Source organism: Triticum urartu, chromosome 6A, assembly GCF_056163025.1.
Source record: "Triticum urartu cultivar PI428250 chromosome 6A, HENAU_Tu73, whole genome shotgun sequence".
Lineage (NCBI taxonomy): Eukaryota > Viridiplantae > Streptophyta > Magnoliopsida > Poales > Poaceae > Triticum > Triticum urartu.
Genome location: NC_141878.1, coordinates 543,152,844 through 543,224,932, shown reverse-complemented (window position 1 = coordinate 543,224,932; position 72,089 = coordinate 543,152,844). Strand labels below are relative to the sequence as shown.

The window sequence follows — 72,089 nt, the reverse complement described above, 5'->3', positions numbered from 1 at the left end:
ATGATCGCAGAAGTAAAATATTTGAGTTACGAGTTTGGCCTTCAGTTAAAACAATGTGAAATAGTTTCACTACTCACGCCACCTGGAACACCACAGTGTAATGGTGTGTCCGAACGTCATAACCGTACTTTATAAGATATAGTGTGATCTATGATGTCTCTTACCGATCTACCACTGTCGTTTTGGGGTTATGCATTAGAGACAGCTACATTCACGTTAAAAAGGGCACCATCTAAATCCGTTGAGACGACACCGTATGAACTGTGGTTTGGTGAGAAACCTAAGTTGCCATTTCTTAAAGTTTGGGACTACAATGCTTATGTGAAAAAGTTTCAACATGATAAGCTCAAACCCAAATCGGAGAAGTAAATCTTCATAGGATACCCAAAAGAAAATGTTGGGTACACCTTCTATCACAGATCCGAAGGTAAGTTATTCATTGCTGAGAATGGATCCTTTCTAGAGAAGGAGTTTCTCTCGAAAGAAGTGAGTGGGAGGAAAGTAGAACTTGATGAGGTAACTGTACCTGCTCCCTTATTGGAAAGTAGTTCATCACAGAAATCTGTTCCTGTGACTACTACACCGATTAGTGAGGAAGCTAATGATGATGATCATGTAACTTCAGATCAAGTTACTACCGAACCTCGTAGGTAAACTAGAGTGAGATCCGCACCAGAGTGGTACGGTAATCCTGTTCTGGAGGTCATGTTACTTGACCATGACGAGCCTACGAACTATGAGGAAGCGATGATGAGCCCAGATTCCGTGAAATGGCTTGAGGCCATGAAATCTGAGATGAGATCCATGTATGAGAACAAAGTATGGACTTTGATTGACTTGCCCAATGATCGGTGAGCCATTGAGATTAAATGGATCTTCAAGAGGAAGACGTACGCTGATAGTAGTGTTACTATCTACAAAGCTAGAATTGTCGCAAAAAGTTTTTCGACAAGTTCAAGGTGTTGACTACGATGAGAGTTTCTCACTCGTATTTATGCTTAAGTCTGTCTGAATCATGTTAGCAATTGCCGCATTTTATGAAATCTGGCAAATGGATAATCAAAACTGCATTCCTTAATGGATTTATTAAAGAAGAGTTGTATATGATGCAACCGGAAGGTTTTGTCAATCCTAAAGGTACTAACAAAATATGCAAGCTCCAGGGATCCATCTATGGACTGGTGCAAGCATCTCAGAGATGGAATATACGCTTTGATAAGTTGATCAAAGCATATAGTTTTATACAGACTTGCGGTGAAGCCTGTATTTACAAGAAAGTGAGTGGGAGCACTACAGCATTTCTGATAAGTATATGTGAAAGACATATTGTTGATCAGAGATAATGTAGAATTATTCTGCAAAGCATAAAGGAATATTTGAAAGGAGTTTTTCAAAGAAAGACCTCGGTGAAGCTGCTTACATATTGAGCATCAAGATCTATAGAGATAGATCAAGATGCTTGATAAGTTTTTCAATGAGTACATACCTTGACAAGATTTTGAAGTAGTTCAAAATGGAACAGTCAAAGAAGAAGTTCTTGCCTATGTTACAAGGTGTGAAGTTGAGTAAGACTCAAAACCCGACCATGACAGAAGATAGAGAGAGAATGAAAGTCATTCCCTATGCCTTAGCCATAGGTTCCATAAAGTATGCCATGCTGTGTACCAGACCTATTGTATACCCTGCCCTGAGTTTGGCAAGGGAGTACAATAGTGATCTAGGAGTAGATCACCGGACGTTGGTCAAAATTATCCTTAGTGGAATAAGGATATGTTTCTCGATTATGGAGGTGACAAAAGGTTCGTCGTAAAGGATTACGTCGACGCAAGTTTTGACACTGATCCAGATGACTCTAAGTCTCAATCTGGATACATATTGAAAGTGGGAGCAATTATCTAGAATAGCTCCATGCAAAGCATTGTTGACATAGAAATTTGCAAAATACTTACGGATCTGAATGTGGCAGACCATTGACTAAACTTCTCTCACAAGCAAAACATGATCACACCTCAGTACTCTTTGGGTGTTAATCACATAGTGATGTGAACTAGATTATTGACTCTAGTAAACCCTTTGGGTGTTGGTCACATGTCGATGTGAACTATGGGTGTAAATCACATGGTGATGTGAACTATTGATGTTAAATCACATGGCGATGTGAACTAAATTATTGACTCTAGTGCAAGTGGGAGACTGAAGGAAATATGCCCTAGAGGCAATAATAAAGCTATTATTTATTTCCTTATATCATGATAAATGTTTATTATTCATGCTAGAATTGTATTAACTGAAAACATAATACATGTGTGAATACATAGACAAACAGAGTGTCACTAGTATGCCTCTACTTGACTAGCTCGTTGATCAAACATGGCTATGTTTCCTAACCATAGACATGAGTTGTCATTTGATTAACGGGATCACATCATTAGGAGAATGATGTGATTGACTTGACCCATTCCGTTAGCATAGCACTTGATCGTTTAGTTTGTTGCTATTGCTTTCTTCATGACTTATACATGTTCCTATGACTATGAGATTATGCAACTCCCGTTTACAAGAGGAACACTTTGTGTGCCACCAAACGTCACAACGTAACTGGGTGATTATAAAGGTGCTCTACAGGTGTATCCGAAGGTACTTGTTGGGTTGGCGTATTTCGATATTAGGATTTGTCACTCCGATTGTCGGAGAGGTATCTCTGGGCCCTCTCGGTAATGCACATCACTTAAGCCTTGCAAGCATTGCAAATAATGAGTTAGTTGCAGGATGATGTATTACGGAACGAGTAAAGAGACTTGCCGGTAACGAGATTGAACTAGGTATTGAGATACCGACGATCGAATCTCGGGCAAGTAACATACCGATGACAAAGGGAACAATGTATGTTGTTATGCGGTCTGACCGATAATGATCTTCGTAGAATATGTGGGAGCCAATATGAGCATCCAGGTTCCGCTATTGGTTATTGACCGGAGACTATTGGAAATATGCCCTAGAGGAAATAAAAAATTGATTATTATTATATTTCCTTGTTCATGATAATCGTTTATTATCCATGCTAGAATTGTATTGATAGGAAACTCAGATACATGTGTGGATACATAGACAACACCATGTCCCTAGTAAGCCTCTAGTTGACTAGCTCGTTGATCAATAGATGGTTACGGTTTCCTGACCATGGACATTGGATGTCGTTGATAACGGGATCACATCATTAGGAGAATGATGTGATGGACAAGACCCAATCCTAAGCATAGCACTGGATTGTGTAGTTCGTATGCTAAAGCTTTTCTAATGTCAAGTATCATTTCCTTAGACCATGAGATTGTGCAACTCCCGGATACCGTAGGAGTGCTTTGGGTGTGCCAAACGTCACAACGTAACTGGGTGGCTATAAAGGTACACTACGGGTATCTCCAAAAGTGTCTGTTGGGTTGGCACGAATCGAGACTGGGATTTGTCACTCCGTGTAAACGGAGAGGTATCTCTGGGCCTACTCGGTAGAACATCATCATAATGTGCACAATGTGATCAAGGAGTTGATCACGGGATGATGTGTTACGAAACGAGTAAAGAGACTTGCCGGTAACGAGATTGAACAAGGTATCGGGATACCGACGATCGAATCTCGGGCAAGTATCGTACCGCTAGACAAAGGGAATTGTATACGGGATTGATTAAGTCCTTGACATCGTGGTTCATCCGATGAGATCATCGTGGAACATGTGGGAGCCAACATGGGTATCCAGATCCCGCTGTTGGTTATTGACCGGAGAACGTCTCGGTCATGTCTGCATGTCTCCCGAACCCGTAGGGTCTACACACTTAAGGTTCGATGACGCTAGGGTTATAAAGGAAGTTTGTATGTGGTTACCGAATGTTGTTCGGAGTCCCGGATGAGATCCCGGACGTCACGGGGAGTTCCGGAATGGTCCGGAGGTAAAGATTTATATATGGGAAGTCCTGTTTTGGTCAACGGAAAAGTTTCGGGGTTTATCGGTAACGTACCGGGACCACCGGGAGGGTCCCGGGGGTCCGCCAAGTGGGGCCACCAACCCCGGAGGCTTGCGTGGGCTAAGTGTGGGAGGGGATCAGCCCCAGGTGGGCTGGTGCGCCCCCCCACAAGGGCCCAAGGCGCCTAAGAGGTGGAAAGGGGGCAAACCCTAAGGGGTTATGGGCCTTAGGGCCCATCTTGGTGCGCCTCCCTCTCCCCCTCCCCTCTTGGCCGCCTCCCCTTTCCCATCTAGGGCTGCCGCCCCCCTAGGGGTGGGAACCCTAGAGGGGGCGCACCCTCCTCCCTCTCCCCTATATATAGTGAGGCCTAGGGCTGCCCATAACACGCGATCTGATCTGTGCCTGTTGGTGCAGCCCTCCCTCTCTTTCTCCTCATATCTCACGGTGCTTGGCGAAGCCCTGCAGGATTGCCACACTCCTCCATCACCACCATGCCGTTGTGCTGCTGCTGGATGGAGTCTTCCTCAACCTCTCCCTCTCTCCTTGCTGGATCAAGGCATGGGAGACATCACCGGGCTGTACGCGTGTTGAACGCGGAGGTGCCGTCCGTTCGGCACCAGGATCATCGGTGATTTGAATTTCTGCTATGTTCCCCAACAGTGGCATCATGAGCTAGGTCTATGCGTAGTTTCTATGCACGAGTAGAACACAAAGTAGTTGTGGGTGTTGATTTTGTTCAGTATGCTTGCCGTTACTAGTCTTATCTTGATTCGGCGGCATCGTGGGATGAAGCGGCCCGGACCAACCTTACACGTATGCTTACGTGAGACCGGTTCCACCGACTGACATGCACTAGTTGCATTAGGTGGCTGGCGGGTGTCTGTCTCTCCCACTTTAGTCGGATCGGATTCGATGAAAAGGGTCCTTATGAAGGGTAAATAGCAATTGGCATATCACGTTGTGGTTTTTGCGTAGGTAAGAAACGTTCTTGCTAGAAACCCATAGCAGCCACGTAAAACATGCAAACAACAATTAGAGGATGTCTAACTTGTTTTTGCAGGGTATGCTATGTGATGTGATATGGCCAAAAGGATGTGATGAATGATATATGTGATGTATGAGATTGATCATGTTCTTGTAATAGGAATCACAACTTGCATGTCGATGAGTATGACAATCGGCAGGAGCCATAGGAGTTGTCTTAATTTATTTATGACCTGCGTGTCAACATAAACGTCATGTAATTACTTTACTTTATTGCTAACCGTTAGCTGTAGTAGTAGAAGTAATAAGATGACGTGACAACTTCATGGAGACACGATGATGGAGATCATGATGATGGAGATCATGGTGTCATGCCGGTGACAAGATGATCATGGAGCCCCAAGATGGAGATCAAAGGAGCTATATGATATTGGCCATATCATGTCACTATTATTTGATTGCATGTGATGTTTATCATGTTTTTGCATCTTGTTTACTTAGAACGACGGTAGTAAATAAGATGATCCCTCATTAAAAATTTCAAGAAAGTGTTCCCCCTAACTGTGCACCGTTGCGACAGTTTGTTGTTTCAAAGCACCACGTGATGATCGGGTGTTAGATTCTTACGTTCACATACAACGGGTGTAAGACAGATTTACACATGCAAACACTTAGGTTGACTTGACGAGCCTAGCATGTGTACAGACATGGCCTCGGAACACAGAAGACCGAAAGGTCGAGCATGAGTCGTATGGTAGATACGATCAACATGAAGATGTTCACCGATGATGACTAGTCCGTCTCACATGATGATCGGACACGGCCTAGTTGACTCGGATCATGTAATCACTTAGATGACTAGAGGGATCTCTATCTGAGTGGGAGTTCATAAGATGAACTTAATTATCCTGAACATAGTCAAAAGGTCTTCGCAAATTATGTCGTAGCTCGTGCTTCAGTTCTACTGTTTAGATATGTTCCTAGAGAAAATTTAGTTGAAAGTTGATAGTAGCAATTATGCGGACTAGGTCCGTAAACTGAGGATTGTCCTCATTGCTTCCTAGAAGGCTTATGTCTTTAATGCACCGCTCAGTGTGCTGAACCACGAACGTCGTCTGTGGATGTTGCGAACATCTGACATACACATTTTGATAACTACATGATAGTTCAGTTAAACGGTTTAGAGTTGAGGCACCGAAGACGGTTTTGAAACGTCACGAAACATATGAGATGTTTCGAGGGCTGAAATTGGGATTTCAGGCTCGTGCCCACGTCAAGAGGTATAAGACCTCCGACGATTTTCTTAGCCTACAAACTAAGGAGAAAAGCTCAATTGGTGAGCTTGTGCTCAGATTGTCTGAGTACAACAATCGCTTGAATCGAGTGGGAGTTGATCTTTCAAATGAGATAGTGATGTTTCTCCGAAGTCATTACCACCAAGCTGCTAGAGCTTCGTGATGAACTATAATATATCAGGGACATATATGATGATCCTTGAGATATTCGGGATGTTTGACACCGCGAAAGTAGAAATCAAGAAGGAGCATCAATTGTTGATGGTTGGTGAAACCACTAGTTTCGAGAAGGGCAAGGGAACAAAGGGATACTTCATGAAACGGCAATTCAGCTGCTGCTCTAGTGAAGAAACCCAAGGTTGAACCCAAACCCGAGACTGAGTGCTTCTGTAATAAGGGGAACAGCCACTGGAGCAGAATTACCCTAGATACTTGGTAGATGAGAAGGCTGGCAAGGTCGATAGAAGTATATTGGATATACATTATGTTAATGTGTACTTTACTGGTACTCCTAGTAGCACCAGGGTATTAGATACCGGTTCGGTTGCTAAGTGTTAGTAACTCGAAATAAAAGCTACGGAATAAACGGGGACTAGCTAAAGGTGAGCTGACGATATGTGTTGGAAGTATTTCCAATGTTGATATGATCAAGCATCGCACGCTCCCTCTACCATCGAGATTGGTGTTTGCGTTGAGCATAGACATGATTGGATTATGTCTATCGCGATACGGTTATTCATTTAAAGAGAATAATGGTTACTCTGTTTATTTGAATAATACCTTCAATGGTCTTACACCTGAAATGAATGGTTTATTGAATCTCGATCATAGTGATACACATGTTCATGCCAAAAGATATAAGATAGTAATGATAGTACCACCTACTTGTGGCACTGCCACGTAAGTCATATCGGTATAAAACGCATGAAGAAGCTCCATGTTGATGGATCTTTGGGCTCACTCGTTTTTGAAAAGTTTGAGGCATGCGAACCATGTCTATTGGTGTATATGCATGAAGAAACTCCATGCAAATGGAGCGTTTGGACTCACTTGATTTTGAATCACTTGAGACATGCAAATCATACCACATGGGCAAGATGACTGAAAGCCTCGTTTTCAGTAAAATGGAACTAGAAAGCAACTTGTTGGAAGTAATACATTTTGATGTGTGCAGTCCAATGAGTGCTGAGGCATGTAGTGGATATCGTTATGTTCTTACTTCACAGATGATTTGAGTAGATGTTGAGTATATTTACTTGATGAATCACGAGTCTGAATTATTGAAAGGTTCAAGTAATTTCAGGGTGAAGTTGAAAGATCGTCGTGACAAGAGGATAAAATATCTATGATATGATCATAGAGATGAATATCTGAATTACGAGTTTGGCACAGAATTAAGACATTGTGGAAATTTTTTCACAACTAATACAGCCTGGAACACCATAGTGTGATGGTGTGTCCGAACATCATAACTGCACCCTATTGGATATGATGCATACCATGATTTCTATTATCGAATTACCACGATAATTTATGGGTTAGGCATTAGAGACAACCACATTCACTTTAAAAGGGGGCACCACGTAATTCCGATGAGATGACACCGTATGAACTATGGTTTAGAGAAAACCTAAGCTGTCATTTCTTAAAATTTTGGGGCTGCGACGCTTATGTGAAAAAGTTTCAGGCTGATAAGCTCGAACCCAAAGCGGATAAATGCATCTTCATAGGACACCCAAAACAGTTGGGTATACCTCCTGTCTCAGATTCGAAAGCAATAAGGGATTGTTTCTAGAATCGGGTCCTTTCTCGAGGAAAAGTTTCTCTCGAAAGAATTGAGTGGGAGGATGGTGGAGAGTTGATGAGGTTATTGAACCGTCACTTCAACTAGTGTATAGCAGGGCACAAAGAGTTGTTCCTGTGGCACCTACACCAATTGAAGTGGAAGCTTATGATAGTGATCATGAAACTTCAGATCAAGTCACTACCAAACCTTGTGGGATGACAAGGATGAGTACTACTTCAGAGTGGTACGTAATCCTGTCTTGGAAGTCATGTTGCTAGACAACAATGAACCTACGAGCTATGGAGAAGCGATGGCGGGCCCAGATTCCGATGAATGGCTCGAGGCCATAAAATCCGAGATAGGATCCATGAATGAAAACAAAGTGTAGACTTTTAAAGAACTACTTGATGGTCGTAAGGCTGTTAGGTACATATGGATTTTAAAAGGAAGACGGACAATGATGGTAAATGTCACCATTAAGAAAGCTCGACTTGTCGTTAAGATGTTTTTCGACAAGTTCAAGGAGTTGACTATGATGAGACTTTCTCACTCGTAGCGATGCTAAGAGTCTGTTGGAATTATATTAGCGATTACTGCATTATTTATGAAATCTTGCAGATAGGATGTCAAAACATTGTTTCCTCGACGATTTTCTTGAGGAAAGGTTGTATGTGATACAACCGGAAGGTTTTGTTAATCCTGAAAGATGCTAATAAGTATGCAAAGCTCCAGCAATCCTTCTAAGGACTGGAGTAAGCATCTCGGAGTTGGAATGTATGCTTTGATGAGATGATCAAAGATTTTGGGTGTATACAAAGTTTATGAGAAACTTGTATTTTCAAAGAAGTGAGTGGGAGCACTATAGAATTTCTGATGAGTATATGTTGTTGACATATTAAGGATCAGAAATGATGTAGAATTTCTGGAAAGCATATAGGGTTATTTGGAAAGTGTTTTTCAATGGAAAGCCTGGATTAAGCTACTTGAGCATTGAGCATCAAGATCTATAAGGATAGATCAAAACGCTTAATGGTACTTTCAAATGAGCACCTACCTTGACATGATCTTGAAGGTGTTCAAGATGGATCAGTCAAAGAAGGAGTTCTTTCCTGAGTTGTAAGGTATGAAGTTAAGACTTAACGCTCGACCACGGCAGAATAGAGAGAAAGGACGAAGGTCGTCCCCTATGCTTAAGACATAGGCTCTACAATATGCTATGCTGTGTACCGCACCTGAAACGTGCCTTGCCATGAGTCAGTCAAGGGGTACAAGAGTGATCCAAGAATGGATCACAGGACAGCGGTCAAAGTTATCCTTAGTAACTAGTGGACTAAGGAATTTTCTCGATTATGGAGGTGGTAAAAGAGTTCATCGTAAAGGGTTACGCCGATGCAAACTTTGACACTAATCCAGATTATTCTGAGTAGTAAACTGGATTCGTATAGTAGAACACTTATTTGGAATAGCTCCAAATAGAACGTGGTAGCTGCATCTAGGAGATGACATAGAGATTTGTAAAGCACACACGGATCTGAAAGGTTCAGACCCATTGACTAAAACCTCTCTCACAAGCAACATGATCAAACCCAGAACTCATTGAGTGTTAATCACATAGTGATGTGAACTAGATTATTGACTCTAGTAAACTCTTTGGATGTTGGTCACATGGCGATGTGACCTGTGAGTGTTAATCACATGACGATGTGAACTAGATTATTGACTCTAGTGCAAGTGGGAGACTGTTGGAAATATGCCCTAGAGGCAATAATAAATTGATTATTATTATATTTCCTTGTTCATGATAATCGTTTATTATCCATGCTAGAATTGTATTGATAGGAAACTCAGATACATGTGTGGATACATAGACAACACCATGTCCCTAGTAAGCCTCTAGTTGACTAGCTCATTGATCAATAGATGGTTACGGTTTCCTGACCATGGACATTGGATGTCATTGATAATGGGATCACATCATTAGGAGAATGATGTGATGGACAAGACCCAATCCTAAGCATAGCACTGGATCATGTAGTTCGTATGCTAAAGCTTTTCTAATGTCAAGTATCATTTCCTTAGACCATGAGATTGTGCAACTCCCGGATACCGTAGGAGTGCTTTGGGTGTGCCAAACATCACAACGTAACTGGGTGGCTATAAAGGTACACTACGGGTATCTCCGAAAGTGTCTGTTGGGTTGGCACGAATCGAGACTGGGATTTGTCACTCCGTGTAAACGGAGAGGTATCTCTGGGCCCACTCGGTAGGACATCATCATAATGTGCACAATGTGATCAAGGAGTTGATCACGGGATGATGTGTTACGAAACAAGTAAAGAGACTTGCCGGTAACGAGATTGAACAAGGTATCGGGATACCGACGATCGAATCTCGGGCAAGTATCGTACCGCTAGACAAAGGGAATTGTATACGGGATTGATTAAGTCCTTGACATCGTGGTTCATCCGATGAGATCATCGTGGAACATGTGGGAGCCAACATGGGTATCCAGATCCCGCTGTTGGTTATTGACCGGAGAACGTCTCGGTCATGTCTGCATGTCTCCCGAACCCGTAGGGTCTACACACTTAAGGTTCGATGACGCTAGGGTTATAAAGGAAGTTTGTATGTGGTTACTGAATGTTGTTCGGAGTCCCGGATGAGATCCCGGACGTCACGGGGAGTTCCGGAATGGTCCGGAGGTAAAGATTTATATATGGGAAGTCCTGTTTTGGTCACCGGAAAAGTTTCGGGGTTTATCGGTAACGTACCGGGACCACCGGGAGGGTCCCGGGGGTTCGCCAAGTGGGGCCACCAACCCCGGAGGCTTGCGTGGGCTAAGTGTGGGAGGGGATCAGCCCCAGGTGGGCTGGTGCGCCCCCCCACAAGGGCCCAAGGCGCCTAAGAGGTGGAAAGGGGGCAAACCCTAAGGGGTTATGGGCCTTAGGGCCCATCTTGGTGCGCCTCCCTCTCCCCCTCCCCTCTTGGCCGCCTCCCCTTTCCCATCTAGGGCTGCCGCCCCCGTAGGGGTGGGAACCCTAGAGGGGGCGCACCCTCCTCCCTCTCCCATATATATAGTGAGGCCTAGGGGCTGCCCATAACACGCGATCTGATCTGTGCCTGTTGGTGCAGCCCTCCCTCTCTTTCTCCTCATATCTCGCGGTGCTTGGCGAAGCCCTGCAGGATTGCCACACTACTCCATCACCACCATGCCGTTGTGCTGCTGCTGGATGGAGTCTTCCTCAACCTCTCCCTCTCTCCTTGCTGGATCAAGGCATGGGAGACGTCACCGAGCTGTACGCGTGTTGAACGCGGAGGTGCCGTCCGTTCGGCACTAGGATCATCGGTGATTTGGATCACGACGAGTACGACTCCATCAACCCCGTTCTCTTGAACGCTTCCGCTTAGCGATCTACAAGGGTATGTAGATGCACTCTCCTTCCCCTCGTTGCTAGATTACTCTATAGATTTATCTTGGTGATGCGTAGAAAATTTTGAATTTCTGCTACGTTCCCCAACAGAGACGTGTCTCGGTCATGTCTACATTGTTCTCGAACCCGTAGGGTCCGCACGCTTAACGTTACGATGACAGTTTCATTATGAGTTTTTATATTTTGATGTACCGAAGGTTGTTCAGAGTCTCGGATATGATCACGCACATGACGAGGAGTCTCGAAATGGTCGAGACATAAAGATCGATATATTGGACGGCTATATTCGGACACCGGAAGTGTTTCGGGTGATTTCGGAGAAAACCGGAGTGCCGGAAGGGTTACCGGAACCCCCCGGGGAAGTATTGGGCCTTAGTGGGCCTGAGGGGAGAGAGAGGGCAGCAGCCCAGGAGGTTGCGCGCCCCCTCCCATAGGGAGTCCGAATTGGACTAGGGGAGGGGGGTGCAGCCCCTCTTTCCCTCTCCCTCTCCCTCTCTTTCCTTCCCCCTTCTCTCTTCCTAGTTGGACTAGGAAAGGGGAGTCCTACTCCTACTAGGAGGAGGACTCCCCCTCCTTGGCGTGCCTCAAGGGCCGACCGGCCTCTCCCCCTTGCTCCTTTATATACAGGGGCAGGGGGGCACCTCTAGACACACAAGTTGATCTTCGTGATCGTTCTCTTAGCCGTGTGCGGTGCCCCCCTCCACCATAATCCTCGATAATATTGTAGCGGTGCTTAGGCGAAGCCCTGCGACGGTAGAACATCAAGATCGTCACCACACCGTCGTGCTGACGGAACTCTTCCCCGACATTCTGCTGGATCGGAGTCTGGGGATCGTCATCGAGCTGAACGTGTGCTAGAACTCGGAGGTGCCGTAGTTTCGGTGCTTGATCGGTCGGGCCGTGAAGACGTACGACTACATCAACCACGTTGTGCTAACGCTTCCGCTTCCGGTCTACGAGGGTACGTAGACAACACTCTCCCCTCTCGTTGATATGCATCACCATGATCTTGTGTGTGCGTAGGAAATTTTTTGAAATTACTACGTTTCCCAATAGATCGTATCTTCTATACGACTCATGCTCGACCTTTCGGTCTTCCGTGTTCCATGGCCATGTCTGTACATGCTAGGCTCGTCAAGTCAACCTAAGTGTATTGCGTGTGTAAATCTAGCTTACACCCGTTGTATTCGAACGTTAGAATCTATCACACCCGATCATCATGTGGTGCTTCGAAACAACGAACCTTCGCAACGGTGCATAGTTAGGGGGAACACTTTTTTGAAATTATTACGAGGGATCATCTTATTTAAGCTACCGTCGTTCTAAGCAAATAAGATGCAAAACATGATAAACATCACATGCAATCAAATAGTGACATGATATGGCCAATATCATTTGCTCCTTTTGATCTCCATCTTCGGGGCTTCATGATCATCGTTGTCACCGGCATGACACCATGATCTCCATCATCATGATCTCCAACATCGTGTCTTCTTGAAGTTGTCTCGTCATCTATTACTTCTACTACTATGGCTAATGCTTTAGCAATAAAGTAAAGTAATTACATGACGTTTATGTTGACACGCAGGTCATAAATAAATTAAGACAACTCCTATGGCTCTTGCCGGTTGTCATACTCATCGACATGCAAGTCGTGATTCCTATTACAAGAACATGATCAATCTCATACATCACATATATCATTCATCACATCCTTTTGGCCATATCACATCACATGACACATGCTGCAAAAACAAGTTAGACATCCTCTAATTGTTGTTGCAAGTTTTTACGTGGCTGCTATAGGTTTCTAGCAAGAACGTTTCTTACCTACGCCAAAACCACAACGTGATATGCCAATTTCTATTTACCCTTCATAAGGACCCTTTTCATCGAATCCGATCCGACTAAAGTGGGAGAGACAGACACCCGCTAGCTACCTTATGCAACTAGTGCATGTCAATCGATGGAACCAGTCTCACGTAAGCATATGTGTAAGGTCGGTCCGGGCCGCTTCATCCCACGATGCCGCCGAATCAAGATAAGACTAGTAACGGCAAGTAAATTGACAATATCGACGCCCACAACTGCTTTGTGTTCTACTCGTGCATAGAAACTATGCATAGACCTAGCTCATGATGCCACTATTGGGGAACGTGGCAGAATTTTAAAATTTTCTACACATCACCAAGATCAATCTATGGAGACATCTAGCAACGAGGGAGAGGGGAGTGCATCTACATACCCTTGTAGATCGCGCGCGGAAGCGTTCAAGAGAACGGGGTTGATGTAGTCGTACTCGTCGTGATCTAAATCACCGATGACCTGGTGCCGAACGGACGGCACCTCCGCGTTCAACACCCGTACGGTTGGGAAGACGTCTCCTCCAACTTGATCCAGCAAGGGGGAAGGAGAGGTTGATGGAGATCCAGCAGCACGACGGCGTGATGGTGGAAACTACGGCGATCTCGACAGGGCTTCGCCGAGCACTTCGAGAAGGAGAGGTGTCACGGGAGGGAGAGGGAGGCGCCAGGGGTTAGGGTGCGGCCGCCCTCCCTCCCCCCCACTATTTATAGGACCCCTAGGGGGGCGCCGGCCCTACGAGATGCCATCTCCAAGGGGGGCGGCGGCCAAGGGGGGTGGAGTGCCCCCCAAGCCAAGTGGGGCGCCCCCACCCCTACGGTTTCCAACCCTAGGCGCAGGGGAGGCCCATGGGGGGCGCACCAGCCCATCTGGGGCTGGTTACCCTCCCACTTCAGCCCATGGGGCCCTCCGGGATAGGTGTCCCCACCCGGTGGACCCCCGGGACCCTTTCAGTGGTCCCGGTACAATATCGATTACCCCGAAAACCTTCCCGATGGCCGAAACTTGACTTCCTATATGTAAATCTTCACTTTCGGACCATTCTGGAACTCCTCATGACGTCTGGGATCTCATCCGGGACTCCGAACAACTTTCGGGTTACCGTATACTAATATCTCAACAACCCTAGCGTCACCGAACCTTAAGTGTGTAGACCCTACGGGTTCGGGAGACACACAGACATGACCGAGATGACTCTCCGGTCAATAACCAACAGCGGGATCTGGATACCCATGTTGGCTCCCACATGCTCCTCGATGATCTCATCGGATGAACCACGATGTTGAGGATTCGATCAATCCCGTATACAATTCCCTTTGTCAATCGGTACGTTACTTGCCCGAGACCCGATCGTCGGTATCCCAATACCTTGTTCAATCTCGTTACCGGCAAGTCACTTTACTCATACCGTAATGCATGATCCCGTGAACAACCACTTGGTCACATTGAGCTCATTATGATGATGCATTACCAAGTGGGCCCAGAGATACCTCTCCGTCATACGGAGTGACAAATCCTAGTCTCGATTCGGCCAACCCAACAGACACTTTCGGAGATACCCATGAAGGAAATATGCCCTAGAGGCAATAATAAAGTTATTATTTATTTCCTTATAATCATGATAAAAGGTTTATTATTCATGCTAGAATTGTATTAACCGGAAACATAATACATGTGTGAATACATAGACAAACAAAGTGTCACTAGTATGCCTCTACTTGACTAGCTCGTTAATCAAAGATGGTTATGTTTCCTAACCATGAACAATGAGTTGTTATTTGATTAACGGGATCACATCATTAAGAGAATGATCTGATTGACATGACCCATTCCATTAGCTTAGCACCCGATCGTTTAGTATGTTGCTATTGCTTTCTTCATGACTTATACATGTTCCTGTAACTATGAGATTATGCAACTCCCGTTTACCGGAGGAACACTTTGGGTACTACCAAACGTCACAACGTAACTGGGTGATTATAAAGGAGTACTACAGGTGTCTCCAAAGGTACATGTTGGGTTGGCGTATTTCGAGATTAGGTTTTGTCACTCCGATTGTCGGAGAGGTATCTCTGGGCCCTCTCGATAATGCACATCACATAAGCCTTGCAAGCATTTCAACTAATGAGTTAGTTGCGAGATGATGTATTACGGAACGAGTAAAGAGACTGGCTGGCAACGAGATTGAACTAGGTATGGGATACCGACGATCGAATCTCGGGCAAGTAACATACCGATGACAAAGGGAACAACGTATATTGTTATGCGGTCTGGCCGATAAAGATCTTCGTAGAATATGTAGGAGCCAATATGGGCATCCAGGTCCCGCTATTGGTTATTGACTGGAGACATGTCTCGGTCATGTCTACATTGTTCTCGAACCCGTAGGGTCCGCACGCTTAAGGTTACGATGACAGTTATATTATGAGTTTATGCATTTTGATGTACCGAAGGTTGTTCAGAGTCCCAGATGTGATCACGGACATGACGAGGAGTCTCGAAATGGTCGAGACGTAAAGATTGATATATTGGAAGCCTATGTTTGGATATCGGAAGTGTTCCGGGTGAAATCGGGATTTTACCGGAGTACCGGGAAGGTTACCGGAACCCCCCGGGAGCTAAATGGGCCATGATGGGCCTTAGTGGAAAAGATAAGAGGCAGCCCTACATGGGCTGCGCGCCTCCCTCTTCCCCTAGTCCTATTAGGACTAGGAGAGGTGGCCGGCCCCCTCTCTCTCTTTTCCCCCTCCGCGAATCCTATTCCAACTAGGATTGGGGGGGAATCCTACTCCCAGAGGGAGTAGGACTCTCCTGGCGCGCCACACCTTGGCCGGCCAGCCTCCCCCCTCTAGTCCTTTATATACTGAGGCAGAGGCACCCTAGAACACACAAGTTGATCCACGTGATCTATTCCTTAGCCGTGTGCGGTGCCCCCAGCCACCATATTCCTCGATAATACTGTAGCGGAATTTAGGCGAAGCCCTGCTGCTGTAGTACATCAAGATCGTCACCACGCCGTCGTGCTGACGGAACTCTTCCCCGACACTTTGCTGGATCGGAGTCCGGGGATCGTCATCGAGCTGAACATGTGCTCGAACTCGGAGGTGCCGTAGTTTCGGTGCTTGATCGGTTGGATCGTGAAGACGTACGACTACTTCCTCTACGTTGTGTCAACGCTTCCGCAGTCGGTCTGCGAGGGTACGTAGACAACACTCTCCCCTCTCGTTGCTATGCATCACATGATCTTGTGTGTGCGTAGGAAAATTTTGAAATTACTACGAAACCAGACAACCCGTAGTGTACCTTTATAGTCACCCAGTTACGTTGTGACGTTTGGCACACCCAAAGCACTCCTACGGTATCCGAGAGTTGCACAATCTCATGGTCTAAGGAAATGATACTTGACATTCGGAAAAGCTCAAGCAAACGAACTACACGATCTTTAAGCTATGCTTAGGATTGGGTCTTGTCCATCACATCATTCTCCTAATGATGTGATCTCGTTATCAATGACATCCAATGTCCATAGTCAGGAAACCATGACTATATTTTGATCAACGAGCTAGTCAACTAGAGGCTCACTAGGGACGTGTTGTGGTCTATGTATTCACACATGTATTACGATTTCCGGATAACACAATTATAGCATGAACAATAGACAATTATCATGAACAAAGAAATATAATAATAACCATTTTATTATTGCCTCTAGGGCATATTTCCAACATGACAGTTAACATGAGCAAAAGTGCAGCCATCCCAATCTGTTGCTCCCAGAAAGAGATGGACATGGTATGTGGGACTCTGGGCTGCCCAATGGGAGGTTTCCCATGCACATACTTTTTTTGGAAAAGGGGGGTCTCCCCGGCCTCTGCATCAGCATGATGCATACGGCCATCTTATTAACCAAAAAAATAAGTTCCAACAAGGTCTCAAAGTCTCCAAAAGTGAGAAAATAAAAAAGGCTCACACAGAACCAAAAAGGCTAGAAACACCAACTAGCCAGAAGAAGGATGCCACAACCGACTGGCTAAAAATAGATAGGAAAACTAATTGCCTATCCTATTACATGACCGCCATCCAAACCAGTTGAAGATATCCTGAGCTACCGTCTCCCAGCGGATAGATCCAGTAACCAAACGCTCCCTGGCCTCCGTCGGAGTGAGTAGGGACCAGGAACGGATCAGCGCCGTAGCGCTGAAGATAACCTGAAAAAAATGAATGTGTGTTGTCCTGTTAAAAACCAAATCATTCCTGCAATTCCAGAGCGCCCACACCAAGGCGCAGTCTCCTACAAGAATATGTCGCGCTAACCTGGGCTCTACCCCATTAAGCCACGTTCCAAATAACGTGTTGACTGTACTCGGTGGAGAAATATTAAAAGCAATATGGACTGTCCTCCATAAAACTTTAGCTAGTGGGCAATCAAGAAAAAGGTGTTTAATCGTTTCATCCTGATCACAGAAACTACACCTAGTAGGTCCTGTCCAATTACGCTTTGTCAAGTTGTCCTTGGTTAAAATAACTTGTTTGTGTAGAAACCACATAAACACTTTAATTTTCAAAGGAACTTTGACAGCCCACACATGTTTGGAACTAGGAATCGAGCTTGAATTGATCACATCAACATACATTGATTTAACTGTAAATTCTCCCGACCTAGTGAGCTTCCAGCGTACATTGTCGGACATGATCACGGACATGACGAGGAGTCTCGAAATGGTCGAGACGTAAAGATTGATATATTGGAAGCCTATGTTTGGATATCGGAAGTGTTCCGGGTGAAATCGGGATTTTACCGGAGTACCGGGAAGGTTACCGGAACCCCCCGGGAGCTAAATGGGCCATGATGGGCCTTAGTGGAAAAGAGAAGAGGCAGCCCTACATGGGCTGCGCGCCTCCCTCTTCCCCTAGTCCTATTAGGACTAGGAGAGGTGGCCGGCCCCCTCTCTCTCTTTTCCCCCTCCGCGAATCATATTCCAACTAGGATTGGGGGGGGGAATCCTACTCCCAGAGGGAGTAGGACTCTCCTGGCGCGCCACACGTTGGCCGGCCAGCCTCCCCCCCTCTAGTCCTTTATATACTGAGGCAGAGGCACCCTAGAACACACAAGTTGATCCACGTGATCTATTCCTTAGCCGTGTGCGGTGCCCCCAGCCACCATATTCCTCGATAATACTGTAGCGGAATTTAGGCGAAGCCCTGCTGCTGTAGTACATCAAGATTGTCACCACGCCGTCGTGCTGACGGAACTCTTCCCCGACACTTTGCTGGATCGGAGTCCGGGGATCGTCATCGAGCTGAACATGTGCTCGAACTCGGAGGTGCCGTAGTTTCGGTGCTTGATCGGTTGGATCGTGAAGACGTACGACTACTTCCTCTACGTTGTGTCAACGCTTCCGCAGTCGGTCTGTGAGGGTACGTAGACAACACTCTCCCCTCTCGTTGCTATGCATCACATGATCTTGCGTGTGCGTAGGAAAATTTTGAAATTACTACGAAACCCGACAGTGGCATCAGAGCCTAGGTTATTTATGTTGATGTTATATGCACGAGTAGAACACAAGTGAGTTGTGGGCGATATAAGTCATACTGCCTACCAGCATGTCATACTTTGGTTCGGCGGCATTGTTGGACGAGACGACCCGGACCAATATTACGCGTACGCTTACGCGAGACCGGTTTCCCCGACGTGCTTTGCACATAGGTGGCTTGCGGGCGACTGTCTCTCCAACTTTAGTTGAACCAAGTATGGCTACGCCCGGTCCTTGCGAAGGTTAAAACGGAGTCTATTTGACAAACTATCGTTGTGGTTTTGATGCGTAGGTGAGATTGGTTCTTGCTTAAGCCCGTAGCAGCCATGTAAAACTTGCAACAACAAAGTAGAGGACGTCTAACTTGTTTTTGCAGGGCATGTTGTGATGTGATATGGTCAAGACATGAGGCTGAATTTTATTGTATGAGATGATCATGTTTTGTAACCGAGTTATCGGCAACTGGCAGGAGCCATATGGTTGTCGCTTTATTGTATGCAATGCAATCGCGATGTAATGATTTACTTTATTACTAAGCAGTAGTGATAGTCATAGAAGCATAAGCTTGGCGAGACGACAACGATGCTACGATGGAGATCAAGGTGTCACGCCGGTGACGATGGTGATCACGACGGTGCTTCGGAGATGGAGATCACAAGCACAAGATGATGATGGCCATATCATATCACTTATATTGATTGCATGTGATGTTTATCCTTTTATGCATCTTATCTTGCTTTGATTGACGGTAGCATTATAAGATGATCTCTCACTAAATTATCAAGAAGTGTTCTCCCTGAGTATGCACCGTTGTGAAAGTTCTTCGTGCTGAGACACCACGTGATGATCGGGTGTGATAGGTTCTACGTTCAAATACAACGGGTGCAAAACAGTTGCACACGCGGAATACTCAGGTTATACTTGACGAGCCAAGCATATACAGATATGGCCTCGGAACACGGAGACCGAAAGGTCGAGCGTGAATCATATGGTAGATATGATCAACATAACGATGTTCACCATTGAAAACTACTCCATCTCACGTGATGATCGGTTATGGTTTAGTTGATTTGGATCACGTAATCACTTAGAGGATTAGAGGGATGTCTATCTAAGTGGGAGTTCTTTAATTAATTTGATTAACTGAACTTAAATTTATCATCAAACTTAGTACCTGATTAGTATCTTGCTTGTTTATGTTTGATTGTAGATAGATGGCTCGTGCTGTTGTTCCGTTGAATTTTAATGCGTTCCTTGAGAAAGCAAAGTTGAAAGATGATGGTAGCAATTACACGGACTGGGTCCGTAACTTGAGGATTATCCTCATTGCTGCACAGAAGAATTACGTCATGGAAGCACCGCTGGGTGCCAGGCCTGCTGCAGGAGCAACGCCGGATGTTATGAACGTCTGGCAGAGCAAAGCTGATGACTACTCGATAGTTCAGTGTGCCATGCTTTACGGCTTAGAATCGGGACTTCAACGACGTTTTGAACGTCATGGAGCATATGAGATGTTCCAGGAGTTGAAGTTAATATTTCAAGCAAATGCCCGGATTGAGAGATATGAAGTCTCCAATAAGTTCTATAGCTGCAAGATGGAGGAGAACAGTTATGTCAGTGAGCATATACTCAAAATGTCTGGGTATAATAGTCACTTGATTCAATTGGGAGTTAATCTTCCAGATGATTGCGTCATTGACAGAATTCTTCAATCACTGCCACCAAGCTATAAGAGCTTCGTGATGAACTATAATATGCAAGGGATGAACAAGACTATTCCCGAGCTCTTCGCGATGCTGAAAGCTGCGGAGGTAGAAATCAAGAAGGAGCATCAAGTGTTGATGGTCAACAAGACCACTAGTTTCAAGAAAAAGGGCAAAGGGAAGAAGAAGGGGAACTTCAAAAAGAACAGCAAGCAAGTTGCTACTCAAGAGAAGAAACCCAAACCTGGACCTAAGCCTGAAACTGAGTGCTTCTATTGCAAGCAGACTGGTCACTGGAAGCGGAACTGCCCCAAGTATTTGGCGGATAAGAAGGATGGCAAGGTGAACAAAGGTATATGTGATATACATGTTATTGATGTGTACCTTACTAGAGCTCGCAGTAGCACCTGGGTATTTGATACTGGTTCTGTTGCTAATATTTGCAACTCGAAATAGGGACTACGGAATAAGCGGGCACTGGCAAAGGACGAGGTGACGATGCGCGTGGGAAACGGTTCCAAAGTTGATGTGATCGCGGTCGGCACGCTACCTCTACATCTACCTTCGGGATTAATATTAGACCTAAATAATTGTTATTTGGTGCCAGCGTTGAGCATGAACATTATATCTGGATCTTGTTTAAATGCGAGACGGTTATTCATTTAAATCAGAGAATAATGGTTGTTCTATTTATATGAGTAATATCTTTTATGGTCATGCACCCTTGAAGAGTGGTCTATTCTTGTTGAATCTCGATAGTAGTAACACACATATTCATAATGTTGAAGCCAAAAGATGCAGAGTTGATAATGAAAGTGCAACTTATTTGTGGCACTGTCGTTTAGGTCATATCGGTATAAAGCGCATGAAGAAACTCCATACTGATGGACTTTTGGAACCACTTGATTATGAATCACTTGGTACTTGCGAACCGTGCCTCATGGGCAAGATGACTAAAACACCGTTCTCCAGTACTATGGAGAGAGCAACAGATTTGTTGGAAATCATACATACCGATGTATGTGGTCCGATGAATATTGAGGCTCGTGGCGGATATCGTTATTTTCTCACCTTCACAGATGATTTAAGCAGATATGGGTATATCTACTTAATGAAACATAAGTCTGAAACATTTGAAAAGTTCAAAGAATTTCAGAGTGAAGTTGAAAATCATCGTAACAAGAAAATAAAGTTTCTACGATCTGATCGTGGAGGAGAATATTTGAGTTACGAGTTTGGTGTACATTTGAAAAACTGTGGAATAGTTTCGCAACTCACGCCACCCGGAACACCACAGCGTAATGGTGTGTCCGAACGTCGTAATCGTACTTTACTGGATATGGTGCGATCTATGATGTCTCTTACTGATTTACCGCTATCGTTTTGGGGTTATGCTCTAGAGACGGCCGCATTCACGTTAAATAGGGCACCATCAAAATCCGTTGAGACGACGCCTTATGAACTGTGGTTTGGCAAGAAACCAAAGTTGTCGTTTCTTAAAGTTTGGGGCTGCGATGCTTATGTGAAAAAGCTTCAACCTGATAAGCTCGAACCCAAATCGGAGAAATGTGTCTTCATAGGATATCCAAAGGAAACTATTGGATACACCTTCTATCACAGATCCGAAGGCAAGACTTTTGTTGCTAAATTCGGAAACTTTCTAGAGAAGGAGTTTCTCTCGAAAGAAGTGAGTGGGAGGAAAGTAGAACTTGACGAGGTAACTGTACCTGCTCCCTTACTGGAAAGTAGTACATCACAGAAAACTGTTCCAGTGACACCTACACCAGTTAGTGAGGTAGTTAATGATAATGATCATGAAACTTCAGATCAAGATACTACTGAACCTCATAGATCAACCAGAGTGAGATCCGCGCCAGAGTGGTACGGTAATCCTGTTCTGGAAGTCATGCTACTAGATCATGATGAACCTACGAACTATGAAGAAGCGATGGTGAGCCCAGATTCCGCAAAGTGGCTTGAAGCCATGAAATCTGAGATGGGATCCATGTATGAGAACAAAGTATGGACATTGGTTGACTTGCCCAATGATCGGCAAGCAATTGAGAATAAATGGATCTTCAAGAAGAAGACTGACGCTGACGGTAATATTACTGTCTACAAAGCTCGACTTGTCGCGAAAGGTTTTCGGCAAGTTCAAGGGATTGACTATGATGAGACCTTCTCACCCGTAGCGATGCTTAAGTCCGTCCGAATCATGTTAGCAATTGTCGCATTTTATGATTATGAAATTTGGCAAATGGATGTCAAAACTGCATTCCTGAATGGATTTCTGGAAGAAGAGTTGTATATGATGCAACCAGAAGGTTTTGTCGATCCAAAAGGAGCTAACAAAGTGTGCAAGCTCCAGCGATCCATTTATGGACTGGTGCAAGCCTCTCGGAGTTGGAATAAATGCTTTGATAGTGTGATCAAAGCATTTGGTTTTATACAGACTTCCGGAGAAGCCTGTATTTACAAGAAAGTGAGTGGGAGCTCTGTAGCATTTCTGATATTATATGTGGATGACATATTACTAATTGGAAATGATATAGAATTTCTGGATAGCATAAAGGGATACTTGAATAAGAGTTTTTCAATGAAAGACCTCGGTGAAGCTGCTTACATATTAGGCATAAAGATCTATAGAGATAGATCAAAACGCTTAATTGGACTTTCACAAACAACATACCTTGACAAAATTTTGAAGAAGTTCAAAATGGATCAAGCAAAGAAAGGATTCTTCCCTGTGTTACAAGGTGTGAAATTGAGTAAGACTCAATGCCCGACCACTGCAGAAGATAGAGAGAATATGAAAGATGTTCCCTATGCATCAGCGATAGGATCTATCATGTATGCAATGCTGTGTACCAGACCTGATGTGTGCCTTGCTATAAGTCTAGCAGGGAGGTACCAAAGTAATCCAGGAGTGGATCACTCGACAGCGGTAAAGAACATCCTGAAATACCTGAAAAGGACTAAGGATATGTTTCTCGTATATGGAGGTGACAAAGAGCTCGTCGTAAATGGTTACGTTGATGCAAGCTTTGACACTGATCCGGACGATTCTAAATCGCAAACCGGATACGTGTTTACATTAAACGGTGGAGCTGTCAGTTGGTGCAGTTCTAAACAAAGCGTCGTAGCAGGATCTACATGTGAAGCGGAGTACATAGCTGCTTCGGAAGCAGCGAACGAAGGAGTCTGGATGAAGGAGTTCATATCCGATCTAGGTGTCATACCTGGTGCATCGGGTCCAATGAAAATCTTTTGTGACAATACTGGTGCAATTGCCTTGGCAAAGGAATCCAGATTTCACAAGAGAACCAAGCACATCAAGAGACGCTTCAATTCCATCCGGGATCTAGTCCAGGTGGGAGACATAGAGATTTGCAAGATACATACGGATCTGAATATTGCAGACCCGTTGACTAAGCCTCTACCACGAGCAAAACATGATCAGCACCAAGGCTCCATGGGTGTTAGAATCATTACGGTGTAATCTAGATTATTGCCTCTAGTGCAAGTGGGAGACTGAAGGAAATATGCCCTAGAGGCAATAATAAAGTTATTATTTATTTCCTTATAATCATGATAAAAGGTTTATTATTCATGCTAGAATTGTATTAACCGGAAACATAATACATGTGTGAATACATAGACAAACAAAGTGTCACTAGTATGCCTCTACTTGACTAGCTCGTTAATCAAAGATGGTTATGTTTCCTAACCATGAACAATGAGTTGTTATTTGATTAATGGGATCACATCATTAAGAGAATGATCTGATTGACATGACCCATTCCATTAGCTTAGCACCCGATCGTTTAGTATGTTGCTATTGCTTTCTTCATGACTTATACATGTTCCTGTAACTATGAGATTATGCAACTCCCGTTTACCGGAGGAACACTTTGGGTACTACCAAACGTCACAACGTAACTGGGTGATTATAAAGGAGTACTACAGGTGTCTCCAAAGGTACATGTTGGGTTGGCATATTTCGAGATTAGGTTTTGTCACTCCGATTGTCGGAGAGGTATCTCTGGGCCCTCTCGATAATGCACATCACATAAGCCTTGCAAGCATTGCAACTAATGAGTTAGTTGCGAGATGATGTATTACGGAATGAGTAAAGAGACTGGCCGGCAACGAGATTGAACTAGGTATGGGATACCGACGATCGAATCTCGGGCAAGTAACATACCGATGACAAAGGGAACAACGTATGTTGTTATGCGGTCTGGCTGATAAAGATCTTCGTAGAATATGTAGGAGCCAATATGGGCATCCAGGTCCCGCTATTGGTTATTGACTGGAGACATGTCTCGGTCATGTCTACATTGTTCTCGAACCCGTAGGGTCCGCACGCTTAAGGTTACGATGACAGTTATATTATGAGTTTATGCATTTTGATGTACCGAAGGTTGTTCAGAGTCCCGGATGTGATCACGGACATGACGAGGAGTCTCGAAATGGTCGAGACGTAAAGATTGATATATTGGAAGCCTATGTTTGGATATCGGAAGTGTTCCGGGTGAAATCGGGATTTTACCGGAGTACCGGGAAGGTTACCGGAACCCCCCGGGAGCTAAATGGGCCATGATGGGCCTTAGTGGAAAAGAGAAGAGGCAGCCCTACATGGGCTGCGCGCCTCCCTCTTCCCCTAGTCCTATTAGGACTAGGAGAGGTGGCCGGCCCCCTCTCTCTCTTTTCCCCCTCCGCGAATCCTATTCCAACTAGGATTGGGGGGGAATCCTACTCCCAGAGGGAGTAGGACTCTCCTGGCGCGCCACACCTTGGCCGGCCAGCCTCCCCCCTCTAGTCCTTTATATACTGAGGCAGAGGCACCCTAGAACACACAAGTTGATCCACGTGATCTATTCCTTAGCCGTGTGCGGTGCCCCCAGCCACCATATTCCTCGATAATACTGTAGCGGAATTTAGGCGAAGCCCTGCTGCTGTAGTACATCAAGATCGTCACCACGCCGTCGTGCTGACGGAACTCTTCCCCGACACTTTGCTGGATCGGAGTCCGGGGATCGTCATCGAGCTGAACATGTGCTCGAACTCGGAGGTGCCGTAGTTTCGGTGCTTGATCGGTTGGATCGTGAAGACGTACGACTACTTCCTCTACGTTGTGTCAACGCTTCCGCAGTCGGTCTGCGAGGGTACGTAGACAACACTCTCCCCTCTCGTTGCTATGCATCACATGATCTTGCGTGTGCGTAGGAAAATTTTGAAATTACTACGAAACCAGACAACCCGTAGTGTACCTTTATAGTCACCCAGTTACGTTGTGATGTTTGGCACACCCAAAGCACTCCTACGGTATCCGAGAGTTGCACAATCTCATGGTCTAAGGAAATGATACTTGACATTCGGAAAAGCTCAAGCAAACGAACTACACGATCTTTAAGCTATGCTTAGGATTGGGTCTTGTCCATCACATCATTCTCCTAATGATGTGATCTCGTTATCAATGACATCCAATGTCCATAGTCAGGAAACCATGACTATCTTTTGATCAACGAGCTAGTCAACTAGAGGCTCACTAGGGACGTGTTGTGGTCTATGTATTCACACATGTATTACGATTTCCGGATAACACAATTATAGCATGAACAATAGACAATTATCATGAACAAAGAAATATAATAATAACCATTTTATTATTGCCTCTAGGGCATATTTCCAACATGACAGTTAACATGAGCAAAAGTGCAGCCATCCCAATCTGTTGCTCCCAGAAAGAGATGGACATGGTATGTGGGACTCTGGGCTGCCCAATGGGAGGTTTCCCATGCACATACTTTTTTTGGAAAAGGGGGGTCTCCCCGGCCTCTGCATCAGCATGATGCATACGGCCATCTTATTAACCAAAAAAATAAGTTCCAACAAGGTCTCAAAGTCTCCAAAAGTGAGAAAATAAAAAAGGCTCACACAGAACCAAAAAGGCTAGAAACACCAACTAGCCAGAAGAAGGATGCCACAACCGACTGGCTAAAAATAGATAGGAAAACTAATTGCCTATCCTATTACATGACCGCCATCCAAACCAGTTGAAGATATCCTGAGCTACCGTCTCCCAGCGGATAGATCCAGTAACCAAACGCTCCCTGGCCTCCGTCGGAGTGAGTAGGGACCAGGAACGGATCAGCGCCGTAGCTCTGAAGATAACCTGCAAAAAATGAATGTGTGTTGTCCTGTTAAAAACCAAATCATTCCTGCAATTCCAGAGCGCCCACACCAAGGCGCAGTCTCCTACAAGAATATGTCGCGCTAACCTGGGCTCTACCCCATTAAGCCACGTTCCAAATAACGTGTTGACTGTACTCGGTGGAGAAATATTAAAAGCAATATGGACTGTCCTCCATAAAACTTTAGCTAGTGGGCAATCAATAAAAAGGTGTTTAATCGTTTCATCCTGATCACAGAAACTACACCTAGTAGGCCCTGTCCAATTACGCTTTGTCAAGTTGTCCTTGGTTAAAATAACTTGTTTGTGTAGAAACCACATAAACACTTTAATTTTCAAAGGAACTTTGACAGCCCACACATGTTTGGAACTAGGAATCGAGCTTGAATTGATCACATCAACATACATTGATTTAACTGTAAATTCTCCCGACCTAGTGAGCTTCCAGCGTACATTGTCGGGTTGTTGGGAAAGTTGAACATCCATGAGTCTCCTTACTAGATGTAGCCATTCTTCCCAACGATTGCCCACTAACGCCCGTCTGAACTGAATATTAAGGGGGATTGATTGAAATACCGTTGCAACAAAAACCTCATGTCGTTAAACAATACGATAAACCGACGGTTATTGGATGGCTAGGGGTACCTCTCCGAGCCAAGTATCCTCCTAGAATCTCGTATTGGCTCCATTACCAACAATAAACTTTGTCCTATTAAACAAGGAAAGCTTTACTTTCATAAGGCCTTTCCAAAAGGGTGAATCCATCGGTCGTACTGTGACCTAAGACAAAGTTTTGGTTTGAAGATACTTACTACGAAGGATTTGTGCCCAAGTGGCGTCAGTTCCACTAGATAACTTCCACAACCACTTGCTGAGAAGACACTTGTTCTTGACTTCAAGATTCTCAATCCCAAGACCCCCTTGGTCTTTCGGTCTACAGATGATATCCCATTTGGCTAAACGGTATTTGCTTTTTAGCTCATCACCCTGCCAGAAGAATCAGGATCGATAGAAGTCAAGTCTTTTCCTAACACCAACTGGGACTTCGAAAAACGACAAAAGAAACATAGGCATACTCATGAGAACCGAATTAATCAGAATTAAGCGTCCTCCGTATGACATGAGCTTGCCCTTCCAGCAACTCAGTTTCTTTTCAAATCGGTCCTCGATACACTTCCATTCTCTGTTTGTCAGCTTACAATGGTGGATTGGAATTCCTAAGTATGTGAAAGGTAAAACCCCCAAATCACACCCAAACAATTGCTTGTAGGCCTCTTGTTCATCATTGGCTCTACCAAAGTAGAACAATTCGCTTTTATGAAAGTTAATCTTTAACCCAGTCAATTGTTCAAATAAGCATAACACCAGCTTCATATTTCTCGCTTTTACCAAGTCGTGCTCCATAAAGATGATTGTATCATCGGCGTACTGGAGGATGGACACCCCTCCATCAATGAGATGAGGTACCAAGCCTCCCACTTGACCAGCCTCCTTAGCCCTTCCTATCAAAATTGCCAACATATCCACTACAATGTTGAACAAAATAGGAGACATCGGATCCCCTTGTCTTAGGCCCTTGTGTGTCTGGAAGTAATGACCGATCTCGTCATTAACTTTAATTCCAACACTCCCTTTTTGCGTATAAGATTCAACCTGGCATCGCCAGACTTCATCGAAACCTTTCATACGCAACGCCTGTTGTAGGAATGGCCATTTTACTTTATCGTACGCTTTCTCGAAATCCACCTTAAAAATCACTGCATCCAATTTTTTCAAGTGGATTTCATGGAGCGTTTCATGCAGGACCACCACCCCTTCCAGGATGTTTCTATTCGGCATGAAAGCAGTATGGGAATGTTGTACCACAGAATGCGCAATCTGTGTGAGCCGATTCGTCCCAACCTTGGTAAAAATTTTGAAACTAACATTGAGAAGGCAGATCGGCCTGAACTGCTCGATTCTCAGAGCATCTGTCTTCTTAGGAAGCAGTGTTATTGTTCCAAAGTTTAAGTGAAATAATTGAAGCCGTCCAGAGAAAAGATCGTGGAACATTGGAAGTAAATCCCCCTTAATAATATGCCAACATTTTTTGTAAAACTCCGCCGGGAATCCATCCGGCCCGGGGGCCTTATTGTTTTTCATCTGCATAATGGCATCAAAAACCTCCTTCTCCAAGAAAGGGTCAACCAGAATATCATTGTCATTAGCAGTTAGTTGAGGCACATCCTCAGTCCTGGACTCATCGAGGGACACACGACTATCCTCCGGAGGTCCAAATAACTGCTTATAATACTCGATGATGTAAAGTTTCAGGTTGTCCTGCCCTACAATTGTTCCTTCATCTTGCTCAAGCTGGAAAATTCTCTTATTTCTGTGCTTGCCATTAGCAATCAAATGAAAGAATTGAGTGTTCGCGTCCCCCTGGACCACTTTACGAACTTTAGCTCGCAACGCCCACTTCAACTCTTCTTCCCAGAGAAGTTCTTTCAACCTCATCTCCGCATCCAGCTTAACCTGGAGCTCTGCAGGTTGCAAGATCGTGGATTCGGCTCTAATATCGAGGGACTGAATCAGAGATAGGAGCCTGTCCTTTTCAATCTTATAAATCCCACTAAGGTGTTTAGCCCATCCCCGTAGGAAACTTCTCAAATGTCTAATCTTATTCTGCCACCGCTCGACAGAAGTCTTGCCTCCTCTATCTTTAGCCCATTCCCTGGCTATTAGATCGAAGAATCCTTCTCGTTCAAACCAAGCAAGTTCGAAAGAAAAGGTGTTTTTGTTTCCCACATGGTTTGGCTCATCTGATATACCGCGCGAGAGAGCCTGAACCGTTACAAGAGGGAACTTATGTTCCCACTCGACGCTCGCAAGGACTCGATCCAACTTCTCGTAAGTCGGATCTGGCAAAGCGTTGGCCCAGGTAAATTGTTGACCAGAAAGCTCTATCTCTCTCAGATCCAAGCTTTCAATGATGGTGTTAAACATAAATGACCATTTGCCGTCAAAATTATCGTTATTCTTTTCCTCTCTCCTCCTAATAATGTTGAAATCACCCCCAACCAGAATTGGGAGTTGCTCGGAACCGCAAATTCGAACCAAGTCCGCCAAAAACTCCGGTTTAAACTCAGGTTGGGCGGCACCATAAACCGCCACCAGAGCCCAGTTAAACCCATCAGCTTTAGACCTAACCCGAAATTTAACCGCGAAATCACCCATCACTACACTTTGGACTTCCAGTGAATCACATCTCCCTCCAAGCAGGATCCCCCCGGATCTTCCTCGCGGGGGAAGGCAATGCCAATCAAACTTGACACCCCCCGATAGCATGTTAAGAAACCGAGTCGCAAAATTATCTCTACCAGTTTCAGAGAGAGCAATGAAATCTAATTGATGCTCCAGAGTCGCCTCAGCGAGAAACCTTCTTTTAGCCAAGTCCTTCAGACCTCTGCTATTCCAAAAGATTCCTTTCATATGTCATCATGAAATTTTTTGGCCATCCGAATCCTAGCACTTCTACGAACCGCAGACGCGGGATACACCTTCCGCTTCCACTTACGTTTGGGTTTGGTATGGTCCTCCATCCGGTCCTCATAACCGGGCTCTGGCGGTTTATTCACTACATCCTCTAGGCTAGCCTCCTCCTCCTCGGATTCAGTAGTGGATGGCGCAAGGTCCGCACACAAATTATCGAGCACTCTCACCCCAACGCATCAATCTCAGCGTCATTCATAGGTCTTACTGCCAAAGTTTTAAATAGCGGTCTACGCCATTTAGCGGCGGCTCGACCAGCAGCTAAAAAAGGCTATAGCGGAGCTATAGCGGGCTATGCCCTCATTTAGCTGTTTTATTAAATAATGAAAAGAAGAAGATAATAGCACACCATATAACTGGAGAAGGTTCAATATAGTACATAGCAACAAAAGGCAAACTTGCACATCACAGGAGTAGGTTCAGTCCAGCACATAACAACAAAAGGCACACTCGCACAATAGATATCTCATACCTTACACATATTTCAATCTAACAACTAGCAGGACTTGCACATAACAAAAGTAAGATGGCAAACTACAGACAAACCGCCATACAATTGTAGTGCATCAATCTGAATCAGCAGAGGCATAGTTAGACTCATCTCGAGCTTCATCATCTTCTGATTCCGAAGAGGAAGAACAAAGCATGGGATCTTCTTCAATGCTATTAAGAAGAGAGTGAATTCTCTTCTTCCTCTTCTTGTTGGCTACTGCAGGTCTCTTTCTTTTTCTTCCTTGTGCTTGTGATGTTGAAGTCTCTTGTTGAGCTTGGGCTTCATTACCTAAATGTTCGCCGGCATTGTCATCAGGAACGATCCCAGTAATGAACTCATTGTCTTCATCCTCCAGAATATCATTGGTGACCTTCTCTATGGGGTCTCTGTTCTTATTTTCTCTCTGATGTTGCAGCCTCGCGTTGAATTTGACAAAGACAAGATCCCTCAACCTATCACTGAGTAGTCTGTTACGCTTTTTTGTATGAACCTACATAGTGAAGGAAAATTGAGTGTAGGTGAAAAGAAATCAAGGAACACATGGTCACATGTGAGAACAGAAATCAACTATTTTGTACAGTTCTAGAGTTATAGTTTCCTTTCTTACTTGTTCAAATGTTGACCAGTTTCTCTCACAAGCTGAGGAGCTGTATGTCAATGTGAGGATCTTTCTAACCAATTTCTTCAGCTTGGGTGCGCTTGTGCCATGATTCAACCACCATTTTGTTGCATCAAGTTATTCACAGATTATTAGTTATATACTTAGACATATACAAAATGAGAAACAAAGAAAGTTTGAAACTGGTTTAAAACAAATTGCACTAACCTGGATCAAAGTTTTTGTTTCTTCTCTGCCGTGTGGCAATGTCTGTTCCAAAAGATTGAGCCTCTTCTTCATACATGTTGAGTTCATCCATAATCTCCTCTTGCAACGTCTCATCTTGAATCATCCTTGTAATGCAATGGATGACAGCTGCTCTGAATGATCCATCATTCTCAATCGCATTCTTGTTTGGATAGTAATAGTAGGGATTGAGAAAGTACCCAGCCAAATGTAGTGGCGTCTTGAGTTTGTTGTCCCACCTCTTGTCAATGATATCTATAACAGCTTTGAAACGACTCTCATGATTGTCAAACCTCAAAGAGATTTCCTTTTTTGCATCTAGCATACAACCATGGAAGACTCCCATCACTGGCACATCACTATCCATCCTTCTCAGCACATTAGCCATTGGATCAAAGAAATTGACAGCAGTGTCAACACCTTTCCAAAAGGAATCAGTTTGCACAACTTTTAGAGGCTTCTTCCCTTGTCCTTCTTTAAGTACCCCATGTCATTTAGCTCCTCTGATCTGAATAGTTTAAGCAACTCCTTCTTGTTGTCTTGCAAACTTTTTAGATTTAGATAAGTCGTGGCAAATCTAGTAACACCAGCACGGACCAAGTCTCTTCCAAGTGTTTTCCTCATCAAAGCCAAAACCCTCGTATGAGCATACAAGAACACGGTAAGTTGCCTAGCTTGGACAATTGTTTTCTCAACTAGAGTCAGCTTCCCAATATCTTCCAACATGAGATCAATACAATGGGCTGCACATCCAGACCAAAAAATGTTTGGTCTCTTTGCTTTCATTAGACTTGCAGCTGCTGTATTAACACTAGCATTGTCAGTCACCACTTGGACAACCTTTTCTGGCACTATATCTTCAATACACCTGTCTACAAGATCATAGATGTATTTCCCATTTTTTGACATCCGAGCAATCAACCGAATCTGTAAATAAGACCCCATGTGCGCTGTGAACAACTAGGTTCATTACTCCTCTGCCTTTCTTATCTGTCCATGCATCGGTCATTACCGTACAACCTGTCTGCTCCCATGCTTTCTTATGGTTCTTGAATGAGTCAAGCACCTTCTTCTTTCTTTTCTGCAGGAATGGCCCACTCATCTCATAGGCACTAGGTCCTTGAAGGTCCTTGCCAAAACGTCCAATGGCCACAAGCATACTCGCAAAGCTAGGAAGTGTCACAGTGTTGTGTGGAATGCCAGCTTCATAGAAAAACTGACAGATGTACCCACAAGCTCTATTCCTCCTCTCTTCTGTCTTCTGAGATGACAGCTTTGATTGAACCTTTTCGCTGAGAGTTTGCCCTTGATTCCTCTTGACACATTCTTCTACACTTGACATGCAGAACTTGTCCATAGGGCCACCTTGGGATCTGCTTCTGCTTTGTGTTGACAACACAATATCATTGTCACTGTCGTCATCACTCTCCTCTTCTCCCTCCGAGTGATCTAAGTTAACTGAACTTCTTATCTTTTCCAATTCTGTGATTTTCTTATCCTTCGCATCATTACTCTTTAGGAGCAAAACCTTCATCTCCTTCACATCCTGAGGAACCTTCTGGCATGGTGTAGCATTGCACTTCTTAATGCCAGCAAGGTGATACTTTACCCTTGTTACGCCGCTAGTTAATATCTTGTCACAGAAAATGCATTGCAGAGCGTATGTTCTATTAGGATCTGGCATGGTACAGTACTTCCATGCAGCATCATTTGATGCAACAGCACGAGCTGCTGCTGTTTGTGGTACGGAGGCTGTGCTTGAGATACCTGCACCAATGAAACAAAAAAACAGAATTAAGTTAGGCAGAATAGAAATCAAACATAGCATCAGCCGCACTGAAACAATAATGTTTAATCTACTACAAAGTACAAACTCTACACAGGGGGCACAAACAACTCTCCAGGTAAATCAACATTTAATATATTCAGAGATTCAGTGCATATATGATTTCCCAAAACTAGATAAACCTAGGATGGAATTCGTATACATTCACAAGCTATGAGTATTTGTTTTCTTAGTTTTCATTGTCACTCCAAGTTTAGAGATTCAGAAATTTCTCGGACAACAAGCAAGCACGCACATATAAGTATATAGCCAATATTTTGCATATAACAGAGATCCCATTACAATGAAGATTGAAGAAGGGTAGAAAAAAGGACAGATTTGAGGATAGAACTTGCATGTCGATGGGGTCTGCTGACTCATTGCAGGCTAGGACGATGCTGCTTGGATAAGATGGCTGAAGAGGGGGCGTCACCAGGAAAGGGCCGTCAGAGAAGGAGGTGTCGAGGTCGTGCGCACTCGGGAGAGAGGCCGCCGCTGGGAGAAGCAGACGTCCCCGCGAGGAGGGGTTCGCCGGCAAAGGGGGCGTCGCTGGGAGGGGGGAGTCAACGAGCCGTTGCCGTCCCTGCTTAGTTGCCGCCACCACCGCCAGCCTCCATAGCAGATATTTTGGGGAGGAAAAGGGATACGGGAGGGTAGGAGTGCGGATGGTGGTTAGGGTAAAAGGGACACGAGGGGGCTTCACGCGTGCGATTTCCAATTTGGGCTGAAATTTTGGGCCGGGATCGCGGGAAAAAAACGCTAAACGCTAAATTTTCATAGCGCTATGCGCAATAGCGGCGCTATTAGCGGGCTTTCCTGGCCGCCCTAAATTGGCCTAGCTTTAGCGGGGAGGGTCCAAAAACGCTATAGCTGGACTATAGCGCAGCTATAGCCCGCTATTTAAAACTTTGCTTACTGCTGCTAGGTTTCGAATAGTTTCTAAAGCGTGTTCCGCTTCCAAATCAAGGAGATCATTAACCGAGTTGGAGATTTCACTATTAGTACTTCCTAGCGAAACTCCTAATTGGTTTGCATTATTTATAATCTCATCCTTTGAAAAATGCAAAATAGAATTGGACAAGTTGACGGACATACCGGTGGTGACCTCAATGTCACGAAGCTTGGCCGCCCTTATAGCGCACCTTTGCTGCATGTCATCAACCTCCGGGTGGTCCTGGAGACGAGAACTAACCCGTCGCCCCATAGATACCGGGTCGGGGATCCCACCAAAGGCAATAACCTCATCCCGAGTAGTGCCACTCGGAGGAGGTGGTGGCGGAGGGCTCCCAAGGCGTACGGACGGATAGCCGGGGGAGGGAGGCGCCGGCGCCGCCTGCCCGAGCACCCACCCCGCCCCAACCCTCAAGCCTACTTGGGCTTGCCACTAACTCTGAGGAAACAGATGGCAGAATAGCTTCAAAGGATTGTGGACCAACTTGCAAGATGCTTGCCAAACTGGAAGGCGGCCATGATGCCCAAAAGTGGCTGGCTCATCCTAATTACATCCATGTTATGCTCCATCCCGATCCACTCGATGCTTGCACTGGATTTGCCACCAAAGACGCCAACGGCCCTTGTCAAAATCTGTCGAGGATTCTTGTGGTGTGGGAAACAAGCGGCGAATGGTGGACACTGTGCAGTGGCATGGGACTTGGTGTGTACGCCAAAGTGGGCAGGTGGCCTCGGCATTCTGAACCTACATTGGCTCAACAAGGCACTACGGGCGAGATGGCCATGGCTGCAAAGATCAGACAGCTTTAGGTCGTGGGCAGAGTTCAACATACCGGTGCCGAAGGAATCCATGGCCCTATTCCGCGTAGCAACTCATGTCATAGTGGGAAATGGCAGGACCGCTTTATTCTGGGAGGAAAGATGGATCGATGGGCAGAGAATATGTGAGCTTGCTCCGGCAGTATATGAGAGGGTCTCGAGGCGTACGCGAAGGACACGGACTATTCTGGCAGCGAAGTAACCATACATGGGCCAGGGACGTCGGACCGGACCTCACAGCCGGTGAGCTCGAGGAACTCCTAAGACTATGGCACAAGATATCTACACTCCATCTCATGGAGGACTCTGAGGAGACGGTGCGCTGGGCTTGGGAGAAGCATGGACAGTTCTCGGCACGTTTTGCTTATGGCGCAAGGTTCATGGGATTGGAGGCCTCGCCGACGGTGCCCTTCACTTCGCAATCGCGAGCCCCCCTCAAGTGTCGATTGTACGCCTGGCTTGCCTTCAAGAATTGATGTTGGGCATCGGATAGACTCGCGCGATGAGGGCTCCCACACCAAGATGCATGCCCGCTTTGCGATCAAGAGGAGAAGACCATACAACATCTACTAATCAACTGTGCATTCGCACGACGGGTGAGGAGAAGACCATACAACATCTACTAATCAACTGTGCATTCGCACGACGGGTATGGCATTGGTTCGTGGAGGGTACTGGTAGACAAGGCTTCGCCCCTAGGATAGACGAATCGTTGGAGGAGTGGTGCATCAGGCAGGAGCAAGACCAACAGCACCGGAAACCCACACGCGCTAAATGCCTAGTTGGCATGTGGATGATATGGAAACACCGCAGGGATGTCGTTTTCAATGGAGCAACACCGTCTGTGGCGACCTGCATTAGACAGATCAAAGAGGAGGGAAGCTGGTGGGTGAAGGCTGGCCTGATCCAAGAGACGGAGGGCTTACCGTGGGTGGCTCCTGAGTAGTTAGATGCGTGAGTTGGGTGGAGTTAGGCAAAGCCTAACTGTAAATATCTGTACAGATGAACACTTTGGGGAGTCTTTCCCTCTCTTCTATAATAAATGATATGCATGTTTGTGCGTATTTGAGAAAAAAAATAGAATTCAGATTTTACTGTTCACTTGAGCTTATTTGAGCTCGAGCTAAGATACTTCGCGTCCCTTTAATGGGTGTTTACCTTGTAATATTTTTTGTGCTTCACACTTGTTATAATGGCTCATTGAATTTGCTACTTTGACCCGTCATTTATTTATTTATTTTCATTTAAAGAAGCACAGATGCAGTTTCACCCAAAAAAGAAACAAATAGTTACTCCTTCCATCTGACTATAAATTTAACTAATAAAATAAAACTATATGCTTCAAAAATTATACCATGGGAATCCTCTTTGACCCGTTTCATAGGCTATTTCTCCTCGCTTTGGGGCGGGGTGCGCTTACGGGGAGGTCGTCGGGCTTGCAGTTTTGTTTGAGTTTGTCCCGTTTCGTAGGCCATTGCTCATCATTTTGGGGTGTTGACATGATTTTCACATTTTGGGAAAGTAGACGGTTACCTGTCAAAACCATGTTGGCACAAAAAACATTTGTAATAGACCAAGAAATGAAAAGTAGACGATTAATGGTCAAAACCATGTCGGCACAAAAACCATCTGTAATAGCCCAAGGGATGAAAAGTAGACGGTTAACAGTCAAAACCATGTCGGCGCAAAAACCAACCGTAATAGCTCAAAGGATGAAAATTAGATTGTTTCGATAGACGAGGGGCTTGGTTTTCCTTGTATTGGAGTTGAGGGACAATTTATAGACTATCAGTAAAGTTGAGGGATGAAAATGTACTTTTCTCTATAAAAAACAATGGACTAGTAAAATGGTGGTTGTTGCAACGGGCAACAATGTAGGTAAATAAATTAAATAAATGATACAAATACAATCTTCAAAACATAGACATGCCATATGATAACCATGTTTATGCAATTTTATTGAACAGACGGTGAATAATTATTCAATACCATAATTTTGTGGACCAATCAATGATTCGAGAACAAATTTCACACAAGAAAGGTATCATACAACATTTGCGTTTAAGAAATTCCATAGACCAATAAATACAGAATTATTTGATACCATGATTGGTTCAATTACTCTCCGTGAAATACGATTACCAAGCCATAATTTAAACACACATGACTCCAGAAAACCAGCTGGTTCAACCGGTTTTGTCCATATGTTTGCATAACTGTCTTATTAGCTTATAAAACCGCTGAGGCCGCCGGTTCCGGATTTTTCTGGTCCGACCGGTGGTCCGGCCTGTTTTTTAAACTATGATCCTTATCCGGTTGTCTTTTTCCTTTCTATTTTTTAGCAACCTGATACGGTAATTCGTGGCACTCCTCCCGCGGTGGCCCAAAGGCTAGAGCCATTTCTGGGCTTCAGCCCATCCTGGCCTGTTTCAGCAGAGCGGGCGCGAGCTCGCTCGGTTGCTCTCGGCGTTTCCTTCCTTCCCCTCCTCCACGCCCCAAACCGAGCCGTCCACAGTTACTTCCCGCCACCGCCACCGCCACCTCCTCGCTCCGCCCTTCATCCTCCTCTTCCTCCTGGCCGGCAAGCAACCACAACCAGCTCCCCCTCCCCGAGGTTTGCACCACGCACAAGCCACAGCACAGCCTCGCTTGCACACCACCAGCCAAAGCAAAATGGCAATCGCCGCGGAATCGCTTTCTTCTCCCCGCAAAGCCATCCTTTAATTCCCGCCCGTGTCACGATCTCTCGCATTGCCTTCCTTTAAAACCATGCAATCCTCCTGCTCCATGCACTCCGACGACGCGGTCTGTCAACTTCCCAAGACCTTGCCAGCACTCCACCTAGCGGGACGATGATGCCTGTGTACGGCGGCGGTGGCGGGGGGCAGGCGCGGCAGCGGACGTGCCGCATGTACTGGTGCTACGAGTGCGCGCGGGCGCTCCGCATCATCTCCTACCCGGCCACCGACGTCTTCTGCCCGCGCTGCTACGGCCGCTTCCTCCACGAGATCGACCCGCCGCCGCGCCCAGCGCTCCCCCCGCCGGGCTACTTCCCGCACCACTTCGCGCCGCACCCGTACCCGCACCCGCACTACCACGACGGGAACCCGCGCCGGTGGGTCGTGTACGGCGCCGCGCCCACGGTGCCCGGGCGCCCGTTCCGGCAGCTGCCTCCGCCGGTGCGGGAGCCGACGCGGGTCCATGCGCCGGCCCCGACGCCCCCGCCTCGCCGGCGCATGCCCTCCCCGCCGCCGGCGCCGGTGGCGCGGCGGCCGGCCACGCCCCCGGCCATCGACCCGGGGGACTACTTCACGGGGGGCGACCTCAACCGCCTGGTGGAGGAGCTGACCCAGAACGACCGGCCGGGCCCGGCGCCGGCCCCCACGTCGGCCATCGACTCGCTCCCGACGGTGCGGATCGCCGCGCAGCACCTGTCGGACGACGGCGGGTCGCAGTGCCCCGTGTGCAAGGAGGAGTTCGAGCTCGGGGAGGCGGCGCGGCAGCTGCCGTGCAAGCACGTGTACCACTCGGACTGCATCGTGCCCTGGCTCCGCCTCCACAACTCGTGCCCCGTCTGCCGCTTCAAGCTGCCCGGCACCGGCGCCGCCTCCAGCACACGTCGCCCCAGCGGCAGCAACGGTGCAAGAAACAGAGACAGGGAGAGGGAGCCGGCGACGACGGTGAGGTGGGGGCCGTTGTCGTGGATGGTGCCGGCGCGCGGGACGGAGGACGCGGACGACGGGTGGGAGTACGGCCGGCGCGCGCACGGGCGCGGACACGGCAGGCCCGAGGATGGCGACGCCGGCGGTAATGACCTGTCGGCCCTCCAGTCTTTCGTTCTCGTCGCCACTTGCGTTTTCTTCTTCTCCTTCTTCGCCTAACAAGACCTATACTGTGATAACTGACAACTCTAATGTACTCCTAGTAATAATAATCAATGGAAGAACAGATAACGAGTTTATTTGCATTCTTGACTTTCTTTGTTGGACTATATAACAGCATGCTTGTTTTAAGTTGTTTTCTTCTGAATTTTTCTTTCAGCTTTCTACGCGTGGTGGCGCTCTCTGTTTCTCCTCTAGCCGTTTCCAGCCGGGATGCGAGTCCCTACGCCAAAGACAACCTGAACCTGTTTGCTCAGTTAAGTCATCTGATCGATGCCGTGCTTGCAACTCATCAGAACACTGCCCCTGCAAACACGCGCTTACTGACGTGACATTTTGTTGGCTGTTAATGGCAGGTAAAGCATGACAGCCGCTGTAAATATTTCAACGGCAATGGTGGATGTACCGGAGAAGCAGAGCACACTGGAAATAAAATAGGAGAATGTAATAGTGCAAAGAACGGCCAAAATGTAATCGTGCCACCCACAATGTAAACGATACAAAGAGTTGTGATTTTCATTTTTAGCTCAGTTGAGCGGATTTATCTAGCGGCTGAAGCAATCTGCGCAGCAATCTCAAAGCAATACGTGAAAGCAATCGAGCAAATCCAAAAGAAAAGAACTATCACAAAGGCTTAAGGTGATACATTCGATCGAATCATTCAACATAATAAGTATGTATGGTATGGTTTGATTTTACACCGAGGGGCATACAAAAATCGACTGAATCAGCTCACTGTCTCCTATATCAATGTAACCGACTATTTCCGGGGGGGCATCCCACCTAAACCCGACTTGAGCATGGTATCAAAGCCAGCGTGAAATCCTGCAGTGTATGCTGCGTTTTTGAACATATTCTGCATTAAAAACATTTGCATTAGACATTTGCCGTAGCAACGTATACATTATGCACCAAATATCGACCTCCCCTGTTTATTTGTTACACTCCCTCCATCCGGAATTACTTGACGCTCAAGCGGATGTATCTAGCACTAAAATACGTCTAGACACATCCAGTTGAGCGCCATGCAATTCCGGACGGAGGAAGTATTATATAGGGGCAAATTAGCATTCTGGATCAGGTTAATCAAAATCTAAACTGCAATAATACTACCACAAACTCATACAAGCAAGGGGAGCTAATTTTATCTTGCGACACCAAATAAGCTAATTTTCACAAATACAATTCAGACACCAGGAGGTTAATCTTAGATCAGCAGATCACTGCAAATGTTCACAGGTCTCGAGGAGATTCCAGGTTAATTCATCATATAGCCTTTTAGCACAACTGCACAAGGACGGAGGTAACTTGGGCATGAGTGAGGCTTTCAAGCTAACATTGGGATTTTTCCATGGAAAAAGCATAATGAGATGTATTTCTACCAGGAGATTCAATTTTCTCTACTCTATGCTTGCTTCAAGATATTACTAAGAATTGCTAACTACTAACAAATATCACAAGAGAAACTAACCGTTACACTCTCCAGATCTGGAGCAGCTCGTCGTTTAAAATCATCTAATTTTAAAATTTGAGTAAGCTCTTCCTGTTTAATATTCAATTTCTTTGATGCCTGCAAGAGAATACTTATCAACACAAGGGGCAGGCATCATATACGAAAACTAACATGGTAAGGTCACTGGATTACCTCAGACAGGAACAATGGGAAGATGACCTCAAGCACATCACTTGCAAATATCTCAACATTTGCACCATTATTAGTAGGAACTTTACTCTCTGAACTTTCTGCCCCCTTCTTCTGAACTTTGGGCTTAGCCTTCACTTCTGATGAAGAACATGCCATGTCATATTTACCGTTGAAAGTTGAAACTTGAAAAGCTCCATAAAGCTTATAAATACATAATGGATGTCTAAAAGCTTGGATAAACAACAAGGAACGAAAAATGATGTTTACTCCCTGTACAGTATTCAATATTCCCGTCCTAGAAAATTATAATTGACATGCTACTGTTGGTTTGTCTCTATCCTGATAAAAAATGTGTAACAGGTGGTGTATTCTCTTGCTGGTAGCCAGACAATGGTCTATGACAAACAGGGTGCTTGTTTGCTCTGATGGCAGCAACAAACATTGTCTTGGCAGCTCTCAACCCTAGTTCTACAGCCATATCAAGTGTTTGTTCATTCTTTTTTTTTATGTCATGCTCTTAGGCATAGTTCAGAACTTCAGATTTCCCAACATGACTTGGGCATAGTTCAGAACTTCAGATTTCCCAGCATGACTAACTATGATACTTGTGCTACACAGTACCATCACGTATCTCCATAGCAAGATGACCAACAGGCCAGGTCAAATAAATTTGGTTGATTCAATAGAACACCATAAAACTGAAACTGCAAAAATGAGTGAGTACAATGACGAAGATGTTACATGACAATACTACACAGCACCATTACGTTTCTCCATGTTATTTTTTAGTACTTCCTCCGTTCGGAATTACTTGTCTCGGATATGGATGTATCTAGAACTAAAATACATCTAGATACATTTATTTCTGCGACAAGTAATTCCGAACGGAGGGAGTACATGCTACAGAAATGCTTTGCTCGCACTCATTAACAACCACACCAATCAACGGCAGGCATAGCAAGATGACCAACAGGCCAGGTACAATGACGAAGATGTTACATGTCAATACTCACCTGGTAGACATGTTTTCTCTTTGGGTACGTTGACTTGAGGAGCATCTTTAGGAGTCGGATTCTCAACTGATTCTTCTGAGGAACAGAATGCACCAGAAGGCACAAGATCTGCTAGATCAGGGGGATTATCTTTACCTACCACTGGTGAGGCCTGAACCAAAACAATAATGTTAGTCGCTCTCAATTATTTCTAAGAAATCATAGACTGATGATCCAAAGATTACCTCCAAGTCTACATAAGCTGGTTGCTTCCCAATGGAGAGGAGAAACTTGTCCAGGTTGCTTGAACTGAGGGCTGAGATGAAGTAATCAGGAATTAGCAAGTGCATAAATAAAAGATTTCGGTGTCAAGTGTCCCTTAATTGTTTGCAGAGCGCATAATATTAGCCAGGTAAAGAAACATCATCTGTGCAACCTTCGCACAAGTGTGCATCATGGGAAGGCAACACAACAGTGTGTGATTCAGTAACTATAGTATGTATTTATTAACAATAATACATGAAAGCGATGAAACATTTTAAGTGAAGGAAGTGATGGTAGTATCTGTCATACCAATAGTCACATCATTTGTCAGTGGATGGAAGTAGCAGCTCTGTTTAGACTTGAACCCTTGGTCCAGTAATAATGAGACGGCACTGCCATAAATTGCATGAATCAGTAACAACATATTATACTTGGGAGTGCAATAAAAATAAAGATACCTATCAAACAGTAAGTGAACACACAAAAATCAAAGCACATTGAAATAAGCTTGCATATGGCTTTAAATATTTCAGCAGGTTTCTAATATTCAAACTTAACCATGGGGAATGGAGTAGAAAGGTCTGCCATGCTCATGATGACATAATGGCACGGACCATCATAGCGATGAACCATTTACTGTTTAGGGAAGCGGGAATTGGACAGCTCTCACTATCCCCATCAATCTGTCAAAATTATGGCTTGAAAGTAGAAACAAGATTATGGCTAGCAGAGGGAGAGGGAATGGTACAGTCAAAGCAAGCTACCATACCTCGCGGACTCATTGAATAGCGCAAACGGAGTAACACATCCTAACGGTACCTGGGCATAATCAAGGAGCAAAGACCACATTAACATAAAAAAAACATAGATTTTTAAAGTAGAACAAGTGAGCTAACCAACAAGTAGGGTGCAATTATGTATTAAGTCAATTTAGTACTCCCTCTGTAAACTAATATAAGAGCGTTTAGATCACTACTTTAGTATTCTAAACGCTCTTATATTAGTTTACGGAGGGAGTACTGACTAACAAATGATGTGATTTCGAGACATCTTGCTTTCTGAGCTCAACGCTATTAACTATAGAAGTAAAGTTTTTTTTTCAAATTCTCATTCTTGAAGAAAGTAAACCTCCAATGGTAAACAACATTACGGCACACACATGTTGTAACGATGGCAATTTAAACAATGAAAAGATCTTCTAAATTAAGCAAAATATTGTATCATCCCTTCTTGACAGGTTTTTCAGTGAACCTCACAAACTACCAGGGAAGTACTTATGCCACATAAGATCCAAAATTATGGAACCAAGAAGAACAGTGGTGCCTAAAACAGCATCATAAGCAGGCAGACCTGAAGCACTTGACGCAAATTCTCCTCAGGAGCCATCCGCACGCCACCTTTTCCCAAACCAAGACGCTGGGACAGAACTGCTCATTTTAGAGAAAAGAGATTAATTGTCCTGATGCCCAAATAAGCTAGAAAAAACTGCAATCATCAGTAGATTCACCTACTTTTCATGTCAACTTTGGTGTCAGCAAGTGCAGAAACGATATACAACCGGTGCTTCTTGTCCTGAAACCCACAACTCATATCAATACATAAATACTCAGTCTATCACGCTTCCTAGAATTAACCGTTCATTAGTTGCCAACAAGCATACCTTCAGAAGTAGATTCTTAGTCAACGCGCCTCCGAAATTTCCCACATGTTTGGCCTGTCATAACAGAAGTTCAGTTAGCAATCACATTACATCATATTGAACGGAAGCCATCGCAGAACCAAATACGGACTCGGTGGTTCACAAACCTGCTCCTCGACCGTCAGCACAACCGGGTGGTCGTAGCGCTTGAAATCGATCTTAAGCTCCTGCAGAAAAACAAGACACCAAGCTTAGCCGTAGGCCCTAGCTTCGTTGTAAGTTTTGTACACTGCTAGAAACCAAGCATTGTATGTTGGAAGTCACCGGGGGGCGCAGCATATCGTCGTGGTCACGCGATATAGCTAGTGGTGGATTTAAAACCCTAACCCCTTCGCTGACACCGCAAAACTAAATTTCAGCAACCAACGACGCCTTCTCGCGCCAGGATTTCTAACCCAGCTAGCTTCCGCACTAAATCTGTATCGACTGCAGCACCTCGTCGGCGCTACAGCCAGGGGCGGCAGGCAGGGGGAACGAGGCCCAGTCCAGCCGATCTCCGCGACCGGGAGGTGGCTACGCAGGGGAGGGGCAACCGGAGAAGGAAGGGAGCGAGAGAGCACGGACCTCGAGGCGCGCGAGGAGCTCGTCCTTGGTGCGACCCATGGCTGGCGGCGGCGGCGGCTGCGAGGCGAGCAGGGAAAGCCGGGACTGCTAGAGCTGGGAGCGTGTCGGATGCGCATGCGGATGCGCGGATGCTATGGGCGACGCGGGTCGGGTGCGGGCAGCGCATACGGTCGGGACCCGAACCGCAATCCATACACTTTTTTGGAAAATTTATCGTCTCTTTCTTTTTTTACTGTACTACCTTGCTCTCCACATCGTGTGTCCGACGGATGCTCCAATTAATAATTAATCTCGTGTGATAACCAGCTGTTTTACATGACAGCGAGGGAGCTCCGTTCTGTTGCTTTTGACTGGGAACCCTACTCGATGGTGACCGCAGCATCGATCTCAGCTCACATGGATTCAGTTAACAGTTCAACTCTCGCGGGAATCAGGGGAATTACCCCGTAGATTAGGTTTTCATGGCATTTAAGAAAGGAAACTGTTTGGGGACGGCGCACCGGCCGAACATTGGGCCGGACGCATCCACGCACGCTTCGCCTCAGTCATACATCAAACGACACGTATGAAACGGGGCCACTCTCGCAGCCTTCAACCTTGCGCGGATCTCGCCCCCATGACGCCGCATCTCTACCCGTCTCCTCCTTCAACGCGGATCTCCTCCATTGCAGCGCGTGGAGCAGCTCGCCGTCGCCCATGGATGTAGGTTGCGGCCCCGCTTGTCTTCGCACCTCCTTTTTCTTCCTTCTCCCTCTCTTCCTTCTCCTCCGCCTCCTCTCTCCCTTTTTTGCTGCAACCGGCGACAGGCCAAACGACAGGAGGACCGAGGTGCCTGTGCTACAACCATGGCGACCCAGAGGAGCTGCAACCGCGGCACTGGAAAGAGTTGCAAACGGCGTTTTCCCGTGCTACAACCATGGACACAAAAAGCTACGTCCGGTAGATAAAAAAGCTTTAACCAGACAACGGAATATAGGAAAAGTTACAACCGTTTTGCAAAAAAGCTTCAACCTGTAGATGAAAAAGCTTCAACCAGAGATTGAGAAATCTTCCTCGACAATGGCCATGACGTCTCTCCATTTTTTTGCTACAACTGCAGAGTTAAAAGCTGCAACCCCGGCGATGTAGAATGCTTAAACCGGCCTTGCAAAAAGCTTCAACGGCGAGCTACGACGAGCGGCTACGGCGGAGCTGCATCGTCATCGCCGTCGCAGGGGTCACAGGTAAGACATGAAGTTTGAAGCTTTTTTCACTGCCGGTTGTAGCTTTTCGTAACCGTTGTTTGAAGCTTTTTGTTGACATCCATGACTTTCGTCGTCTACGGTTGAAACTTTTTCCATCGACGGACGAAGCTTTTTTGCTCGTCAGATGAAGCTTTTTTTGTCACCGGTTGCAACATTTCGTGGTCGTCCATTGCTTTCGTCGTATACCGGTTGAAACTTTTTTCATCGTTGACTGAAGCTTTTTTGGTTACCGGCTGTAGCTTTTTGGTAGCCGATTGCAGCACTAGGCATCTCTCCAGACGCTCAATTTTCGCCAGAAACTGGGCAAGAGAGCTACGGCAGGCAAACTCGGCGGTGCTACGACGGCGGCGACTAGGTGCTGCAACTACAGAGAGATCGGGGGGCGGGGGGAGGGGGCGTGCTGCAATCCAGTGGCGTGATTCAACCACGGCGCTCGCCTGACGAGGAGTGGCAAGCGCCACACGCGCAGGTGCTGTCGGGGCCGCCACCGCCGACAAGCACGACTGCCGCAGCTTGAGAAGGACTGCTCGACGACGGGAAGTGGTGCTGCCCACTGGACGATGCCTGTCTTTTTCCTCCGCTGCTCGCGTGCGGGGGTGGAACGTTGAGGAAGATCAAGAAGCGATCCGATGGCTCGGGGGAGCCAGATCTGACGGGCAGGGTGCAACCAGCCCGAATTTAGGTCGGCGCACCGGCGCAGATCACTACCCTTTAAGAAAATAAGACAAGTGTAACGCTCTAGCGGTTAGCAAGTACTTGATTCATCCGGATTTATTAGTCCACTCATATTTTGTGTCACATTTTGACAACAAATTTAACTAGCAAAATATAAGTCATGTGCCAAAAAAAGACTATCATTGAAAAATTATTTCAAATATGAATCTAACCATATAATTATTTATGACATACAACTTAAATTTTACTTTTCAAATATAGCAAAATAGAATATGACATAATAAATCCAGATGGAGAGAGTACTTCGTAATGGACTAATGCAGTTCATGAGGCATCATTACATGGTTGATCTCGTGATTTTTTTATGACACCTTGAGAGAGGCAGGGGTTTCTGCATTTCATTAAGAAGAAGAGAATCGCCCGAAAACCCGACACACACACACACACGACACACCCCCTACCACATGGTTGATTAAGGGACAACCGTGCAATAACCCCGACCACATGGTTGATTAAGGGACGATCGTGCAAAAATTCCGACCATATAATTGATAAAGGGATAATCATGCAAAGACCCCACAAGCATGACCAACTAGGCCACCCACAAAGCGCCAGAATGGCACCAACACGGAGCAAAGCCATAACTCCGCCTCATAGGGCCACTGCCACACCATAGCCCGGGGCCGCTACCCCCGCATCCAGCTAGCAAACTCGAGATCGTCATCTCAACTTCCTCCACCCGGCCGACAAGACCAAAAATAGCAAGACAATAGCATGACCATAAGACGCGGGCTAGGCCTCCAAAGGTAACGCCCCCAAGAGGGGAAACAATGAAGGCACCGTCTGAAGGAAATATGCCCTAGAGGCAATAATAAAGTTGTTATTTAATTTCCTTATATCATGATAAATGTTTATTATTCATGCTAGAATTGTATTAACCGGAAACTTAGTACATGTGTGAATACATAGACAAACAGAGTGTCCCTATTATGCTTCTACTTGACTAGCTCGTTAATCAAAGATGGTTAAGTTTCCTGACCATAGACATGTGTTGTCATTTGATGAACGGGATCACATCATTAGAGAATGATGTGATGGACAAAACCCATCCGTTAGCTTAGCATTATGATCGTTTAGTTTTATTGCTATTGCTTTCATCATGACTTATACATATTCATCTGACTATGAGATTATGCAACTCCCGAATACCGGAGGAACACCTTGTGTGCTATCAAACGTCACAACGTAACTGGGTGATTATAAAGATTCTCTACATGTGTCTCCGAAGGTGTTTGTTGAGTTGGCATAGATCAAGATTAGGATTTGTCACTCCGTGTATCGGAGAGGTATCTCTGGGCCCTCTCGGTAATGCACATCACTATAAGCCTTGCAAGCAATGTGAATAATGAGTTAGTTGCGGGATGATGCATTACGGAACAAGTAAAGAGACTTGCCGGTAACGAAATTGAACTAGGTATGATGATACCGACGATCAAATCTCGGGCAAGTAACATACCGATGACAAAGGGAATAACGTATGTTGTTATGCGGTTTGACCGATAAAGATCTTCGTAGAATATGTAGGAGCCAATATGAGCATCTAGGTTCCGCTATTTGTTATTGACCAGAGATGTGTCTTGTTAATGTCTACATAGTTCTCGAACCCTTAGGGTCCGCACGCTTAACGTTCGATGACGATTTGTATTATGAGTTATGTGTTTTGGTGACCAGAGTTTGTTCGGAGTTCCGTATGAGATCACGGACATGACGAGGTGTCTCGAAATGGTCGAGAGGTAAAGATTCATATATTGGAAGGTTATATTCGGACATCGGAATGGTTCCGAGTAATTCGGGTATTTTTCTAGAGTACCGAGGGGTTACCGGAACCCCCCGGGGAAGTATTGGGCCAACATGGGCCTAAGGGAGAGAGAGGGAAGCCCGCGGGGGGTGGCCACGTGCCCCCCTCCTAGGGAGTCCGGATAGGACAAGGAGGAGGGGGCGGCGCCCCCCTTCCCTTTCCCTCTCCCTCTCCCTCTCCTTCCTATTCCCTCCGGTGGAGAAAGGAAAGGGGGGGGGAATCCTACTTGGACTAGGAGTCCAAGTAGGACTCCCCCAATGGCGCGCCCCTCCTGGCCGCCGGCCTCCTCCTCCCCCCCTTTATATACGGGGGCAGGGGCATCCCAAAGGCACACCAAGAAATCTCTTAGCCGTGTGCGGTGCCCCCCTTCACAGTTTACTCCTTCGGTCATAGCGTCGTAGTGCTTAGGCGAAGCCCTACGCGGATCACATCACCATCACCGTCACCACGCCGTCGTGCTGTCGGAACTCTCCCTCGACCCTCTATTGTATCAACAGCTCGAGGGACGTCATCGAGCTGAACGTGTGCTGAACACGGAGGTGCCGTACGTTCGGTATTAGGATTGGTTGGATCGTGAAGACGTTCGACTACATCAACCGCATTAACCCAACGCTTTCGTTTTCGGTCTACGAGGGTACGTGGACACACTCTCCCCCTCTCATTGCTATGCATCTCCTAGATAGATCTTGCGTGATCGTAGGAATTTTTTTAAAATTGCATGCTACGTTCCCCAACAGTGGTATCCGAGCCAGGTCTATGCGTAGATGATATGCACGAGTAGAACACAAAGAGTTGTGGGTGATAATAGTCATACTGCTTACTGTTGGGGAACGTAGTAATTTCAAAAGAATTCCTACGCACAAACATGATCATGGTGATGCATAGCAACGAGAGGGGAGAGTGTTGTCTACGTACCCTCGTAGACCGAAAGCGGAAGCGTTAGCACAATGCGGTTGATGTAGTCGTACGTCTTCACGATCCGACCGATCCAAGTACCGAACGTACGACACTTCCGAGTTCAGCACACGTTCAGCTCGATGACATCCCGCGAACTCCGATCCAGCAGAGCTTCACGGGAGAGTTCCGTCGGCACGACGGCGTGGTGATGATGATGATGTTGCTACCGACGCAGGGCTTCGCCTAAGACCGCTAGGATATGATCGAAGCGGAATATGGTGGAGGGGGGTACCGCACACGGCTAAGAGATCAAGAGATCAATTGTTGTGTCTAGAGGTGCCCCTTGCCCCCGTATATAAAGGACCAGGGGGGAGGAGGTGGCCGGCCAGGGGAGGGCGCTCTAGGGAGGAGTCCTACTCCCACCGGGAGTAGGACTCCCTCTTTTCCTTGTTGGAGTAGGAGGGGAAAGGAAGGGAAGGAGAGAGAGGAAGGAAAGGGGGCGCCCCCCCCCTCCTTGTCCAATTCGGACTAGAGGGGGAGGGGTGTGCGGCTTGCCCTAGCCGCCCTCCTCTTCTCCACTAAAGCCCATCTTGGCCCATTAAACTCCCCGGGGGGTTCCGGTAACCCCCCGGTACTCCGGTATATGTTTGAAACTCCCCGAAACCATTCCGGTGTCCGAACATAGTCGTCCAATATATCGATCTTTATGTCTCAACCATTTCGAGACTCCTTGTCATGTCCATGATCACATCTGGGACTCCGAACAACCTTCGGTACATCAAAACACAAAAAATCATAATACAATCGTCACCGAAACTTTAAGCGTGCGGACCCTACGGGTTCAAGAACTATGTAGACATGACCGAGACATGTCTCCGGTCAATAACCAATAGCGGAACCTGGATGCTCATATTGGCTCCTACATGTTCTACGAAGATATTTATCGGTCAAACCGCATAACAACATACGTTGTTCCCTTTGTCATCGGTATGTTACTTGCCCGAGATTCGATCGTCGGTATCTCAATACCTAGTTCAATCTCGTTACCGGCAAGTCTCTTTACTCGTTCCGTAATACATCATACTGCAACTAACTCATTAGTTACAATGCTTGCAAGGCTTATAGTGATGTGCATTACCGAGTGGGCCCAGAGATACCTCTCTGACAATCGGAGTGATAAATCCTAATCTCGAAATACGCCAACCCAACAAGTACCTTCGGAGACACCTGTAGACCACCTTTATAATCACCCAGTTACATTGTGACGTTTGGTAGCATACAAAGTGTTCCTCCGGTAAACATGAGTTGCATAATCTCATAGTCATAGGAACATGTATAAGTCATGAAGAAAGCAATAGCAACATACTAATGATCAAGTGCTAAGCTAACGGAATGGGTCAAGTCAATCACATCATTCTACTAATTATGTGATCCCGTTAATCAAATGACAACTCATGTCTATGCTAGGAAACATAACCATCTTTGATTAACGAGCTAGTCAAGTAGAGGCATACTAGTGACACTCTGTTTGTCTATGTATTCACACATGTATCATGTTTCCGGTTAATACAATTCTAGCATGAATAATAAACATTTATCATGATATAAGGAAATAAATAATAACTTTATTATTGCCTCTAGGGCATATTTCCTTCAGTCTCCCACTTGCACTAGAGTCAATAATCTAGATTACACAGTAATGATTCTAACACCCATGGAGTCTTGGTGTTGATCATGTTTTGCTCGTGAGAGGCTTAGTCAACGGGTCTGCAACATTCAGATCCGTATGTATCTTGGAAATCTCTATGTCTCCCACCTGGACTTGATCCCGGATGGAGTTGAAGCGTCTCTTGTTGTGCTTGGTTCTCTTGTGAAATCTGGATTCCTTTGCCAAGGCAATTGCACCAGTATTGTCACAAAAGATTTTCATTGGTCCCGATGCACTAGGTATGACACCTAGATCGGATATGAACTCCTTCATCCAGACTCCTTCATTTGCTGCTTCCGAAGCAGCAATGTACTCCGCTTCACATGTAGCTCCCGCCACGACGCTTTGTTTAGAACCGCTCCAACCGACAGCTCCACCGTTTAATATAAACACGTATCCGGTTTGCGATTTAGAATCGTCTGGATCAGTGTCAACGCTTGCATCAACGTAACCATTTACGATGAGCTCTTTTTCACCTCCATAAACGAGAAACATATCCTTAGTCCTTTTCAGGTATTTCAGGATGTTCATGACCGCTGTCCAGTGATCCACTCCTGGATTACATTGGTACCTCCCTGCTAAACTAATAGCAAGGCACACATCAGGTCTGGTACACAACATTGATGTCTACTACACAACCTTCTTCTTGTAGACGTTGTTGGGCCTCCAAGTGTAGAGGTTTGTAGGACAGTAGCAAATTTCCCTCAAGTGGATGACCTAAGGTTTATCAATCCGTGGGAGGCATAGGATGAAGATGGTCTCTCTCAAACAACCCTGCAACCAAATAACAAAGAGTCTTTTGTGTCCCCAACACACCCAATACAATGGTAAATTGTATAGGTGCACTAGTTCGGCGAAGAGATGGTGATACAAGTGGTATATGGATGGTAGATAAAGGTTTTTGTAATCTGAAAATATAAAAACAGTAAGGTAACTAATGATAAAAGTGATCACAAACGGTATTGCACTGTGTTGAAACAAGGCCCAGGGTTCATACTTTCACTAGTGCAAGTTCTCTCAACAATAATAACGTAATTGGATCATATAACTTTCCCTCAACATGCAACAAAGAGTCACTCCAAAGTCACTAATAGCAGAGAACAAACGAAGAGATTATGGTAGGGTATGAAACCACCTCAAAGTTATTCTTTCTGATCGATCTACTCAAGAGTCCGTAGTAAAATAACATGAAGCTATTCTTTCCGTTCGATCTATCATAGAGTTCGTACTAGAATAACACCTTAAGATACAAATCAACCAAAACCCTAATGTCACCTAGATACTCCAATGTCACCTCAAGTATCCGTGGGTATGATTATACGATATGCATCACACAATCTCAGATTCATCTATTCAACCAACACAAAGAACTTCAAAGAGTGCCCCAAAGTTTCTACCAAAGAGTCAAGACGAAAACATGTGCCAACCCCTATGCATAGGTTCATGGGCGGAACCCGCAAGTTGATCACCAAAACATACATCAAGTGGATCACGTGATATCCCATTGTCACCACAGATAAGCACGACAAGACATACATCAAGTGTTCTCAAATCCTTAAAGACTCAATCCGATAAGATAACTTCAAAAGGAAAACTCAATTCATCACAAGAGAGTAGAGGGGGAGAAACATCATAAGATACAACTATAATAGCAAAGCTCGTGATGCATCAAGATCGTGCCAACTCAAGAACACGAGAGAGAGAGAGAGAGATCAAACACATAGCTACCGGTACATACCCTCAGCCGCGAGGGAGAACTACTCCCTCCTCATCATGGAGAGCACCGGGATGATGAAGATGGCCACCGGAGAGGGATTCCCCCCTCCGACAGGGTGCCGGAACGGGTCTAGATTGGTTTTCGGTGGCTACGGAGGCTTCTGGCGGCGGAACTCCCGATCTATTCTGCTCCTTGAAGTTTTATATGGATATATATAGGAGGAAGAAGTACGTCGGTGGATCTTTGGGCTGTCCACGAGGAAGGGGGCGCGCACAGGGGGGTGGGCGCGCCCCCACCCTCGTGGGCAGCCCAAGACTCTTCTGGTCCATCTCCGATACTCTGTGGGCTTCTTCTGGTCCAAAAATAAGTTTCGTGAAGTTTCAGGTCAATTGGACTGCTTTTGATTTTCCTTTTCTGCGATACTCTAAAACAAGGAAAAAAACAGAAACTGGCACTGGGCTCTAGGTTAATAGGTTAGTCCCAAAAATCATATAAAATAGCATATAAATGCATATAAAACATCCAAGGTTGATAATATAATAGCATGGAACAATCAAAAATTATAGATACGTTGGAGACGTATCAACATCCCAAGCTTAATTCCTGCTCGTCCTCGAGTAGGTAAATGATAAAAACAGATTTTTTGAGGTGGAATGCTACCTAACATATTTATCCATGTAGTTCTCTTTATTGTGGCAAGAATATTCAGATCCATAAGATTCAAGACAAAAGTTTAATATTGACATAAAAATAATAATACTTCAAGCATACTAACCAAGCAATTATGTCTTCTCAAAATAACATGGCCAAAGAAAGCTATCCCTACAAAATCATATAGTCTGGCTATGCTCTATCTTCACCACACAAAATATTTAAATCATGCACAACCCCTATGACAAGCCAAGCAATTGTTTCATACTTTTGATGTTCTCAAACCTTTTCAATCCTCACGCAATACATGAGCGTGAGCCATGGACATAGCACTATAGGTGGAATAGAATGGTGGTTGTGGAGAAGAAAAAAAGGGAGAAGATAGTCTCACACCAACTAGGCGTATCAACGGGCTATGGAGATTCCCATCAATAGATATCAATGTGAGTGAGGTGGGATTGCCATGCAATGGATGCACTAGAGCTATAAGTGTATGAAAGCTCAAAAAGAAACTAAGTGGGTGTGCATCCAACTCGCTTGCTCACAAAGACCTAGGGCATTTTGAGGAAGCCCGTCATTGGAATATACAAGCCAAGTTCTATAATGAAAATTTCCCACTAGTATATGAAAGTAACAACATAAGAGACTCCCTATCATGAAGATCATGGTGCTACTTTGAAGCACAAGTGTGTAAAAGGATAGTAGCATTGTCCCTTCTCTCTTTTTCTCATTTTTTATTTAGGCCTTTTCTCCTTTTTTATGGCCTCTCTCTCTTTTTTTAGTCCAGAGTCTCATCCCGACTTGTGGGGGAATCATAGTCTCCATCATCCTTTCCTCACTGGGACAATGCTCTAATAATGATGATCATCACACTTTTATTTACTTACAGCTCAAGAATTACAATTCGATACTTAGAACAAAATATGACTCTATATGAATGCCTCCGGCGGTGTACCGGGATGTGCAATGAATCAAGAGTGACATGTATGGAAGAATTATGAACGGTGGCTTTGCCACAAATACGATGTCAACTACATGATCATGCAAAGCAATATGACAATGATGGAGCGTGTCATAATAAATGGAACGGTGGTAAGTTGCATGGAAATATATCTTGGAATGGCTATGGAAATGCCATGATAGGTAGGTATGGTGGCTGTTTTGAGGAAGGTGTATGGTACCGGCGAAAGTTGCGCGATACTAGAGAGGCTAGCAATGGTGGAAGGGTGAGAGTGCGTATAATCCATGGACTCAACATTATTCATAAAGAACTCACATACTTATAGCAAAAATCTATTAGTTATCGAAACAAAGTACTACGCACATGCTCCTAGGGGGATAGATTGGTAGGAAAAGACCATCACTCGTCCCCGACCGCCACTCATAAGGAAGACAATCAATAAATAAATCATGCTCCGACTTCATCACATAACGGTACACCATACGTGCATGCTACGGGAATCACGAACTTTAACATGAGTATCTCTCAAATTCACAACTACTCAACTAGCATGACTCTAATATCACCATCTTCATATCTCAAAACAATCATCAAGTATCAAACTTCTCATAGTATTCAATGCACTTTATATGAAAGTTTTTATTATATCCCTCTTGGATGCCCATCATATTAGGACTAAATTCATAACCAGAGCAAATTACCATGCTGTTTAGGACTCTCAAAATAATATAAGTGACGCATGAGAGTTCATCTATTTCTATAAAATAAAACCACCACCGTGCTCTAAAAAGATATAAGTGAAGCACTAGAGCAAATGACAAACTACTCCGAAAGATATAAGTGAAGATCAATGAGTAGTCAAATAATTATGCAACTATGTGAAGACTATCTAACATTTAATAATTTAATATCTTGGTATTTTATTCAAACAGCAAGCAAAACAAAAGAAAATAAAATGACGCTCCAAGCAAAACACATATCATGTGGTGAATAAAAATATAGCTCCAAGTAAAGTTACCGATGAACGAAGACGAAAGAGGGGATGCCTTCCGGGGCATCCCCAAGCTTAGGATTTTTGGTGTCCTTGAATATTACCTTGGGGTTCCTTGGGAATCCACAAGTTTAGGCTCTTGCCACTCCTTGTTCCATAATCCATCAAATCTTTACCCAAAACTTGAAAACTTCACAACACAAAACTTAAATAGAAAATCTCGTGAGCTCCGTTAGCGAAAGAAAACAAAACACCACTTCAAGGTACTGTAATGAACTCATTCATGATTTATATTGGTGTTAAACCTACTGTATTCCAACTTCTCTATGGTTTATAAACTCTTTTACTAGCCATAAATTCATCAAAATAAGCAAACAACACACGAAAAACAGAATCTGTCAAAAACAGAACAGTCTGTAGCAATCTGTAACTAACGCAAACTTATGGAACCCCAAAAATTCTAAAATAAATTTCTGGACGTGAATAATTTATATATTAATCATCTGCAAAAAGAATTAACTAAATCGCACTCTCCAGTAAAAAATGGCAGCAAATCTCGTGAGCGCTAAAGTTTCTGCTTTTTACAGCATGATCACAAAGACTTTCCCCAAGTCTTCCCAACGGTTCTACTTGGCACAAACACTAACTAAAACATAAAAACTCAATCATAACAAATGCTAGATAAATTATTTATTTCTAAACAGGATAAAAAATCAAGGAACAAAAATAAAGTTGGGTTGCCTCCTAACAAGCGCTATCGTTTAACGCCCCTAGCTAGGCATGATGATTTCAATGATGCTCGCATAAAAGATAGGAATTGAAACATAATGGGAGCATCATGAAGAATATGACTAGCACATTTAAGTCTAACCCACTTTCTATGCATAGGGATTTTGTGAGCAAACAACTTATGGGAACAAGAATCAACTTGCATAGGAAGGTAAAACAAGCATAGCTTCAAGATTTTCAATACATAGAGAGGAAACTTGATATTGTTGCAACTCCTACAAGCATATATTGCTTCCTCATAATAATTTTCAGTAGCATCACGAATGAATTCAACAATATAATCATCACATAAAGCACTCTTTTCATGATGCATAAACATAGAATTTTTATTACTCTCCACATAAGAAAATTTCTTCCCATGAATAGTAGTGGGAGCAAACTCAACAAAAGAACTATCATGGGATTGAAAATTGATATCAAGATGACAAGTTTCATTGTTATCATTATTCTTTAAAGCATACATGTTATCACAATAATCATCATAGATAGGAGGCATGATTTCATCATAATAAATTTGCACATCAAAACTTGGGAGACTACAAATATCATCTTCATTAAACATAGCTTACCCAAGCTTGTGGCTTTGCATATCATTAGCATCATAGATATTCAAGGAATTCGTACTAACAACATTGCAATCATGCTCATCATTCAAATATTTAGTGCCAAACATTCTAATGCATTCTTCTTCTAACACTTTGGCACAATTATCGGAATCCTTATTTTCATGAAACACATTAAAAAGATGAAGCATATGAGGTATCCTCAATTCCATTTTTTATAATTTTCTTTTATAAACTAAACTAGTGATAAAACAAGAAACTAAAATATTCGGTTGCAAGATCTAAAGATATACCTTCAAGCGCTAACCTCCCCGGCAACGGCACCAGAAAAGAGCTTGATGTCTACTACACAACCTTCTTCTTGTAGACGTTGTTGGGCCTCCAAGTGTAGAGGTTTGTAGGACAGTAGCAAATTTCCCTCAAGTGGATGACCTAAGGTTTATCAATCCGTGGGAGGCATAGGATGAAGATGGTCTTGTTGGGGAACGTAGCATAAATTCAAAATTTTCCTACGTGTCACCAAGATCTATCTATGGAGTCATCTAGCAACGAGGGAGGAGTGGATCTACATACCCTTGTAGATCGCGCGCGGAAGCGTTCAAGAGAACGGGGTTGATGGAGTCGTACTCGACGTGATCCAAATCACCGATGATCCTAGCGCCGAACGGACGGCACCTCCGCGTTCAACACACGTACGGAGCAGCGATGTCTCCTCCTTCTTGATCCAGCAAGGGGGAAGGAGAGGTTGATGGAGATCCAGCAGCACGACGGCGTGATGGTGGAAGTAGCGGGATTCCAACAGGGCTTCGCCAAGCGCTGCGGGAGGAGGGAGATGTGTCATGGGAGGGAGAGGGAGGCGCCAGGGCTCAGGGTTGTGCTGCCCTCCCTTCCCCCCACTATATATAGGGCCAAGGGAGAGGGGGGGCATAGCCTTGGCCCTTCCTCCAAGGAAGGGTGCGGCCAGGGAGGAGTCCCTCCTCCCCAAGGCACCTCGGAGGTGCCTTCCCCCTTTAGGACTCTTCCTTTCCCTCTTCTCTTGGCGCATGGGCCTCTTGGGGCTGGTGCCCTTGGCCCATATAGGCCAAGGCGCACCCCCTACAGCCCATGTGCCCCCCCCGGGGCAGGTGGCCCCACCAGGTGGACCCCCGGGACCCTTCCGGTGGTCCCGGTACAATACCGGTGACCCCGAAACTTGTCCCGATGGCCGAAATAGCACTTCCTATATATAATTCTTTACCTCCGGACCATTCCGGAACTCCTCGTGACGTACGGGATCTCATCCGGGACTCCGAACAACTTTCGGGTTACTGCATACTAATATCTCTATAACCCTAGCGTCACCGAACCTTAAGTGTGTAGACCCTACGGGTTCGGGAGACATGCAGACATGACCGAGATGACTCTCCGGTCAATAACCAACAGCGGGATCTGGATACCCATGTTGGCTCCCACATGTTCCACAATGATCTCATCGGATGAACCACGATGTCAAGGACTTAATCAATCCCGTATACAATTCCCTTTGTCTAGCGGTACGATACTTGCCCGAGATTCGATCGTCGGCATCCCGATACCTTGTTCAATCTCGTTACCGGCAAGTCTCTTTACTCGTTTCGTAACACATCATCCCGTGATCAACTCCTTGATCACATTGTGCACATTATGATGATGTCCTACCGAGCGGGCCAAGAGATACCTCTCCGTTTACACGAAGTGACAAATCCCAGTCTCGATTCGTGCCAACCCAATAGACACTTTCGGAGATACCCGTAGTGTACCTTTATAGCCACCCAGTTATGTTGTGACGTTTGGCACACCCAAAGCACTCCTACGGTATCCGGGAGTTGCACAATCTCATGGTCTAAGGAAATGATACTTGACATTAGAAAATCTTTAGCATACGAACTACATGATCTTGTGCTAGGCTTAGGATTGGGTCTTGTCCATCACATCATTCTTCTAATGATGTGATCCCGTTATCAATGAAATCCAATGTCCATGGTCAGGAAACCGTAACCATCTATTGATCAACGAGCTAGTCAACTAGAGGCTTACTAGGGACATGGTGTTGTCTATGTATCCACACATGTATCTGAGTTTCCTATCAATACAATTCTAGCATGGATAATAAACGATTATCATGAACAAGGAAATATAATAATAACTAATTTATTATTGCCTCTAGGGCATATTTCCAACAGTCTCCCACTTGCACTAGAGTCAATAATCCAGTTCACATCGATATGTGATTAACACTCAAGGTCACATCCCCATGTGACTAACACCGAAAGAGTTTACTAGAGTCAATAATCTAGTTCACATTACCATGTGATTAACACTCGATGAGTTCTGGGTTTGATCATGTTATGCTTGTGAGAGATGTTATAGTCAACGGGTCTGAATCTTTCAGATCCGTATGTACTTCGCAAATTTCTTATGTCATCTTGTAGATTCAACTACTACGCTACATTTGGAGCTATTCCAAATAACTGTTCTACTATACGAATCCAGTTTACTACTCAGAATAATCTGGATTAGTGTCAAAGTTTGCATCGGCGTAACCCTTTACGACGAACTCTTTTACCACCTCCATAATCGAGAAAATTCATTAGTCCACTAGTTACTAAGGATAACTTTGACCGCTGTCCTGTGATCCATACTTAGATCACTCTTGTACCCCTTGACTGACTCATGGCAAGGCACATTTCAGGTGCGGTACACAGCATAGCATACTGCAGAGCCTATGTCTTAAGCATAGGGGACGACCTTCGTCCTTTCTCTCTATTCTGCCGTGGTCGAGCTTTAAGTCTTAACTTCATACCTTACAACTCAGGCAAGAACTCCTTCTTTGGCTAATCCATCTTGAACACCTTCAAGATCATGTCAAGGTATGTGCTCATTTGAAAGTACCATTAAGCGTTTTGATCTATCCTTATAGATCTTGATGCTCAACGTTCAAGTAGCTTAATCCAGGCTTTCCATTGAAAAACACTTTTCAAATAACTCTGCATGCTTTCTAGAAATTCTACATCATTTCCGATCAACAACATGTTAACAACACATACTCATCGGAAATTCTATAGTGCTCCCACTCACTTCTTTGGAGATACAAGTTTCTCATAAACTTTGTATACACCCAAAATCTTTGATCATGTCATCAAAGCATACATTCCAACTCCGAGATGCCTACTCCAGTCCTTAGAAGGATAGCTGGAGCTTTGCATACTTATTAGCATCTTTCAGGATTGACAAAACCTTCCGGTTGTATCACATACAACCTTTCCTCAAGAAAATCGTCGAGGAAACAATGTTTTGACATCCTATTTGCAAGATTTCATAAATAATGCAGTAATCGCTAATATAATTCCAACAGACTCTTAGCATCGCTACGAGTGAGAAAGTCTCATCGTAGTCAACTCCTTGAACTTGTCGGAAAACATCTTAATGACAAGTCGAGCCTTCTTAATGGTGATACCTACCATCATTGTCCGTCTTCCTTTTAAAATCCATCTGTACTCAATAGCATTACGACCATCGAGCCGTTCTGCCAAAGTCTACACTTTGTTTTCATACATGGATCCTCTCTTGGATTTTATGGCCTCGAGCCATTTTGGAATCCAGGCCCACCATCGCTTCTCCATAGCTCGTAGGTTCATTGTTGTCTAGCAACATGACTTCCAAGACAGGATTACGTACCACTCTGAAGTAGTATGCATCCTTGTCATCCCACGAGGTTTGGTAGTGACTTGATATGAAGTTTCATGATCACTATCATAAGCTTCCACTTCAATTGGTGTAGGTGCCACAGGAACAACTCCCTGTGCTCTGCCACACACTAGTTGAAGAGACGGTTCAATAACCTCATCAAGTCTCCACCATCCTCCCACTCAATTCTTTCGAGAGAAACTTTTCCTCGAGAAAGGACCCGATTCTAGAAACAATCCCTTATTGCTTTCGAATCTGAGACAGGAGGTATACCCAACTGTTTTGGGTGTCCTATGAATATGCATTTATCCGCTTTGGGTTCGAGCTTATCAGCCTGAAACCTTTTCACATAAGCGTCGCAGCCCCAAACTTTTAAGAAATGACAGCTTAGGTTTCTCTAAACCATAGTTCATGCGGTGTCATCTCATCGAAATTACGTGGTGCCCCTTTTAAAGTGAATGTGGTTATCTCTAATGCCTAACCCATAAACTATTGTGGTAATTCGATAAGAGACATCATGGTACGCATCATATCCAATAGGGTGCAGTTATGATGTTCGGACACACCATCACACTATGGTGTTCCAGGCTGTATTAGTTGTGAAACAATTTCCACAATGTCTTAATTCTGTGCCAAACTTGTAATTCAGATATTCATCTCTATGATCATATCATAGATATTTTATCCTCTTGTCACGACGATCTTTCAACTTCACCCTGAAATTACTTGAACCTTTCAATAATTCAGACTCGTGATTCATCAAGTAAATATACTCAACATCTACTCAAATCATCTGTGAAGTAAGAACATAACGATATCCACTACATGCCTCAGCACTCATTGGACTGCACACATCAAAATGTATTACTTCCAACAAGTTGCTTTCTAGTTCCATTTTACTTAAAATGAGGCTTTCAGTCATCTTGCCCATGTGGTATGATTTGCATGTCTCAAGTGATTCAAAATCAAGTGAGTCCAAACGGTCCATTTGCATGGAGTTTCTTCATGCATATACACCAATAGACATGGTTCGCATGTCTCAAACTTTTCAAAAATGAGTGAGTCCAAAGATCCATCAACATGGAGCTTCTTCATGCGTATACACCAATAGACATGGTTCGCATGTCTCAAACTTTTCAAAAATGAGTGAGTCCAAAGATCCATCAACATGGAGCTTCTTCATGCGCTTTATACCGATATGACTTAAGTGGCAGTGCCACAAGTAGGTGGTACTATCATTACTATCTTTTGGCATGAACATGTGTATCACTACGATCGAGATTCAATAAACCATTCATTTCAGGTGTAAGACCATTGAAGGTATTATTCAAATAAACAGAGTAACCATTATTCTCCTTAAATGAATAACCGTATCACGATAGACATAATCCAATCATGTCTATGCTCAACGCAAACACCAAATAACAATTATTTAGGTTTTAATACCAATCTTGATGGTAGAGGGAGCGTGCGATGTTTGATCATATCAACCTTGGAAACACTTCCAACACATATCGTCATCTCACCTTTAGCTAGTCTCCGTTTATTCCGTAGCTTTTATTTCGAGTTACTAACACTTAGCAACCGAACCGGTATCTAATACCCTGGTGCTACTAGGAGTACTAGTAAAGTACACATTAACATAATACATCCAATATACTTCTATCGACCTTGCCAGCCTTCTTATCTACCAAGTATGTAGGGTAATTCTGCTCCAGTGGCTGTTCCCCTTATTACAGAAGCACTTAGTCTCGGGTTTGGGTTCAGCCTTGGGTTTCTACACTAGAGCAGCAGCTGATTTGCCGTTTCATGAAGCATCCCTTTTTGCCCTTGCCCTTCTTGAAACTAGTGGTTTCACCAACCATCAACAATTGATGCTCCTTCTTGATCTCTACTTTTGTGGTGTCAAACATCGCGAATATCTCAAGGATCATCATATATGTCCCTGATATATTATAGTTCATCACGAAGCTCAAGCAGCTTGGTGGTAATGACTTCGGAGAACCATCACTATTTCATCTGGAAGATCAACTCCCACTCGATTCAAGCGATTGTTGTACTCAGACAATCTGAGCACAAGTTCAACAATTGAGCTTTTCTCCCTTATATTGCAGGCTAAGAAAAATCGTCGGAGGTCTTATACCTCTTGATGTGGGCACGAGCCTGAAATCCCAATTTCAGCCCTCGAAACATCTCATATGTTTCGCGACGTTTCAAAACGTCTTCGGTGCCTCAACTCTAAGCCATTTAACTGAACTATCACGTAGTTATCAAAATGTGTATGTCAGATGTTCGCAACATCCATAGACAATGTTCGAGGTTCAGCACACTGAGCGGTGCATTAAGGACATAAGCCTTCTATGAAGCAATGAGGACAATCCTCAGTTTACGGACCTAGTCCGCATAATTACTATTATCAACTTTCAACTAAATTTTCTCTAGGAACATATCTAAACAGTAGAACTGAAGCGCGAGCTACGACATAATTTGCGAAGACCTTTTGACTATGTTCAGGATAATTAAGTTCATCTTATGAACTCCCACTCAGATAGACATCCCTCTAGTCATCTAAGTGATTACATGATCCAAGTCAACTAGGCCGTGTCCGATCATCACGTGAGACGGACTAGTCATCATCGGTGAACATCTTCATGTTGATCGTATCTACCATACGACTCATGCTCGACCTTTCGGTCTTCTGTGTTTCGAGGCCATGTCTGTACACATGCTAGGCTCGTCAAGTCAACCTAAGTGTTTCGCGTGTGTAAATCTGTCTTACACCCGTTGTATGTGAACGTTAGAATCTATCACACCCGATCATCACGTGGTGCTTCGAAACGACAAACTTTCGCAACGGTGCATAGTTAGGGGGAACACCTTCCTTAAATTTTAGTGAGGGATCATCTTATTTACTACCGTCGTTCTAAGTAAACAAGATGCATAAACATGATAAACATCACATGCAATCAAATAGTGACATGATATGGCCATCATCACTTTGCTCCTCTTGATCTCCATCTTTGGGGCTCCATGATCATCATCGTCACCGGCATGACACCATGATCTCCATCATCATGATCTCTATCATCGTGTCTTCATGAAGTTGTCTCGTCAACTATTACTTCTACTACTACAGCTAACAGTTAGCAATAAAGTAAAGTAATCACATGACGTTTATGTTGACACGCAGGTCATAAATAAATTAAGACAACTCCTATGGCTCCTGCCGGTTGTCATACTCATCGACATGCAAGTCGCGATTCCTATTACAAGAACATGATCAAACTCATACATCACATATATCATTCATCACATCCTTTTGGCCATATCACATCACATAGCATACCCTGCAAAAACAAGTTAGACGTCCTCTAATTGTTGTTTGCATGTTTTACGTGGCTGCTATGGGTTTCTAGCAAGAACGTTTCTTACCTACGCAAAAACCACAACGTGATATGCCAATTGCTATTTACCCTTCATAAGGACCCTTTTCATCGAATCCGATCCGACTAAAGTGGGAGAGACAGACACCCGCTAGCCACCTTATGCAATTAGTGCATGTCAGTCGGTGGAACCAGTCTCACGTAAGAGTACGTGTAAGGTCGGTCCGGGCCGCTTCATCCCACAATGCCACCGAATCAAGATTGGACTAGTAACGGTAAGCATATTGAACAAAATCAACGCCCACAACTACTTTGTGTTCTACTCGTGCATAGAAACTACGCATAGACCTGGCTCATGATGCCACTGTTGGGGAACGTAGCATAAATTCAAAATTTTCCTACGTGTCACCAAGATCTATCTATGGAGTCATCTAGCAACGAGGGAGGAGTGGATCTACATACCCTTGTAGATCGCGCGCGAAAGCGTTCAAGAGAACGGGGTTGATGGAGTCGTACTCGACGTGATCCAAATCACCGATGATCCTAGCGCCGAACGGACGGCACCTCCGCGTTCAACACACGTACAGAGCAGCGACGTCTCCTCCTTCTTGATCCAGCAAGGGGGAAGGAGAGGTTGATGGAGATCTAGCAGCACGACGGCGTGATGGTGGAAGTAGCGGGATTCCAACAGGGCTTCACCAAGCGCTGCGGGAGGAGGGAGATGTGTCATGGGAGGGAGAGGGAGGCGCCAGGGCTCAGGGTTGTGCTGCCCTCCCTTCCCCCCACTATGTATAGGGCCAAGGGAGAGGGGGGCGCAGCCTTGGCCCTTCCTCCAAGGAAGGGTGCGGCCAGGGAGGAGTCCCTCCTCCCCAAGGCACCTCGGAGGTGCCTTCCCCCTTTAGGACTCTTCCTTTCCCTCTTCTCTTGGCGCATGGGCCTCTTGGGGCTGGTGCCCTTGGCCCATATAGGCCAAGGCGCACCCCCTACAGCCCATGTGCCCCCCCGGGGTAGGTGGCCCCACCAGGTGGACCCCCGGGACCCTTCCGGTGGTCCCGGTACAATACCGGTGACCCCGAAACTTGTCCCGATGGCCGAAATAGCACTTCCTATATATAATTCTTTACCTCCAGACCATTCCGGAACTCCCTGTGACGTCCGGGATCTCATCCGGGACTCCAAACAACTATCGGGTTACCGCATACTAATATCTCTATAACCCTAGCGTCACCGAACCTTAAGTGTGTAGACCCTACGGGTTCGGGAGACATGCAGACATGACCGAGATGACTCTCCGGTCAATAACCAACAGCGGGATCTGGATACCCATGTTGGCTCCCACATGTTCCACGATGATCTCATCGGATGAACCACGATGTCAAGGACTTAATCAATCCCGTATACAATTCCCTTTGTCTAGCGGTACGATACTTGCCCGAGATTCGATCGTCGGTATCCCGATACCTTGTTCAATCTCGTTACCGGCAAGTCTCTTTACTCGTTTCGTAACACATCATCCCGTGATCAACTCCTTGATCACATTGTGCACATTATGATGATGTCCTACCGAGCGGGCCCAGAGATACCTCTCCGTTTACACAGAGTGACAAATCCCAGTCTCGATTCGTGCCAACCCAATAGACACTTTCGGAGATACCCGTAGTGTACCTTTATAGCCACCCAGTTACGTTGTGACGTTTGGCACACCCAAAGCACTCCTACGGTATCCGGGAGTTGCACAATCTCATGGTCTAAGGAAATGATACTTGACATTAGAAAATCTTTAGCATACGAACTACATGATCTTGTGCTAGGCTTAGGATTGGGTCTTGTCCATCACATCATTCTTCTAATGATGTGATCCCGTTATCAATGACATCCAATGTCCATGGTGAGGAAACCGTAACCATCTATTGATCAACGAGCTAGTCAACTAGAGGCTTACTAGGGACATGGTGTTGTCTATGTATCCACACATGTATCTGAGTTTCCTATCAATACAATTCTAGCATGGATAATAAACGATTATCATGAACAACGAAATATAATAATCACTAATTTATTATTGCCTCTAGGGCATATTTCCAATAGGTCTCTCTCAAACAACCCTGCAACCAAATAACAAAGAGTCTCTTGTGTCCCCAACACACCCAATACAATGGTAAATTGTATAGGTGCACTAGTTCGGCGAAGAGATGGTGATACAATTGGTATATGGATGGTAGATAAAGGTTTTTGTAATCTGAAAATATAAAAACAGTAAGGTAACTAATGATAAAAGTGATCACAAACGGTATTGCACTGTGTTGAAACAAGGCCCAGGGTTCATACTTTCACTAGTGCAAGTTCTCTCAAAAATAATAACGTAATTGGATCATATAACTTTCCCTCAACATGCAACAAAGAGTCACTCAAAAGTCACTAATAGCAGAGAACAAACGAAGAGATTATGGTAGGGTATGAAACCACCTCAAAGTTATTCTTTCTGATCGATCTACTCAAGAGTCCGTAGTAAAATAACATGAAGCTATTCTTTCCGTTCGATCTATCATAGAGTTCGTACTAGAATAACACCTTAAGATACAAATCAACCAAAACCCTAATGTCACCTAGATACTCCAATGTCACCTCAAGTATCCGTGGGTATGATTATACGATATGCATCACACAATCTCAGATTCATCTATTCAACCAACACAAAGAACTTCAAAGAGTGCCCCAAAGTTTCTACCAGAGAGTCAAGACGAAAACATGTGCCAACCCCTATTCATAGGTTCATGGGCGGAACCCGCAAGTTGATCACCAAAACATACATCAAGTGGATCACGTGATATCCCATTGTCACCACAGATAAGCACGACAATACATACATCAAGTGTTCTCAAATCCTTAAAGACTCAATCCGATAAGATAATTTCAAAAGGAAAACTCAATTCATCACAAGAGAGTAGAGGGGGAGAAACATCATAAGATACAACTATAATAGCAAAGCTCGTGATACATCAAGATCGTGCCAACTCAAGAACACGAGAGAGAGAGAGATCAAACACATAGCTACCGGTACATACCCTCAGCCGCGAGGGAGAACTACTCCCTCCTCATCATGGAGAGCGCCGGGATGATGAATATGGCCACCGGAGAGGGATTCCCCCCTCCGACAGGGTGCCGGAACGGGTCTAGATTGGTTTTCGGTGGCTACGGAGGCTTCTGGCGGCGGAACTCCCGATCTATTCTGCTCCTTGAAGTTTTATATGGATATAGGAGGAAGAAGTACGTCGGTGGATCTCTGAGCTGTCCACGAGGAAGGGGGCGCGCACAGGGGGGTGGGCGCGCCCCCACCCTCATGGGCAGCACGAGACTCTTCTGGTCCATCTCCGATACTCTGTGGGCTTCTTCTGGTCCAAAAATAAGTTTCGTGAAGTTTCAGGTCAATTGGACTGCTTTTGATTTTCCTTTTCTACGATACTCTAAAACAAGGAAAAAAACAGAAACTAGCACTGGGCTCTAGGTTAATAGGTTAGTCCCAAAAATCATATAAAATAGCATATAAATGCATATAAAACATCCAAGGTTGATAATATAATAGCATGGAACAATAAAAAATTATAGATATGTTGGAGACGTATCAAGCATTGCATACATGATAGAGCCTATGGCTAAAGCATAGGGAACATCTTTCATTTTCTCTCTATCATCTGAAGTGGTCGGGCATTGAGTCCTACTCAATTTCACACCTTGTAACACAGGCAAGAACCCTTTCTTTGCTTGATCCATTTTGAACTTCTTCAAAACTTTGTCAAGGTATGTGCTTTGTGAAAGTCCAATTAAGCGTCTTGATCTATCTCTATAGATCTTGATGCCCAATATGTAAGCAGCTTCACCGAGGTCCTTCATTGAAAAACTCTTATTCAAGTATCCTTTTATGCTATCCAGAAATTCTATATTATTTCCAATCAACAATATGTCATCCACATATAAGATTAGAAATGCTACAGAGCTCCCACTCACTTTCTTGTAAATACATGCTTCTCCAAAAGTCTGTATAAAACCATATGCTTTGATCACACTATCAAAGCATTTATTCCAACTCCGAGAGGCTTGCACCAGTCCATAAATGGATCACCGGAGCTTGCACACTTTGTTAGCACCCTTTGGATCGATAAAACCTTCAGGTTGCATTATATACAACTCTTCTTCCAGAAATCCATTCAGGAATGCAGTCTTTACATCCATTTGCCAAATTTCATAATCATAAAATGCGGCAATTGCTAACATGATTCGGACGGACTTAAGCATCGCTACGGGTGAGAAGGTCTCATCGTAGTCAACTCCTTGAACTTGTCGAAAATGTTTTGCAACTAGTCGAGCTTTGTAGACAGTAACATTACCGTCAGCGTCTGTCTTCTTCTTGAAGATCCATTTATTCTCGATGGCTTGCCGATCATCGGGCAAGTCAACCAAAGTCCATACTTTGTTCTCATACATGGATCCCATCTCAGATTTCATGGCCTCAAGCCATTTAGCGGAATGTGGGCTCATCATCGCTTCCTCATAGTTCGTAGGCTCGTCATGGTCTAGTAACATGACCTCCAGAACAGGATTACCGTACCATCCTGGTGCGGATCTCACTCTGGTTGACCTACGAGGTTCAGTAGCAACTTGATCTAAAGTTTCATGATCATCATCATTAACTTCCTCACTAACCGGTGTAGGTGTCACAGGAGCCGGTTTCTGTGATGAACTACTTTCCAATAAGGGAGCAGGTACAATTACCTCATCAAGTTCTACTTTCCTCCCACTCACTTCTTTCGAGAGAAACTCCTTCTCTAGAAAGGATCCAAATTTAGCAACAAAAGTCTTGCCTTCAGATCTGTGATAGAAGGTGTACCCAACAGTTTCCTTTGGGTATCCTATGAAGACACATTTCTTCGATTTGGGTTCGAGCTTATCAGGTTGAAGTTTTTTCACATAAGCATCGCAGCCCCAAACTTTAAGAAACGACAACTTTAGTTTCTTGCCAAACCACAGTTCATAAGGCGTCGTCTCAACGGATTTTGATGGCGCCCTATTTAACGTGAATGCAACCGTCTCTAAAGCATAACCCCAAAATGATAGCGGTAAGTCAGTAAGAGACATCATAGATCGCACCATATCTAGTAAAGTACGATTACGACGTTCGGACACACCATTACGCTATGGTGTTCCGGGTGGCGTGAGTTGCGAAACTATTCCGCATTGTTTCAAATGTAGACCAAACTCGTAACTCAAATATTCTCCTCCACGATCAGATCGTAGAAACTTTATTTTCTTGTTACGATGATTTTCCACTTCACTCTAAAATTCTTTGAACTTTTCAAATGTTTCAGACTTATGTTTCATTAAGTAGATATACCCATATCTGCTTAAATCATCTGTGAAGGTGAGAAAATAACGATACCCGTCGCGAGCTTCAATATTCATCGGACCACATACATCAGTATGTATGATCTCCAACAAATATGTTGCTCGCTCCATTGTTCCGGAGAACGGCGTTTTAGTCATCTTGCCCATGAGGCATGGTTCGCAAGTACCAAGTGATTCATAATCAAGTGATTCCAAAAGTCCATCAGTATGGAGTTTCTTCATGCGCTTTATACCAATATGACCTAAACGATAGTGCCACAAATAAGTTGCACTATCATTATCAACTCTACATCTTTTGGATTCAATATTATGAATATGTGTATCACTACTATCGAGATTTAATATAAATAGACCACTCTTCAAGGGTGCATGACCATAAAAGATATTACTCATATAAATAGAACAACCATTATTCTCTGATTTAAATGAATAACCGTCTCGCATCAAACAAGATCCAGATATAATGTTCATGCTCAACGCTGGCACCAAATAACAATTATTTAGGTCTAAAACTAATCCCGAAGGTAGATGTAGAGGTAGCGTGACGCCCGCGATCACATCGACTTTGGAACCATTTCCCACGCGCATCGTCACATCATCCTTAGCCAATCTTCGCTTAATCCATAGCCCCTGTTTCGAGTTGCAAATATTAGCAACAAAACCAGTATCAAATACCCAGGTGCTACTGCGAGCATTAGTAAGGTACACATCAATAACATGTATATCACATATACCTTTGTTCACCTTGCCATCCTTCTTATCCGCCAAATACTTGGGGCAGTTCCGCTTCCAGTGACCAGTCTTGTTGGGGATATAACTATCAGTTATGACCCGCCCAGGAGGGGCCGGGTCAGCCCCAATGGCGGGTCATGAAGGAAGCCCAGTAAACACTCAAGGCGATAGTTTATTAAACCTTATAGAAGGCCTAAAGGCCCGGAGGCGGCTGAAGGCCCAATATTGTAAACCTCCGTATATAAGTGAATACTTGTAAGGAAAGGCATGTAAAAGAAGTCACCGAGCCGGACACGTTGTATGAGCCGGCCGGGACTCTGTAGGCCACTAGGCGTTAACCCATGTATATAAGGGGACGACCCGGTGGCGGCTTAGGGCAAGAAACAAGAGATTGATAACCAAGCCGGTGAACTAGCCTCTTGGTGATCGAAACCCCAGCAATACCAACACAACTAGACGTAGGCTTTTACCTTCATCGTAAGGGGCCGAACTAGTATAAAACCTCTTGTGTCCTTTGTCCCGATTAACCCCTTTAAGCTTCCTAGTTGCGATGGCCCTATTACTAAGTCCTTCTGCTAGGACATCTGCCGTGACAATTCCATGACAAGTCTGCTTGCAGTAGAAGCACTCAGTCTCAGGCTTAGGTCCAGACTTGGGTTTCTTCTCTTGAGCAGCAACTTGTTTGTTGTTCTTCTTGAAGTTCCCCTTCTTCTTCCCTTTGCCCTTTTTCTTGAAACTAGTGGTCTTGTTGACCATCAACACTTGATGCTCCTTCTTGATTTCTACCTCCGCAACCTTTAGCATTGCGAAGAGCTCGGGAATTGTCTTATCCATCCCTTGCATATTATAGTTCATCATGAAGCTCTTGTAGCTTGATGGCAGTGATTGAAGAATTCTGTCAATGACACTATCATCCGGAAGATTAACTCCCAGTTGAATCAAGTGATTGTTATACCCAGACATTCTGAGTATATGTTCACTAACAGAACTATTCTCCTCCATCTTGTAGCTGTAAAACTTATTGGAGACTTCATATCTCTCAATCCGGGCATTTTCTTGAAATATTAACTTCAACTCCTGGAACATCTCATATGCTCCATGACGTTCAAAACGTCGTTGAAGTCCTGGTTCTAAGCCGTAAAGCATGGCACACTGAACTATCGAGTAGTCATCAGCTTTGCTCTGCCAGACGTTCATAACATCTGGTGTTGCTCCTGCAGCAGGTTTGGCACCTAGCGGTGCTTCTAGGACGTAATTCTTTTGTGCAGCAATGAGGATAATCCTCAAGTTACGGACCCAGTCTGTGTAATTGCCACCATCATCTTTCAACTTTACTTTCTCAAGGAACACATTAAAATTCAACGGAACAACAGCACGGGCCATCTATCTACAACAACATAGACATGCAAAATACTATCAGGTACTAAGTTCATGATAAATTAAAGTTTAGTTAATCAAATTATTTAAAGAACTCCCACTTAGATAGGCATCCCTCTAATCTTCTAAGTGATCACGTGATCCATATCAACTAAACCATGTTTGATCATCACGTGAGATGGAGTAGTTTCAATGGTGAACATCACTATGTTGATCATATCTACTATATGATTCATGCTCGACCTTTCGGTCTCGGTGTTCCGAGGCCATATCTGCATATGCTAGGCTCGTCAAGTTTAACCTGAGTATTCCGCGTGTGCAACTGTTTTGCATCCGTTGTATTTGAACGTAGAGCTTATCACACCCGATCATCACGTGGTGTCTCAGCACGAAGAACTTTCGCAACGGTGCATACTTAGGGAGAACACTTATACCTTGAAATTTAGTGAGAGATCATCTTATAATGCTACCGTCGATCTAAGAAAAATAAGATGCATAAAAGACAAACATCACATGCAATCAATATAAGTGATATGATATGGCTATCATCATCTTGTGCTTGTGATCTCCATCTCCGAAGAACCGTCATGATCACCATCGTCACCGGCGCGACACCTTGATCTCCATCGTAGCATCGTTTTCGTCTCGCCAACTATTGCTTCTACGACTATCGCTACCGCTTAGTGATAAAGTAAAGCAATTACAGGGCGATTGCATTGCATACAATAAAGCGACAACCATATGGCTCCTGCCAGTTACCGATAACTCAGTTACAAAACATGATCATCTCATACAATAAAATTTAGCATCATGCCTTGACCATATCACATCACAACATGCCCTGCAAAAACAAGTTAGACGTCCTCTACTTTGTTGTTGCAAGTTTTACGTGGCTGCTACGGGCTGAGCAAGAACCGTTCTTACCTACGCATCAAAACCACAACGATAGTTCGTCAAGTTAGTGTTGTTTTAACCTTCTCAAGGATCGGGCGTAGCCACACTCGGTTCAACTAAAGTTGGAGAAACTGACACCCGCCAGCCACCTGTGTGCAAAGCACGTCGGTAGAACCAGTCTCGCGTAAGCGTACGCGTAATGTCGGTCTGGGCTGCTTCATCCAACAATACCGCCGAACCAAAGTATGACATGCTGGTAAGCAGTATGACTTGTATCGCCCACAACT

At 44.7% G+C, this 72,089-nt stretch overlaps 2 protein-coding genes and 1 pseudogene across 3 annotated transcripts; 1 reads left to right on the top strand and 2 right to left on the bottom strand.

The window, feature by feature from the left end:
- Positions 1-30,644: 30,644 nt before the first annotated feature.
- LOC147966184 (uncharacterized) lies at positions 30,645-33,151 on the bottom strand (annotated as a pseudogene).
- A 4,204-nt stretch (positions 33,152-37,355) lies between these two features.
- LOC125514873 (E3 ubiquitin-protein ligase RING1-like) lies at positions 37,356-39,612 on the top strand. Its single transcript, XM_048680241.2, has 3 exons — positions 37,356-39,019; positions 39,254-39,349; positions 39,450-39,612. Exons 1-2 carry the CDS (start codon positions 38,065-38,067, stop codon positions 39,289-39,291), a joined length of 993 nt encoding a protein of 330 aa, XP_048536198.1. The 5' UTR covers positions 37,356-38,064; the 3' UTR covers positions 39,292-39,349; positions 39,450-39,612.
- An 84-nt stretch (positions 39,613-39,696) lies between these two features.
- LOC125514874 (YbaK/aminoacyl-tRNA synthetase-associated domain-containing protein) lies at positions 39,697-44,413 on the bottom strand. Of its 2 annotated transcripts, none has more exons than XM_048680243.2 (12): positions 44,258-44,413; positions 43,801-43,860; positions 43,655-43,708; positions 43,506-43,566; positions 43,345-43,421; positions 42,764-42,813; positions 42,304-42,386; positions 41,976-42,046; positions 41,752-41,902; positions 40,739-40,872; positions 40,565-40,663; positions 39,697-39,949 (listed from the first exon to the last, which is right to left on the bottom strand). In XM_048680243.2, exons 1-12 carry the CDS (start codon positions 44,294-44,296, stop codon positions 39,854-39,856), a joined length of 975 nt encoding a protein of 324 aa, XP_048536200.1. In that variant the 5' UTR covers positions 44,297-44,413; the 3' UTR covers positions 39,697-39,853. The 2 variants fall into 2 exon arrangements, with proteins under 2 accessions (XP_048536200.1, XP_048536199.1); XM_048680242.2 differs by having other exon boundaries at positions 40,739-40,875; positions 44,258-44,412.
- Between the last annotated feature and the right edge of the window lie 27,676 nt (positions 44,414-72,089).

Excerpts from the sequence above, each read along its gene's own strand:
- LOC125514873 (XM_048680241.2), top strand. The coding sequence starts at position 38,065 with ATGATGCCTGTGTACGGCGGCGGTGGCGGGGGGCAGGCGCGGCAGCGG. Across the intron at positions 39,020-39,253 it reads CGAGGATGGCGACGCCGGCG|CTTTCTACGCGTGGTGGCGC; the intron begins GTAATGACCTGT and ends TTTTTCTTTCAG.
- LOC125514874 (XM_048680242.2), bottom strand. The coding sequence starts at position 44,296 with ATGGGTCGCACCAAGGACGAGCTCCTCGCGCGCCTCGAG. Across the intron at positions 43,567-43,654 it reads CTAAGAATCTACTTCTGAAG|GACAAGAAGCACCGGTTGTA; the intron begins GTATGCTTGTTG and ends TGTGGGTTTCAG. Across the intron at positions 42,047-42,303 it reads GACAAATGATGTGACTATTG|CCCTCAGTTCAAGCAACCTG; the intron begins GTATGACAGATA and ends ACTTCATCTCAG.